The sequence below is a fragment of the Strongylocentrotus purpuratus genome, unplaced genomic scaffold, assembly GCF_000002235.5.
Source record: "Strongylocentrotus purpuratus isolate Spur 01 unplaced genomic scaffold, Spur_5.0 spur5_scaffold_16, whole genome shotgun sequence".
Lineage (NCBI taxonomy): Eukaryota > Metazoa > Echinodermata > Echinoidea > Camarodonta > Strongylocentrotidae > Strongylocentrotus > Strongylocentrotus purpuratus.
In genome coordinates this window covers 7,473,152-7,534,099 of record NW_022145601.1, presented here as the reverse complement: position 1 = coordinate 7,534,099, position 60,948 = coordinate 7,473,152, and the positions used below count along the sequence as shown (strand labels likewise).

The 60,948-nt window shown below is 37.0% G+C and overlaps 1 long non-coding RNA gene across 1 annotated transcript; it reads left to right on the top strand.

The window, feature by feature from the left end:
• Positions 1-313: 313 nt before the first annotated feature.
• Positions 314-50,051, top strand: LOC105445874. The gene is made up of 3 exons (XR_004064326.1): positions 314-453; positions 24,753-24,828; positions 49,911-50,051. It is a non-coding gene; the product is annotated as an uncharacterized LOC105445874 (long non-coding RNA).
• Positions 50,052-60,948: the final 10,897 nt, after the last annotated feature.

Genomic DNA, 60,948 nt, shown 5'->3' with positions numbered 1-60,948 from the left:
AATCATATTTTCATCATCTCGAGACTTTCTTAAACTAGTCTCGCATCTCGGAAATTATATAATTTATCAGACTTTCCATATTTGTAATTTTCTTGGAATAATCACGATGATTCCAGATATCGCGCAAAAGAATTATAAAAAAAAATGTTGTTTACTATAAAGAAAATTATTTGATTTGATTTTATGTAAAACTAAAAGCTAAAAAAACCTCTGAAAATTAAACAGCTTGTAACTGTATTATCTTTCTGCATACATCAATCGATTGAATGGGCTGGCGCTGGCCATTGATTTTACACACACGCAATGTATGTGTTCAAGTGGACAATTCAACACTGCTTGGAGAAACACCTTGACGCTAAATTGATGTTCAATGCGGTTTCCTAGATTAAATCACTACCAGACGTGTGAAGCTGTTCCGAGAAGAGTAATTTTGAGGAATTCATCGTTAATCAGGTAAATTATATGCGATATTTTGTGGGAAATCAGTATTACGTTTGTTGTTTTTTCTGACGGGTTTGGTACGGGTAGTGGGTGGGTCATCCGCGGGCTCACGCTGGGTGTGTGCGTTGTCAGTATCCCCTATCTCGCTAGATTCGTCTTTCCAACAATTCTTCATAATACTACATGGCATGGCCATGGCGAAAGCTCATTTCTTCATGATAATTTATGACCAGTTTCATGTTGGCCAGTTCTGTGCATGGTTAGGAGTGAGAGTGAGCCAAGTTTGGTTTAGAGTGGACAAGAGAGATGAATGGAATGTATTCATTCAACATGTTCATTGTAATTTTGTTATTTTGTTAAAGCCTTTAAAGGGATAATAATTAAGCATAGTCCCTCCCTAGTCCCTGCGACTGCAAAGTGTACTAAATCAATGCAATAAACACTCTCTTGAATGATAACGTTCTTGTTGGTCAACATCCCTTTTGAGTACGTCAGGACTAGGATCAGAACAGATTCAGATTCAGTTATCTTGCATTCATTGTTATTATTGTGATTTGCAGTCTTGTCATATTTTATACAATGTTACTCTTTCATATTCATTTGTATCACTATATGACTGTTTGAAAATATGACTTCTTCTTCTTCTTCAGTATATGACGAAGTTAATGTGTTGATTTCTGAAAAGATGATTGGTACTACAAAATCAGAGAATCCCGTTAAAAAGAGCCATAACTAAAGCTTTTCGACTAGCACTCATCAGAGTAAAACGCAAGAATGAAACAGAAAGCCGAAATGGATCAATATAAACAGAAACTAAAAGGAACAAGACGCGAATATACGAGCGCTGATTGGCTGTCTAAAGTAACAGTAAATTAGGCTTATGAATGCCAGTCGGTCATACCAGGATAATCGCTAGAATCGCTGTTGATTTCTTGTTAAATAGTGTCATCCGACTCAATATAAATCCCTTTTTGAAGGGTGAGGGGGTTCCAATCAACTTGATTTTATATTTATGAAATGAAAGGCTAAATTTTGAAATTTCAGGAAATTTAATTTAAAAAAGATAATAAGCATTATTAGTTTCTGACTCTGAGATTAAACAGCAGCTTTAACCATCTATCAAATCTCTTGTCAGAAACTATACATAAACATGTAGTATGAGCATACATGTAAGCCATCAATATCAATGTGTTGATTATGAATTACTTTGTAAAATTGTTTGCTAATAATGATACATTGGTCATTAGCATGAAATTTGGAAGTATGAATGATTATTCTTGCTACTTCCTTTTTCACAAGCTGTACATTAACGCTATCAAATTTACACAGTCATAATCATGCACATGTAATCAGGAACTTTTGAGATAAAAAAATTTGGACTTGGACATGAACACTGCAGGGACCTTTCAATAGTATTTATTTTCCCTTTAGTTAGAGGTCCATTGATTTTAATTACAAATGCGAATAATTAAAAAAATTGGTCAGGTAATGTGAGAATAACATTTGCAAATAGGATATGTTTGGAGCCAGAAGGATGTTAACTCATACACTGTTACACAGACTTAATGCCCCTCTTGTTCTGAATAGATGATATGCAGATATTGTTTCTCACAAGTATCAATAAAAGTTTATTTTCCTGCAAATCATTAAAGTTATAACAATTAGAAAGCCTCGCATTAAATGATAAACCAATTTTTCATAAAAGTAAAACCACCCCAGAATTCCATTATTAATAAACTATGGAAATAATGTTACCAATTAATCATAATAAACAGGACATGCACAGAAATTACCGGTAATCATTTTTTAGAATGAATTTTGCAATGTACAGATGATTTGCATGATTCTCAGATTTCAAAAGAATTATGGTACCGGTATCAACATGACAAGCAATACATCATTCTATTGTGACTCAAATAACCACATAATCAGGATATTGTCGGTTTTTGTGCATTTCCTCATTAATTTACCACATAATATCTAAAAATAAAGTCTACAATTATACCTGTCTACAGTGTGAGTCAAAAAAAAGTTTACTCCTAGAAAATTGCTAATTATTAAAAAAATCATGTACATGTATGAACAGTAAACTATTATACATCTTATCAAAGAGTTTTTTTTATCCCAAATCATTTAATATCATTTTGTGTGTTAAGTGTTCACGCTTGGATGAACAGGAGGCATTGTTTGCGAGAGTGTAAAAATCAACTTGCGCCAAAGCTGCTTACACCTGTATGTGATATTTGAATAAAACAATCAACACAACAATGATACCAATTGATTTGGGATAAAACACTCTTTCATAAGATGTATAATAATTTACTGTTCATAGATGATTTTTAAAATAATTAGCATTATTCTAGGTGTAAACTTTTTTTTGACTCACACAGTATTAAGGCCACCTAAGGAAAAACAGACAATTGGCACTGTAGGCAAGTGGTCTTTAAAAATAAATTTGCTCATCACTGCATTTAGATTTTAACACATGTCAAAAATTACATATCTGGAAATAAAATACACCTATTCTGGTATTCTGTACAGACATTAAACCTGTCTACTGAAGCCATAGGGGATAAGAAAAAGTGGCTGCTGTAGATAGGTGGTGGGCTTTCTAGACAGGTTCTACAACATATTTTTTTTCTTCTATTATATGCATTGACGTACATGTCTACATGTAGGTGACCACTGCATGAATTTCTTCTTTGTGTGATACCAGATATGCAACTACCTGTCCTCTATTCATTACAAAACACAAAACCGAGTATTTTAAAAGATCTTTCTGTTATCAAGGCTCCATTATATGGAATGCATTACCCCCTTCTTTACGTTTATTAAACTCACTCGATTCATTTAAAAAATACTGCAAACTCCTTTCTCTCACATAGTTTAAAATAGTACTTACATGAATATTTTACCCCCCCTCCTCCCCATTTATTTCAGTATTTTATCTTGTTTAATTTTTGTGTTCATTATAACTTATGTATGTTTATATGTTTTGTAAAAATGTTTTTGATTATGTTAATACAGGGCCCCTTGGTCGAGCAGTTTTTATAACTGAAAGGGCTACCCTGTCAAAATAAAACGACAAATAAAAATAAAATAATAAGATAGATAGCCAGTATAGACAGGTGGCCTGTATAGAAAGGTTGTCACTTGTAAAGTCTTGACTTAAAATGTACATGTATAGCCTACATGACTGAATATCATCAATCCATCATCTTCATAATGTCTGTGTATTATTTGACTTTATATGGATAATCAGATATCTGAATCTAAGCTTTTCTCTTCGTCTGTTGTAATTTTTCTTCTTTGTTTACTGAGTTAGTCATGTCATCATGTGCTTCAACGATCATACAGTTATGTAAACAAAACCTCTTTGCCAAGTAGAGGACTTTAGTCACTCTTGTACAAACACATCGTCTCATTATAACACCCCATGTATTGCAATGGGAATGGTCTGATGCTTTTCTTAGTAGCTTATCACTAAAAAGCATCATGAATGTTCAGTTATGAGACTGATCTGTGATCTCTGATATGATGATCGAAGGCAGTGAAAGAAATCCAGATGTTTGTTTTTGCGATATTTCCGCATGAATAATGCAAAGCTGTGTCTGGCGGCTCTGGCCCGAGGCTCATGCACATTGTGTGTATGCAACGGAGTGAATAGACATGCAATGTTATGTATATACAAATATTTAACATTTAATTCAATTTTGACTTGAGAATGCACTTAATAGTCACTTAGTTTGTGTACATGTACATGTATACCACTCTCAAGAAAGTGACAAATACATAGTATTCAAGAGAGTGGAGCAGTTACTCTGTGTAATACTGTGTATTATTTGCTATGTGTTTGAAAGATAAAGTTGAGCTCTTATCAAGAAAAACATTGAGACATTTGAGAGAGAACTTCATCTGTCCCGAAGCATTTGGGAAAGGTTGATTGTGTAATAAACCTGGTGTATACTGTATGTTCTTGGATTTGACAAATTGATTGGAAATACAGGTAGACTCAATCTTGCTAAAAGCCATGCACTCTTCACAGAAATGGATATAAGGAACAACACACTTGTGGCACGATTGTTTGGTCCAAACACTTCAGCAATTTCTTGCCATACCTCAAAATATGAGGCCACTTGTAGAGCAATCCTTCTCAGGGGACATTTTACCATGACGTTCCTCGAAGCTGTCATTACAGAATTAGAAAACTCGCAATAGACCATTTTCATAATTTAATAAAATGTAATGCTTAAATATTTGTTGTGTTAGAAATTATTTCATTCACCTGTTACGAATACTTGTATTTCAGTAGTCAGAATGCTATCGCTTACATTCTGTGTTGTTAGGCAGGACAAGCCATAGCGTTTGTCCTACCAGCAACAATTAGTTTATGCAATTCAACTATTGAAATACAATTATTTGTAACAGGTGAATCAAAATTTGTGACATGGCACTGAACAAAGATTTATGCATTTATTATCAGTCCTGTTGGCTGCCAAATGGCTGGCTATTTCACTTTACCAAGAAGATGCAGGATAATCCATTGAGCTAGTATTTCAACTGCAGCAATAACGCAGCCTGCTAATTGCGTCTTCAATTTTAGAGGACTTTTTGTTTGTTTTTTACCTGTGTCAGATAACACCATCTTCTCTTTAAAGATATAAGCAGGCACTTGATAGACATTGGTGTGTACTGTAAGGTTCTGGAATCATCAAAATGATAAAAAATTTGGCCCAGTCTCGGTAAAGTTACTGTACACAGAAAGATGTACATGTATATGGGACTACACGGACATATGGCATAAAAATCTGTCCCAATTTTTATAATGTTACATGCCATATTTAGAATATTAAGGCATTTGAAGAGCGGTGCTTTTCAGGGAACATTTTTTTCTCTGATGTTCTTCCAGACTTGCACAATAACAATGATAACGCTCACAAATTGTTTTCCACCTCTTCCCAGAACTCAACTTTCTCTTTAATTCTCTTTAATTCATAATGAAGTGGTCAGGGTTTGGTTTGCGCCTGGGTTTGGTTTAGGGTTAGGTAAAGTGCTAGGTCTACATGTAGGGTTGAAGTTAGTTCTTCACCGACTCCTTAACAATTGACCGCAGAGCATTCGTCGCTGGAGTACATGTAGAATCATATTGTAGGATTGGATTTTGAAGCGTACAACAAACGTTCTCCTCCTATGTTTTCGATCAATCGCAATTAAAGAAATCACATCATGGATAATTAAGTTCATGGTTCTGGTAATTGATTTATAACTTTTTACGACTGGGCTTGATTTTCCTACCCTACGTGTATACATACATGAACTTAATTTGATGTTGACTGCTGAGTATGAGAGTCAGAAAGACTTTAAAGAGAAGATTGAGTTCTGGGAAGAGGTGGAAATTAATTTGTGAGCATTATCATTGTTGTTATTTAAGTGTGGAAGAACATCAGATAACAAATGTTCCCTGAAAAGTATGGCTTTTAAAATGCCTTATTATTCTAAATATGGCATGTAATAGCATAAACATCGGGACAGATTTTTATGCCACATGTTCGTATAGTCCCATATACATCTTTATGTGTACAGTGCTTGTAACTTTACCAAGCCAAATTTCTTAAAAGTAAGTGAATAATCAATCATGTAGTGTACAGCATACAGCGTACACTGTTGCTCACACCATATTTCCCATTTTAAGGGACTGGAAGCAGTCATTTTTCTTATTCTTGCAGAAGGAATAAATACTCACAATTGGAATGAATTCAAAGATGTCTAAATTCAGATCACCAGAATACTGTACAACATACAAGTACATGTAGCTAAATGTCATAGGCTACACACCGGCAGGCTGCATTAAACTTGGCAGTGCCTTTTGCTCTTTATGAGTAAATCTTGTTCATTTGAAGTGCTCTGTAATAGGGTTAGGTTGCCATGGCAATTTGTTCAGCTGCCTCTCATTATTCTTTGCCATCCAGATTCTATGCAAGGAGTGCTTGCATAGAATGGTAATGGCCTTGTTTTTGTAAAATATATGGTACTTTACTATATCATTATCGTGGTGGTGTCGATTCACACACTGTGTGTACATATTGTCTTCCTGAAGCCAGAAGGGCATCACAGTTGTGGAACGCCTTAATTGACCAGGGGGGTGTTTCACAAAGATCCTAAGTTGAACTTATCTCTAAGTTGGACTTAAAAATTATGGAAAGCTGTTAGCATCCTTGAAAATATTTGGTAAAAGTTATTTTAAAAGACATAAAATGTTGATTCAAATCAGTCATATTTTCTATTATCAAGCAGATTTCATGTTTTTGATGTGGAATTTTTAAAAAGTCTAAAATACTTGAATTTTTGCTTTTGAACATATTTCAGTATAAGACTACAAATGGCTCTCCATGATATTTAAGTCCAACTTAGAGTTAAGTTTGACTTGGAATCTTTGTGAAACACCTCCCTCGAGTGTCAAGTCTGACAGACATCACATTCTTTCACACAAAGTTAACTCCCTTCTTGCTCCAACAGATGATATAATAGTTGGAAATTTGGCACAAAAACTGTGACCCCATCACCAACCTGATGCTTTTGGGGAAGCTTGCCTCCTCTCTCTATTTTTGAGATGTGACATAATCATAAGTGTATTGAATCTGCATCAAGGCCCCATTTCACAAAACTTGTCGTCAGTGACAAATGACAGTATTTGTTATAAGCTAGTGAAATTCTTGCTTCTGATTGGTTATCAGCAGATTTGTCACTGATTTTTGGCATTTGTCATTGAAAAAAGGCTTCGTGAAATAGGTTCCTGATCTCTCTCCTTGTTGAAGAGAAATGGGCTTTTTATCTGTGTTCATTTTATCCGTCAGAACATAAATGGTGAGAATTCAATGATGGCCTGATATTTGTTACGGCAACATGTCCTCTGGGGATCATTTCAAGGAAGACAATCATGTAGGCTTTTCCTTAGGATGCAAAAAGGTTTATAGGAATGAGGATTAAGGTTCTAGGCTTATATGTCAGGATTGGAAAACTTTAGGAATTCATTTAGTGTAGGCAGTTTAACTGTGGAGAAATTGTCGCCAAATCATGGTATGTAGAACTATTTCTATTGGCTATCCCATTGTTGTTACTTTCATGATTACCAGCAATTAATTCCTGCAGTTCTTGAGTGGAATTATATCAACAGAGATGAGAAGAATGTTATTTACTGCCGATTCCTTGGCTGGGCTTAGAGTTGACTGGTGACCATTGTTCGCCAATAGAAATGCACCCGATTCTTATGTCGGGAATGTGAAGCCGGGATGGCAGTCTCTCAAATTGTTTACATCATCTCGTCGTCGCGCACATCACAGAGCTGATCAAAAAGAAGCGCAGGGATCGCGTGATGGTAAGACAACGCTCTGCCGAAAGCCGATCCTCTCCCACCCCGGGCGTGTTGATCTGCGTGACGTGTATCCGGCCAAGAACCCATCTTCTCTGGCCAGCCTGTCTCCCTCGATGCACCCTCGCTCGCTCCACGCATTCAATAATTGATCGCACGTGCTGAGTTCGAAGGGCAGTTTGCACGGTAACTTCCTGATTATCTGTTGAGGGGTTATTTGGGGGGTAAAAGTGTTCACTGCCCTCGTCTCCCCCCCTCGAAATGAGACAGATTCACCCCTCCTTAGAAAGGGTTTCATTATTTAAATCCCCACTGTACTATTTGTAGCTACTTGCTCCCTCTATATAGAACCAATTGGTCCCCCATGATCCTCTTGTTCTTATGTTAATTGAGAGCTGACTTGATTAGATAGCCACATGTCAGTGACCACCCTGGGTGGTCTAATTCCTCCTAGCCAAACTAGTACAGATGGCCTTTAAAGAGAGAATGAAGTAGGCCTCCATGCCAGCTGTTGAAAGTGAGAGCCAAAAAGGACATTAATGTCTCTATTAAATTCAGAATTAAAGCCCTTATTGCTCTCATCAGATGATGTAAGAGTGATAATGTGATCCAGAGAAAACCTTTGAGGGCATGCCTACATGTATGTAGGGGAAACAGAAATGTTCAGAATGTCATGTTTATTTAAAAATGGTTGTAGCATCAATGTACATGCATTAGCCCCTGGCATGTACATGTAGATCTCTTTTCTGCTCTGTCATGGTTTGAAATAAATGTTCACCTATTTGCTAACAGAAAACTGAATAAAAACATACCGGTACTTAGAAGAAATAGTTTTTTCAGAGGGTTGTGGGAAGTGACAGTTAAGAGAGGACAGTTAAGAAAGGAAAATGTGAGGGTTGAAAAAATAAAGTGGCAATCAGGTAGAGGGAACGAGTGAGCAAGTAAGACAGAAATAGAGAGAGAAAGAGAGAGAGAGAGAGAGAGAGAGAGGAAGAGAGAGAGACAGGAAAAGAGAGAGAGAGAGGGAGAGAGAAAGTCCGTATAGTGATGCTTTTGAAACAGACAAAACTCTGTAATTTGGTGCTAAAAGCAACAGACAATGTTTGGAAAACTCTTTCATGTGTGGAACGATAGCCAAGTGAGTGTTTACATTGCTTGCAATAATACGAGAAGCTTGTTGTCTGTCTAAACATACCTCTTTTCACATCTGTCTTCTATAGTCCCATTAACACATCCCAAACACTATTCTGAAAAATTGACTGCCATTTACACAACTAAAAAAACAAATTTAAAAACGTTGTTTCCTAATTCCAATTTTTTGTTGAGTAGTGTGCATGCACGACTTGTAACTGCTCTGCATGTGATCAGAGTCACGTGACCAAAAAACAGAATCTTTTACGAGAGCGAGGCTTTTACACTGAAAATATTGGTGGAATATCTGCCAGCGTTTTCCAAAAACCACACTACAGAGGTGGATTTTTCGATTTAGTTTTTTTGCCGTGTTTGCCAGTGGTTGCCTTGTTGCTAAGCAACTAGCGACGACTTTTGCTTGCAGCTTATTTGGTACCGTAGTTTACATGGCATTATACATCCAATGGTGCCCAAGGTGAAATTCACTGCATATTTTAAATCGAAGGAATTGTTAATAGAGATTGAAGATATGAAATGTAGTAGCAACCCCTCAAGAAACATTTTTCTTCAGGTGTACTTTTCATCTTTTTGAAATTTGGCCATTAGTAGGAGAACATTATTCACCCACATGCCCTGAAAGAGCAAAATATACGGCTACTTTGAGGCAAAATGGGAGGCTCTTCGGAGCTATATATATTACCATACCTCTAGTAGCAAAACCACCCATAGCACTGTGTATCTTGAATGTTAAAATATTATGCTCGAATCGAAGGGAATAGGAGTTCAATTGCCTCCACACGGTCTGCTGAAATTCAGGATTTTGAGGAAAAATGGGGACATTTTCTGTTGCAAGTTTGACAATGTACTGAACAGTATTTTTTAATGAGCAAATTGGCGTAAAATATAGGAAATTCACCTTCGTCTTATTTTTACACAGACAAAGAAGTATTTATCATCTGACATTTGTGAAAAGATAGTGAAAAAAAACATATAAACTGTAAAGCCTGAAACTGCTTTGTTATAGCTTGTATTGAAATGTTCCGAAATGAACAGTGTATCTTAATTAAGAAACACATTTTATTTTGCATTTTTTGTTATTTAAAAAAAAATCTTCAAGAAAGGCAGTAATCATTTTTTTTTTCATTTAAAAATATTTATACAGCATGTCAATATGAGCCAAAGCTGTTTTTCACATTGGTCTGTCTATAAAGGTCCTGTAAAGATTTCAGTAATAAAATATTTTTTTTGGTGATTATTTGATTGATATAGTACATGTATATAGTTATACATGTGTGCGTACACAAATGTTCCCCAGGGAGTGGAAAATGTGCAAACAATTGTGTGCGGGTAAGCCTGAATCCGATAACCGGGGTGATAATATATCTGTAAACGCTTAGGCACATCATTGTATGGATGTATTGGGCACAATATAAAAGCAGAATATTAGTAGTATTAATAATAATAATAATAATAATAATAATAATAATAATAATAATAATAATAATAATAATAATAATAATAATAATAATTAATAATAATAATTAATAATAATAATAATAATAATAATAATAATAATAATAATAATAATAATAATAATAATAATAATAATAATAATAATAATAATAATTAATAATAATAATAATAATAATAATAATAATAATAATAATAATAATAATAATAATAATAATAATAATAATAATAATAATAATAATAATAATAATAATAATAATAATAATAATAATAATAATAATAATAATAATAATAATAATAATAATAATAATAATAATAATAATAATAATAATAATAATAATAATAATAATAATAATAATAATAATAATAATAATAATAATAATAATAATAATAATAATAATAATAATAATAATAATAATAATAATAATAATAATAATAATAATAATAATAATAATAATAATAATAATAATAATAATAATAATAATAATAATAATAATAATAATAATAATAATAATAATAATAATAATAATAATAATAATAATAATAATAATAATAATAATAATAATAATAATAATAATAATAATAATAATAATAATAATAATAATAATAATAATAATAATAATAATAATAATAATAATAATAATAATAATAATAATAATAATAATAATAATAATAATAATAATAATAATAATAATAATAATAATAATAATAATAATAATAATAGCCTAATAGTAAACTCCAAATTTTATTAAACCGAAACGGAAATTCTTTTTGCCCAATTGATCGTGAGCCCGGCAGCCACTGAGCAGCGCCAGATCGACGTTGCTCTATCCCTTATTGTTGAACGCCAAACAAGGTAGCAACAACTCCCATCTTTTAACGCATTAAATCTAGATTTTATTAGTTGACTGTACTCTTTAAAAATCTTATCCTGCATGATTTGGCTTTTTAAAATTTCTCATTCATAGTCCTACTTTTCCTGCTACAGTAAAAAGTAAACTCATATTTTACTCTTGTTTTATTGGGATCAATGCAGGTGGATGGAAACGATATTTGTTTAATATTTGATATCAAACAAAGTCCACCATGAAGTATACATACTAAGGGGAGTTTCTGACCTCTGTACTGTGCATTGATCGCTGTAGCAACTGCATGTTTGTAGTCTACCCTGGGCTAGAGACTTACATTTAAAGCCCCTATCCACTACTTATAGCTACTTGCGCCCTCTATATAGCAAACAATGCTTAATCGGTGACCATTGGTCCCCCATGATCCCCTTTTTCTTATGTTAATTGAGAGCTGATTTGATGAGATAACCACCTGTCAGTGACCATGCAGGGAGGTCTAATCCCTCTTGGCCAAACTAGTGCAGAGGGGCTTTAAATAATGTCATTTTCATGGCAAGAATTTTTTTTAATCGCAAAAACCTAGTGACTTGTGAAAGTTTTACTATTTTTAAAGGATATTGTTTTGTGAACCCTTCATAGGGGGAATAAATTAAGGGGGAGGAGAGCGATTAGCCGCGCAAAGATTCAGGAGAAGGATGGAAATCTCAAAATAATTTAAAAAAAAAGGTTGACATGTATTGAATTTCTATGGAAATCTCAATTATTTATTGAAAATAATAAATACTGAAAGAGCTCCAATGAGTGGCAACAACTGATGAAAATAAAACTTGACAAATCGAAATTGAAAGTGTCATGTGACTGAACAATTGAAACCTTCCAAGATAGCCCTTTAACTTCATCAAAGATATAGTTTGAGGATTATAGTTGATTTGGGTCTTAAGTATTAAAGATGTAGGGGTAGTGTTAAGAACAGGTGTTTTTCACAGGGTTGAAGTTGGAAGCTTTGTTGGTGTTAGAAATTAATCTCAGAGCAATTGTTGCTGGAGGATGTGCTGGAGGATGTGTCGGAGAATGACAACAACAGTAGACGTTTGTTTCATTCAAAGTTGCATTAGTGTGTAAGATATACATACCTGTATATATGAAGCACACGTACACTGCGACTGCATTGCCTTCAAAAGGATCCAATTCATAGGATCCAATGCACAATCCAAGTTATGTACCTAATAATTATTATAACCATGTTGTAGACATTACCTTCACATAATTCCAATGCACAATGCACAATCCAAGTTATGTAACTAATGATGGTTATAAATAGCCATGTGGTAGACTCAAGATTGTTTGGTTTGGACATTTTTTGTCAGAACTTCCATGGCCAGAATCATTCAAACAACTATCTTTTTCATTATACGTTTGATTCCTATTGTAAAACGTCAAGCAAATAGAGATTATTCTATTGGATTGCTGCAGACTTTCATCAATTGAGTAATCTCCTTTGTTATTATGTGATCTTTTCTAAATTTTTCAGATTTGCACTATGTGTACAGTGTAAGTGGATGTGACAAGTGATATTGAAATACATTAAGAAAAAAAAAAGTTATATAAATTCCTTAGAACTTTGCGCAAACTCGATAGAAACAACTTGTTATTAAATTACATGAGGTAGTATGATGTTCAATGACATTTTAGGCTTACTGTAGGAAAGGGTTAGCTAATAACTTTTAATCCCTGCCCTTCACAACCCAAGTTCAAGATGCCCCCTGAAGCCTCGAGACCAGCTCCAGATATTGCGCTTAATTTGGAGGCCTGTGAAACGTTGGCATGTTTTTAATGAAGCAAGAACCCAATTCATGACAGGCCATGCTATTGATTACCAATCTACCCCTGAGATAGAATCAGGATAATCTGTTTAGAATGTCCTTGATAATGAGTATCTGCATGTAAAGGATGTCTCCCTTCGTCATACCCCAAGGAGGTGTACTTGGACCTAGTTTGTTTTCTTGGAATGAAGCCATTTTCATTAGGGTGGCTTTTTCTTCCCTATACCTGTAGTTGTCTAAAGTTAAGGGTATTATAATCACTTTTTAAAGTTTTCATGGAAGTCATGATGCAGATCAAATACGATTGCATAAAGATTTGTTGTTATCTTGATTGTCTTGACTACATGCGTATATCTCTCCATCTTTTTCTCATCAATGTCTTCAAATAATGGCCAGTGTTATACATCAGTTAGAGTGAGTTTAGAGTTGGTTTGGTGATGTGACTGGCCATTTATAAGCACCATGATCAGTATTTAAATCAGCATTTGATCTCAGTCATCATTGAGATTTCCTTGTTTAATTACAAGTTCATGGGCTATCATATTCATTGACTTTGATTGCGATAATGATGATTATGATTATGATTACATGCAGTCAATTTTCACAAAATGCAACTTCATTCATCCCTGTTACAGTTACCAATGCCATGATCATTAATACCATCTGTAATATTTTTCATCAGCATTTGATCTCATTCCTCAGCGAGAACTTTGTCGTTTAATCACAAGTTCATGAGAGGCCATGGTATTGATTTACAATCATTCATGATGGATCAGGGTAGCTTGATTAGAGTGTCATTGATACCCATGTTCCTGCAGGATACATTTATGTGTACTTGGTCTTGATGGTTATTTATCGTCTTGAGATATAATGTTTAAAGCCCCACTGCACTACTTATAGCTACTTGCGCCCTCTATATATATATATAGCAAACGATGCCTAATCGGTGCCTGTTGGTCCCCCATGATCCTCTTTTTTAATGTTAATTGAGAGCTGATTTGATGAGATAACCACCTGTCAGTGACCTTGCAGGGAGGTCTAATCCCCCTGGCCAAACTAGTACAGATGAGCTTTAAAGAGAAAGCTCAGTTCGGGTAAATGTGAAAAACTATACGTTAACTTATTCTTTCTACTCTCATGTGGAAAAATATAGTACCGGTAGCCATATCACATGAAATGAAACACTCTCACATTACAAATATGACAAGAAATTTCTATAGTTTGTAACTTTGGTTGATTGGCCATCGATGATTGATTGGATGATTATCATCGGGCAATGTGAAGGGGCGTTGTGTTCCTTTTCTTTTTCTGTGTTAATTTGCAGAGGTTACAGACTTCCGCTGTGGAGGATTCAATATTTTGGTACTTACCTGATTATCTGTTTAAAGTTTGAATATAAACGGATAACACACAATTTAAAATCATGAAAAATAAAGCAGTCCATATGTTTGGGGTTAATAATTCTTCTGGGAAGGTTGAATCGAGATATTTAGAAAATTGCATCCTTTTGTAGTCTTCATCTGTACAAGAGCATCGATAAAAAGCCAACTTTCACCATATACTATGAGATAAAATCATATGTCATCTGCTTTTTAGAAAATTGCATCCTTCTGGCTTTCAACAGATTAAATATTTATTGAATGTTGTTGTTGTTATTGCTGGTACATGTATACGCCATATCTTCAGTAATATAAGAAAATTCAGTTACCAATAAAGACAGCTGAACAAAATTTGTAATAATATGATTAATTCACCAGTATCATAATTCATTAGCAGTCTCTTAAGTGTTTACATTTACAACCTCTTAGTTCTGTTTTATCACTTTGAATCTGGTCAGCCCGGTTGCAATTGCATTGAAAGGGTTGCATTGAATAGATTTACAGAATTTGGAGATGGGATACAAAACCTTGGAAACCCAGAAAATATTGTAAAAAAATTGTAATAATATAAGTAATCCACCATGCATTTTATTAGGAGTCTGTTGATGGTGTACAACTTCGTAGTTCTGTTTTATCACGTTGAATCTGGTCAGCCCAGTTTCGAATGCATTGAATAGATTTACAGAGAACCAGCAGACAGGATACAAAACCTTGGAAACCTAGAAAATATGCAAAAAGCCCTCTCAGGGTCTTCGGTGTCCTTGGACAAGCCAAAGACCTGTCATGACCCCTGGAGCTTTATCTAATCTAAAGATATCGTGTTTAATTTGAAGCGCTGAAAATGGAGAGGAAAGAGGCGAGTACATCCATCGTGGCCGGCGTGGAAAGAGGCAAAGTTCGTTAAAACGTCGTCGTTGATGTGTCCAGATAACGAAGCTCCCTTGGTGTGGATGCGCTCTGAGGTAGTGAGACGGGTTATTAATTTGAGGCACCGGGATGTGGAAGAGGTTTCTTGATGGTTAGCTGAGTGATGCAGAACTGTTCCGTAAAAGCATCTCGTTGTTTATTAGTCAAGTGCCCATCAGGGGATCTTTGATAAAAAGATCCCTGGTTTGTCCATCCATAACTCATCCACCTGATTCATCAGTAACTTAGACTCTGTCAAATGTCATATTAAAATGATTACTACATTCAGACAGCTTTCAAGAATGCATTATTAACAATTAGGTTTAGGTCAGATAAATAAGAGAAATTATAAAACATTGTCATAACAGCCTCTTAATTTTGTTTGAGTTATGTGCTGCATTCAATTATTGTTGATCAAAACTTAATTCATAAAATTATTTCAAGATAATATAGTAATAAACAGCATACATGTCAGATACAATCTGCTGAGATCCATTCTCTATTATAAAAATGAATAATTTATTTCATAATGACATGATTTCTAGTTTGTTCATTGATATGTGTGTGCAACATTATGGTAATTTGTACAAAATGACTAGGTTGGCATACGGTAAGCCATAAATCAATGTCCCGAGTCTGCTCACTTGAAACCTGTATGTCAAGTTAGTAGGCTTTTACAAATTTTTACATACAGGACAATAAGAAGACAAACCTAATGAGGACATGGCTGTGTATCTCAGGAGCAAATTTAATGATGATCACCAGTCATAGCTGAACAACAATATCATCTTGATGGACCGCTGTGAGATGGGCTTTCGGCCAACGACAAACTGGCGTCTTAATGACATCCAATGTCATTTTCTTGGCTATGTTTCCGGACAGCATCGTCTGGTAATGACCAGTAGGTTCTAATCAGTGCTGGGTTCTAGGTCGATTTGATCATCAAAATGGCAATCGAAAATGACGTCATCAGGATAATGATATGTAGTTCAAACAACTATACATATGGTACATGTATTTATCTGTTCATTTGAATTTGAACATAAGATTCATGCATTCATTTATTTATTTATTTAGTTATTAAAACATCTTTTAACAGGATAACATTGATCAGCTAGTTTTACATAATGGTCCTGCATAAGGATGGAAAATACAATGCATAAAAGTATCAAATAGGCCAATACCAGGGATTTACAATAAATGCTTCAGTGACTATTGCACCTGAGGTAGTATCCTACACTACATGACTTCTGAACTTTAACCAGGACATTTTTTACAAGAATAATTTTGTTGGGGTGGGGGTCTTGGGAGGGGGTTTGTAAGTTCTTGCATTCATTTTATCCATGTGTCTCACAGAAATTGGAGGGTGGCTTGAGCCCCTAAGGCAGCCCCCTCTAGAGCCACTACTGACTTCAATCCTGACAGGGAAAAAAATACACGGGGCTCGGGCGGATTAGCCCTCGAAATGCCAAAAAAAGCCCCCGAAAGTCATAAAAAGGCCTCCCAAAATTTGCATAGAGTTCAATGCAAACAAATTAAAGGGTGTTATATTCATGCAAGCAAGCTTGAAAAGTAGCCCCCCCCCCCCAAATTTTAAAGTATTTTTTTCCTGCCCTTGAACAAACACTATTCCTAACCTGAAGACTTACCCTTAGCCTAACTTAAAACCAAATTGCAACCTCACCCTAAATCTTTTGATGAAATTAACACCAGATAAAGTGTCACCATAGAATATATCGAGCATCAGCCAAAACATATTCTGCATTAGGGTTTGAAAGTTCTTATCTCACATCCAAAAGTAAAACTTACCTGTAACAGTTTCGCTGTCTACAGTTCAGACATCTTCCTCAAACCTTCCATAATATATTTTGCATAAATTATCCATACCCCAGCTTTCCTGCAGGTTAGAGCAAGGATTAAGCATGCATTCAGACTTCCTCATTTCATTGCATAGCTGTACGATAATCGTATAGTTACGACTTTCGTATAAATTTCCTATACCGGTAGTCTGAACGACCGTTAGAATTCTCTGGTACGAAGGGGGCTTTGGATTGTAATCAGTCAGCTGACATTTAGAGGGATTAATAATTGCACAACCAATGCAACTTCCTTCGATCTCATGCCATCTGAAGGTAATGCCATGGCATTCTCAATACTTAATTATTAACCTGCAAATGCACATTGCTCGCGTTTTCCCCCAGTTAGGTGCATTCATTTGTTTTCTGTATTCAGGTGTTTTTAGGTGGATTCCCACAGCCACTTGAGTACTGGTCTGTTCTTACAGTTTTGGGTCTTTACGTTTTCAAATCGTCCTAAATGAGCTTCACGAGTCAAATTTGGGGTTTTTCAACCTTTGATGGATTATTGAAGCTCCATCCACATATGTTATATAGGAACAACCCTCACAACGACTGTTAATGTTTCTACCTTGGGATAATTTATAGCTATATTTAATTACAGTTACATTTATATTCTCTGGCAGGTTTTAAATTTTGAATGCTTTTTAAAAAAAACATGTGTTATTATGTATTCAATTATTTATCTATTTATTTATTTATTAATCCATGCATTTTGCTTAGAGGAAAGTTTTTCAGCTCCTTTTCATTAGAAAATTTGGTCTGACACTGACAGTGATGAACCAAGTATTGTCAATTTGCCATTGCCAATCTGAAATGTGCGATTACAGAGATCTATGCTCTTCTCGGTTTTAAGATAAATGGTAATGATTTAGGTCAGTGTATATATCCATTTCATTTGAATAGTCCCCAAAGCCAGGGATGTACTGCCACCGTCCACTCATTAAGTGAACTAACAAAGAAATTATGGAGAAGAGAGTGAGGGAGAGAGAGGGGGGGGGGGGGAGAGAGAGAGAGAGAGAGAGAGAGAGAGAGAGAGAGAGAGAGAGAGAGAGAGTAAAGGAATGAGAGAGATAGAGGCAGATTGATAGATAGATATTGATGTGTTTATATTACTCATTTCTTTCGTGCTCTCACCAAGACCTCTCTCCTCTATAAACAAAAATATCTATTTATCTCTATCTCGATCTAAGTTATAGTTCATAAGGCAAGGTCTATTTGACATTTTTCTCACTATCTTTCTCTCATATCTTTCTTCCTCTGTCCTGTAGCTTCCCTTTTCTGCCCGTTTTGTATATTTCTCTTTCCTTCTTTCTTTCGCATATCTCTATCTCTCATCTTCTTTCTCTCTCCACTCCCCCTCTCTCTCTCTCCCCTCTCTCTTACCCCCCCCCTCTCTCTCTCCCCTTCCCTCTCTCCCCCTCCCCTCTCTCCCCCTCTCCCTCTCCCTCTCTCTCTCTCTCTCCCCCTCCCCCCCCCCCTCCCCCTTCCGTCTCTCCCCTCCCCTCTCTCTCTCTCTCTCTCTCTATCTCTCATCTTCTCTCTCTCTCTCCTTCCCCCTTTCTCTCTCCCTCTCTCCCTCCCCCTCTCTCATTCATTCCTTCGTCTTCATCACCATCATTCCCCAACTACTCAACAATTCACCCATGTCCATCCTCCAAACAGCCAGCCTTCGCAAACCTTCCATCACCAGACAGTCAACAATTTACTTTTAACATGCTCTACTTCATCCCCAAGAACCATTTGTTGATGCTTGTGATATTGGAGGCATCCTTTTGGCGCCTGATTGCGTCTCGAATTCTGGATGCACCCCGTCCCCTCCCTCGTTAGCCATCGAGGCCTGACCGCAATTAATTAGGTCGTGACACACATCTGAAATATGAATTAGCCGTCATTAGAGATTAACTTGCGCCAAATCCTTGTAGCTATGCCCATTAGGCCTGGCTTCATCAGCTTGAGTTTGCCAAATAACCCGCTATTTCAGACTCCGGATATTATCCTGAAGCTCGAAATTGCATCATCACCAGACCGATACGTTCATCACAAACTAGCTCGGATGGGCGCAATTAGCCTGCTATTCCCTAAATAGCGGGATATTTTGGAAACAAGACCAAGATTTCTTGAGATATTTTCTCTACCAAATATCCCGCTAATTGTGACTGAGGGCTGAAGAAGACGCAAATTAACTGGTTAATTTGCGATCGGGATAATAAAATAGCGGGTTATTTGGCAAACTCGAGCTGATGAAGACAGGCCTCTAGATAGGAATTATCCTGATATTGCTTCGCTAAAAGGTCATCAACAATATTGTAAATTATTAGACTATAATTAGCTTTTATTCATACTTATCTCTTGTAAAGTTTTTTTTATTCATATTAACCTGTATCTTCAGGCATGTTTTAGATAGCAAAGGTACCGGTAGTCCGTCCCTTTTGCAGGCTGAATATATAAAATTATGTAAATCCAATGGTAAACAAGAGATAATACCAACTAAAAACTCCTCTCAAAAGATTAGAACTGGTAATTGGCTCTATGTGGAATTATATCGGCCGTTAGGAATTTTCAAAACGTGTTGCAAAAAATACTCGTAGAAGGTAGTCTAATTTTCAGACCCTTGTACCGCATAGTCGTACATGTATGTTTTGTGCCGAGTAAAGACTCGATAAGTTGAATTTCGATCATTATAAGATGCGGGTCGTTGATGTGTACAAATGATAATGTACTCTTTACAGCTAATTTTATCTATGTTATTAACAAATTTTAAAAAGTCATTCAGTCACTCAACAGTGTCTGACATTGAAGTCTGAGTGAGACGGTTTTCCTTGCATAACTAGGTCATTGCAAACCGTTAAACATTTAAATTTCACAGACAGGCATACGTGACATCATTTCTCCTGCAAAGTTCTATAGCATTTGATGTTGGCTTCAAAACGAATACACTAACTTTAACACAAAGTTGACACCAAAATTTGTGCGCACATACAATACACAAATACATGTACTGTATGTCGTAGTCTTTAGATCTTTATCAATTTATCTTGACATTTTATCTTGATACCATCCATAATAATCTGTTTGGAGACAAAAGGGCATTAACTCATGAATTTTAACACCAGTTAATTCTCCTCCGGCTCTCTACAGATGAATTAATTCTTTTGGTAATGACATTTATCTTGAGACTTACCTAGATACCACAATGTTTTGCATGTATGTACAAATCATTATGTCCAGGTATGGTGCATTCTTTAGATCTTTATCTATTATGTTCTTGCCTGATCCATAGTTATCAAGTAGATCATCTTAAATTTCTGCAGTGAGTGTTGTTTTTTTTACATTCTCCTGACCAAGAAGTACTGTTCATAACGTCTTTGTTTTTTAGTTAAGATCAAGAGGTTTTGAAATATACTTGTGATAATTATCTTACCGGGCACATTCACACTGAGTGACGGGGACTCATCTCATCCGTTCTTTGGCGTGGAAAATATGCCGAGTCACGAGGCCTTGTCAAAAGGCTAGGATTACATATAAATGATGATATTTGTAGTAGTTCAAATATGTTCATGAATTATTGTAACGTTTTTGTTTCAACCTGGGGAGGGAATAAGGGTGAGTTTAAGCGACACTTTTTTACCCTAGAAACACGGTTGTCAAAGACGTTTAGTTTAAAAATAAATTGGTCGGTCGTAAAAATAAACGTGTTTCAAAATGCAAACATGAAACGCTGAAAAAGATGCGTTTCGTATCATGATTCTGCAGAATCTAAAATCGCTTGAAAGAACAGAGATCTCAAATATAATTCTATAACGTCATTATCATGGCTTGCTTCTGGTTTGGCCGACATAAAGCACGCGGCGAAGTTGACTTTTACTTCCTGGGTCAAACCGCCCAATGTGATGAGCAGTGGCTGAACTTGAAATGAGCTAGAATCAGCATCGATGAAAAATCGCTTGAACGCTCTCCCGCAGTAACCATGTTTATTAACAGCGTTTTGATTTGTGATTCATGTTTGTGATTCTAGCTTGCCAAAAATCGCTTGAACGCACCCTAAAAGCAACCATAAGGCTGGTGTCTGGATGGAGCCAGGGTCGATGCTAATGGAAGCATAACAGATCAGGGCCGTAGGAATATCTTCTTTACCCCAAGGATATTATCTCGTTGTACTCAGAGCATGAATTTTGTATGTATGTGTAATACATGAATTGAAATGAACTGTGCCTTTGAGCATGCATTTTGCATGTTCTAGGCATCGACCATTGTGGCGAAGATCTCCTTAAAGAGAAAGTTCAGTTTTGGTTATGGTGAAAAGTTATGAGCTGTCTTATTCTTTTTATTCCTTTGTGGAAAGATATTGTAGTATGACTCTTGCAATTAGCATGCTTCCAGAAATGTAGAAAGTGTTTTAAAAGCTTTGAATAATGATCATGAGGTCAGGGCATGCGATGGCTCAGTAGTAGATGCACTAGTGCCCTTTGGTATGGCATTAATCTTCATTACCAATTCCCTCGGAGAGGACTTAAAAGCGGTCGGTCCCTTGGTTCCTTACTAGTACTTACAAGCATACACATAGATTCTTAGCAGTCAGGTAAAAATAAACAAACATATTCCTAAAGAACCAATGTGCATCCATAAATATATCTCTTATCCTATTTCAAAGCCTTGTCTTTCCTACTGCATGTACATGTAGCTTACATGTGGGATGATACCCTTTGACCTTTCAAGAGAGATCACATCACCCAACTAGTACATTACATGTCGATGTAGATGTCCGCTGACGTTGACACACATCTTAACTTGCCTGAGACATGCCTGTGTCATCCTATAGCATAAGATCTATGGAACCCAAGATCTATTCCAGAGTGTATAGTCTCTTTACCAGACACTTGTCCCTGACGTAGCAATCACTGAGTTATAGTTCTAGTAGTGGTAATATAAATTTGTTAACACACTGGTGAGTTAAAATGGAAATAGAAATAATCAGAGATATCCATTTTGATGGTTTTTCATGAAGGATTTGTTTTCTACTTAAAAAGGGGTGTAATAGATGAATGGATGTGGGGCCAACATATGAACATTTGTTAGAGGAAAACTATTTCAAAGTTTTGAACTTTAGTTTCTTTAGCCATATTTATATGAAATCTTTCAGCCTGTTGATCAACAAAACTACTTAAAGTGATATGTTTATTACTCTTATATATTATTTTTCTATCCTTACACTTAAAAACTGAAAGTTTGAAGAATAAAAGTTACCATAGACAAGAATCTAGACTCATGATTTTACTATGAGAAATAGAAATTAAATTGGATGTAATTATTCTTTCCAACATGTTGCAGTCCATCTTTTCTTTGCATCGCATATGTTTCACAATGTGTATTTCGTAATGGAGGCATGAAGAAATAAATTCATGAGATGTACTTGAACGAAGGAGATATCTTGGAGACCAAATGACACGTCTCTCCTCTCTTAGCCGGCCATCACGGATCATGTTATCAATTGCATCAGACAGGAATGGTCCTAAGATACCCCCAAGAACATCTCCGTCGTCAACCTAAAACAAATATCTCGCCAGTTTACGGCCTCCTGCGAGGTAATGGCGATGGGGATAAATTAGCGATATATTATATACGTGGGGCCTCTGCTCACGTTTGCGCTGGGGCTCGCACACAAATGGTCGTCGTCGTTCGAGGGCAGAGTTGTCAAGGTTGGGAACGAGAGTCGTGTTTGCGAATTATTTTACCTTTAGTGTGTGTTGTGGGGGTGTTTTGTTGGTAGGTGCGAGGTATTAATAGGTGTAATGGATACCGGGAAGCAAAGGTGTGCGAGGAGAAGTGGAAGAAGGTAGAGAGAAAGAGAGAGAAGGGGTGGAGGAGAGAGAGAGAGAGAGAGAGAGAGAACAAATGGAGTGGAGTAGGGTGGGAATGTAAATAGATATAATGGATAATTGGAAGTAAAGGTGTGTGGGAAAAAGGTTTTCAGAGAGAAGACGAGAAAGAAAGAGAGGTGAATAAAAAAAAGTAAGAGAGAAAGAGAGAAAGAGAAAGAGAAAGAAAAGTGTGTGAGAGACAGACACAGAGAATGAAAGAATGGAAGATGAAGAAAAAATGTAAGGGGGGGGGGGAGAATTAGAGATGAAGAGGAAAAAAGGGGGTGGGGGAGGGATAGAAGAAAATTACAATGATTTTTTGATACATGAGAAGTCGGATCCAGAATCTCGACAAAGAAAAATCCCAGTTTGAAAACCTATATCAGTTATGAAATCTCTCCTTTCTCATCTTGTTTATCCTAACATATACCCAACAGGATACCCCCTTCCCGGATAAATAGATGAAAAAAAAGGAAGATAGTATGTACACTTTAATTAACTCGACACACGCTAAGAATGTCCCCGGCAGTCACCGCCATGCAAAGTCTTGACATTTGTCGTGTAAACCTAGTCAAACCTTGGGCTGGCCGGCGCGCCTGCTCGTCTTTGCGTCCCCGAGATTTAAAAGAGAAAATGTTTCATAGCGCGGTCCCTCGACGACGGCACTTCTTTTCTCCCGTTCACGTTCCAAGCGGGCTACGCAAACATTCTGAAAATGTCAGATCTCCTCAGAGCCGGTTTTTAATGTTCCCAGACATGATTTTATTTTTGGTCATACCCCGAAGCATGCCGTCATGTAACCTTTTGTGTTTACATGTTCAAACTAGAGACGTACAAAGTGGATCCTAAGAGTGAACATAGAATTTGTGTTCACACAATTACCTTTAAGATACTAGCTTATAGTACTTTGTGTTCACATGTAACAGTTTTGAAGTCACAGCTTATAACCGCCATCCATCTTTGTTCACACATGACGTTTGATTTGTACATGAAACGTCAAGACATGTCTTCTGTTGTGTTCATACTAAATATCGTGAAGGTAAAATTATATATTAGGATAAAGCCTGCATTCTTTTTGTTCACTCATGAAAAAGTATATGTGTTAATGTTTTATACTGGCTGCATCTTTTGTGCGCACACATAAAATGTAGAAGGCTTAAATTTAAATATAGGGCACTGTTTAAGTGCAAACTTAAAGGCATTTTAAAAACCGTAATACAACAGGTGAAGTTGTCATCTTCCTGTTCACACTTTTGTTTTTAAATTTACTTGATTTTGCTTGAGCGCTAGTTACTTTGGCAGCTCAGCTATGACCAGGGTAATATGTGTAAAGCGCCATGAGCGTCAGAACCTGACGGATATTGGCGCTTTATAAATAACCATATTATTATTATTATTTATTTCATTCAGTACTAATGCCAAACTAAAAGGATTACAAACATTTAAATTGCTAATATAAAAATCACTGCAAAATGTTCTACCCCAATGCTTTATGTTGTATAAAGCATACCTAAATATATGTTTTTGTCATGAGAGAGTGCTAAAACTGAATACAGCAAAGACCTAACATTCTATTATTTAATAGCCCCCTCATATTCATTACTTTGCTTGATTCACACGGATTTGTTTATAAGATGGATTTTTAATTTTATTTCCTTGTCTTTATAGTTGCTGAAGTGGCCTGGTGAACAGTGTGCAAGCTTTGTGTGCATTTGGAATAGGAGACACATGGACACTGAAAGTGGTAAGTTAAATTCTTGTCTTTAAAAGATATATATTTCCTTTGCCCCATTTTCAAGTTTTGTATTGTCCTCTGATCATATGTAGTCCCTGTAACCAGAAGCCAAATACTTTATGGCACAAAAATAGTAAACGTAGGCCATTTTTGCATCTAGATTTTTTGCAAATTTAAAGCTTATCTGCCGTAGTTTACAGGAGGGATTAGACCGCTCTGCAAGGTCACTGGACAGGTGGTTATCTCATCAACTCAGCTCTCAGTTAACATAAGAAAAAGAGGATCATGGGGGACCAATGGTCACCGATTAGGCATTGTTTGTTATATAGAGGGCGCAAGTAGCTACCAGTAGTGCAGTGGGCCTTTAAGGGAAAAAAATATGTTAGACAAATGTGATTTTTTTTTTCTTCTTCTCAGCGTTAAATTTCCACTAAGATTGACAACTCGCCTGTATTAGCTCCTAATGTATGCCTAAGTAAGATTATTTAAACCGTAGTGTGGTACAACCTGTAGGAAAGATTCCACACACACAACTGGCAAATCTTATGCTTGGAAAAAGAAGAGTTTCTTCATCATAAATAGGCAATTTTCGTATTGTAATCAAATTTAATGCACAAATCTTTGTTAAGTGTCTCGTTATTATTTCATTCACCTGTTACGAATAATTGTACTTCAAAAGTCAGAATGGGAATTGCATGCATAACATTTTGCTAGGTAGGGCAAGCCATATTGTTTGATCTACTTATCAACAATTAATGTATGCAATTCGCATTCTGACCATTGACATGCAATTATTTGTAACAGGTAAATGAAATAATTTGTAACGAGGCACTTAACAAATATTTATGCATTTAATTTCATTGCATTCCGAACCTGGTCCGTCAGTCCTGTTTGGTAGCCAAATGGCTGGCTAGCTATTTCATTTGACCAAGAAGATGCAGTATAATCCATTGAACTAGTTTCTCAACTACAGCAATAACGCAGCCTGCTAATTGCATCTTCAATTAGTGGACGGTTTTGTGGTCGGGCTAATTTTCCTGAATCTGATTTAGCAGGGTATTGTGAAATTTTGAGGAAATGAGGACGTACAAAATAATATAAGGGGGACCGTCTTGCCAAGACTGCCTTGGTCTTTTGTTTTAATCTTTATTCCATGTGTAATTAGTTGCATCTGGTCTGTGTTTTTGAGGAAATGAGGACGTACAAAATAATATAAGGGGGACCGTCTTGCCAAGACTGCCTTGGTCTTTTGTTTTAATCTTTATTCCATGTGTAATTAGTTGCATCTGGTCTGTGTTTTTGACTTATATGTATATGCTCCTATCGGAATTAAATAAATTAATTTGAAAAAGAATTTGGAACACAAAACAAATTATCCCTAATGACTTGGGCTAAGTTACATTAGTGCAGGGGGAAAGTTTCAAAATAAATGCATCTTCTTTATCTTGAACAAACTTGAGTTTGATATATTAGACAGATCATTGTTTTTTTTGGAGAAAAAAGTCTGATTTGAAGTTGCCAGGCTTCGTTAGCCCACCAGAAGCAATCTTTGCACAAGGAGATTGAGCTTGAGAAACAGGATAGTCTGATAGTTCCTTCATTCTTTACTGATGAAATAATCGGCTATTTCAAGAACAAGCCTGGGTGTGCTTGGAATAATAGCTGGAGCAAATTTCCCAAGAGCAGCGTTCCTTCACTGGGAATTAGTTTGAGCTAATTGTGGTTGGGCAAATATTTCCGGATCAGTTTTAGCAGGCTATTTTGATATCTTGCGGGAACGAGGAAGCGCCTATGGACCCTACTGAGTTAGGCAGGGTATGGCAGGGGGAAGTTTCAAATTGTGATTGTGTCGGCTAGTTATTAACAGCCGGGAGCAGAACTGACCCCATATAATCAGAATTACCCGGAGCAACTCGTACCTGTCACATCCATGCCACAGCCAAGTTTTTGTAATCTATCATTTGTAACTTACATAATAAAGCCACTGTACATGGACATGGACATGAAGGCTTCTCTTAAAGTGGAACTGCACTGTTTGTGGCTACTTGCGCCCTCTATACAGCCAACAATGCCTAAGCGGTACCCGTTGATCCCCCATGGTCCTCTTTTTCTTATGTTAATTGAGAGCTGATTTGATGAGAGAACCACCTGCCAGTGACCAAGCAGGGAGGTCTAATCCCTCCTGGCCAAACTAGTGCAGATAGGCTTTAAATTGTCCTATTTAATTTTATATACATTTTATACATTAACATTCTTTATACACTGTCAATGAAATGATTTATTTTAAAAGTTATTTCATAGAATTCCTTTGTGGATATATATATATATATATCGTCTGTTGAGATCATTAGAGCCAACAGGCCATACATAATAACAATAATAATATTCAGTTCTTGTATAGGGCATATCACATTATATAACGTCCCTATGCGCTTTCACGGAGCTTTGGAAATTATTACCCTAGCTTTAGCTCCGGCAGCCGTTATCAGTGCACAATACATTTCAAGGAATAATCCTACCAGGTACCCATTTACCTCACTCGTATACTTTAACACAGAGTAAATACAACAGGTGACGTTTTTTATATATATTTTTTTATAGCTTTACCATATTTTGTGAAAGTAATCGCTGAACATTTGAATAAATGCCTGAAATAGGAGCACAATACTGAAGTATGAGTACCTGTCGTGCATAAGATGTGCCTTACTGCTTAGTCACGATGGCCTGACGTAGCAGACGCGGGAGGTAGGAAATCAGAATATTTTGGGCAGCCCTCGGAGGTGGGGCGGCAGGCGAAGAAAGAGTCGTCAGTCGATTGTTAATCATTGGAAAATAGGTCGTTAGCAGGGTGTGAGTAATTGGAAAGATAAGCAGAGGAAACTATACAGGATGCTTGTTGACCTGGGAAGGAAGTAATATAAAAGAGAGAGGGAGAGAGAGAGAGAGAGAGTGAGAGAGATGAGAGAGATGAAAGAGAGAGAGAGATAGATACAGATAGAGAGATAGAGATAGAGATAGAGATAGAGATATAGATAGAGATAAATATAGAGATAGAGATAGAGATAGAGAGAGAGATATAGATAGAGATAAATATAGAGATAGAGATAGAGATAGAGAGAGAGAGAGAGATAGAGATAGAGAGAGAGAGAAAGAGAGAGTGAGAGAGATGAGAGAGATGAAAGAGAGAGAGAGATAGATACAGATAGAGAGATAGAGATAGAGATAGAGATAGAGATATAGATAGAGATAAATATAGAGATAGAGATAGAGATAGAGAGAGAGATATAGATAGAGATAAATATAGAGATAGAGATAGAGATAGAGAGAGAGAGAGAGATAGAGAGAGTGAGAGAGATGAGAGAGATGAAAGAGAGAGAGAGATAGATACAGATAGAGAGATAGAGATAGAGATAGAGATAGAGATATAGATAGAGATAAATATAGAGATAGAGATAGAGATAGAGAGAGAGATATAGATAGAGATAAATATAGAGATAGAGATAGAGATAGAGAGAGAGAGAGATAGAGATAGAGAGAGAGAAAGAGAGAGCAGGAGAGAGAGAGAAAAAGAGAGATAGAGAGGGGGAGAAAGAAAGAAAGACGGGAGATAGAGAAAGAGAGGGTGAGAAAGTGAGTGTGAGAGAGAGAGAGAGAGGAAGGGGAGAGAGGGGAGAGACAGGAGGGGGCGGGGGGCAGATAAGGGGAGGTGGGGAAGCCATAGAGAGGGGGAGAGAGAAACAAATGGAGAGAAAGAGAAAGAGAGGGGGATAAAGATATAAGGGAAAGACAGATATACAGAAAATTGCAAAAACAGATGGGAAAGAGACAAAGATTTGGAATGCAATAAAAAATAGAAAGAGATAGAGAGAGGCTTTTACTAAGATACTCTACTTTATTTTAGTAATAAGTTACATGAATATTCAGGTATTATGTAGTCATTTTATGTATTTAAAAAAAGCCTTCATTACATGTAGGTGTATTTGTGCAGTCGTCATGGTTACATTTCTTCCAAGCAGACTAATGGAACATTGCTTATGACTGGACTATTCTTATATATTCATTTCATTGACATTGCTTTACTGTTGATGAGGGGCATGTAGGAATTTTGATAGAATCAGACAAATAATTAAATAATGAAAATAATAATAATTATAGTATATAATAACATATAATATTTATCTTCTTCTTGCTACAATCACAACATGCCTTTAAATTGATACTTAGTATTCTTTGCTATGATCCAGACAGTCTGAAAGCATCTCTCTATCTCCCACATTCATGATCTTGCATGGATGCTTGCAAATCGTTTGTCGACACATCGAGGAGGCCCGGTCGGGGTAAAGTTGTTTCTAGATAAGCATCGCAATAATCTCTTCGGTGACCTTCTTATAACGGGACTTGGTATTAAAGCGTCATGCATTTTTACGCATGTATACGCACGCAATGTAATCAGACATAGTTCACACCTCATATTTGTCTAGGATTCGTGTATGTATTACTATATGCGTATGATATGTGCTGTCTGTATTGGGGCTGTTCTATCAGGTTTGAAGGAAGTAGACAAACATGGCACAGCTCTTGAACTTGAACATGACCTGAATTTCCACTTTCTAGATCCAACTTGACGAGAAACAAAATCAATTGAACAAGCAGAATGTATTTGATATTTCTATATCTCTCTTTCCTGCCATCTTTCTACCACTCTCTTTCTCCTCTCCCTCCTACTCTCCTTGTCTTTTTTCTGTCTTCCTTTCTGCCTCTCTCTCTTTCATCTAATGTTCTCCCCCTTTCTCTTCCCTCTACCCTCCAATCTCCCTGTCTCCCCCCTCTTACTTTCACTCTTAGAATATCTTTTCCACATTCTTTATAATACAATTACTCTCTTGCAGTCTTTTGTTTCTCTCCACACTCTCTGTCTGTCTGTCTCTCTCACTTGTTCTCTCTCTCTCTCTCTCTCTTTTGCTTTATCTCTCTACCCCTCTCATCAGCTCTCCATCTCTTGTGTGCATTAACACATGAATGCTCTGTGCAGCTGGACGTGCAAATGTCACATTGTTTTGTCACATACATACCCCGTGCACTGTAATTGTGTAGCTTGGAAACAGGTGTCTTTTTAACCATTTTCTTGTCTGAAGCCGTCTGAAGCCGTCTGAAGCCGAGTAGGATTGAAAACTTGTTTGCTTGCATGCATGCTCGCCAATTCGCAGACATATAAAACATTTTATACATCAGTAAAAGAGAGAGAAAAAAAGGGAGAAAATATGTACAGAAGGAGAGTTGGGTGATTTACATGTATCTCAGGAAAGCTCCAGAATACCTCTGGCAAGCTGAAAAAGAGCACTAATTAATATACACAAATTAAGTACTTGAAATATTACTGCCATGAAAATCTTGTCAGTTCTATAGCCAAAGAGAGCTGTAAACAAATAAATGTACAATATGAAAAATGTTCATACACGGATGGTAGAAAGAATGCAAAAGCTACAGACAAAAAAAGGAAGAAGGAGATTAAAACTGCACAAAAAATGGTCTCGTTCCTACAAGGTCACAGGTTCAAAACCAGGTTAATGTGCTTGCGACCTTTGGAAAGGCATTAATCCTCAATTATCTTAGCGAGCTTGAATGCCTAGTCCTTCAAGTTTACTACTTTCCGAATCAGTTGGGTAACACAAAGCACCAATCAGATGAATTATGAAAAGTAATATACCATTAAATTGAAGTATTTATTTTGAATTGTGTTTTAGCTTTTTTTCTCCCTGTGCACCTGGTATTGAGGGCGACATTAGTTTCGGTCTCATGCTTTCATCATTGTCACTTCCAATGGGACATTAGGTATGTATGCTCTGTCAGCTTATGGGTGCAGCAGATTTATTACATGAAAGCTGTTACATCGTTAACAAGCATGTTTTATGATGAGTCTATAGATGCAGAACCCCAGTAAATGGCCTTTCAGAATCTTGAAGATTTCAACTGCTTATAATCCTGAAATTTGAGGTTCCACACAGGGCCATTGTTGTTGTTGTTGTTTTGGTTTATAGGCGTTTGTCATTCAGAAGTGAATATTTACGCCTCTTTTCCTAGGGTTTTTTTCCCTGATAAAATTAGATTTGAAGAAAAAAAATATATATAAATTTGGATAAATTGGATTTTTAAAAGTTAAACTGTTTATGTTGAAGAATTCAGTGGCTAAATTCAGGTGGAATTCAGTGGAATTCAGTACCTAAATGTACAGTAGTTTTGACTCAAGGAACTGCACTTTTCATTGTAAAGGATTTACATGTAAGTAGGGTCTGTGGTTTGAGACTAGCGATGGACAGGACATTAAAATGTAACTGCTAAATGTCATGTAAAGAGTGATGGCATGGCATACGCACCAAGGTTAATAGTGTAGAGCATTAACTCTCCTCACATGTCTTGTAATTTCCCTTGTGGTACATGGAGTGGGTAGGCTTTATTATTGAATGGGGGTGTGGTGGGGGGGGGGGGGGGGGAGACTGGTCCAGGGGTGGGGGAGGGTCAAGTGGTGGTGATACATGGAGAACAATTAAAGTGATGGCATGAGATACATAACCAAGGTTGATAGTGTAGAGCATTAACTCTCCTCTTCTGTGTCTTGTAATGTCTGGTGTGGTACATGGAGTGGGTAGGCTTTATTATTGAGTGGGGGGGGGGGGGGGGGGGGATGTGTTTGGGGGAACGTACAATAAAGGAAAGTGTTACACTGTATGTTTTTAATGGTAATACATGTTTATACATCATGATTTATGGCAAATTTTGTTCTCTCTTTGTTTCACTTTCACATAATGTGTCTAAAGTTAGATTAATTAACTAGGATGGGGATCAGGATTAAGGGAGGGGGAGGGAGGGGGTAGCTGCGGTAGCGGGTTGGTATAGAGGGGCTAGGTAGCTAGGTAACGTTCTATCTATTTTACATTAGGATGATATTTATTAAATGATAACAATTATTCCAATAGGTTCATATCTTACCCTGAAGAGTTCTAATCACAGAGATGTTAAAAAAGACCCTTTTCCTCTAAATTCTACAAACATTTGTTTTTCTAATATTAAATCATTATTCCAACTGCATTGACAATATTCGAACTGTACAATGTACCTAAAATTGGAGATTAAAACATTTATTTGTCTTATCACCTATGCTGTATATCAACTCTCTATAAGGATAACAGTATAAATGTAACACAATGAATCACACAAATTATACCTTAAAAGATACCATAGCTCAGTGAATTCCCATCTGCATTTATCAATTTATGAACCGAAATAAAGAACATTTTGGTCTATCTTACTTCTTAGCACATCTGTACATGTATATCACCTATGCGTAAGGATAACAGTGTAATCATATCATATTAAACACAATGAATCATATATACTTTAAAGATATCATAGCTCGGTAGATTCCCACCTCGCCACAGTTAATTTATTTATGAAATATAAATAAACAACATATTGTTTGTCTTGTCACCCCTTTGTAATACCTCTGTGTAACGATAACAGTGCAATCACAATGCACTGAATCATTCATTATACCTTTAAAGATACCATAACTCGCCAGATTCCCATCGCGCTGCAATTTATGCAGTTTACCAGCTGCTCGATACCAGACAGTGGCAAATAGATTCTAACACGGTTTGGTGCAAGATGGTCGACCGAGAGAGAAACTGAGAGAGAAACCAAGTAAGAGAGTGAGAACATAAAAGAGAAGAAGAAAGATGCGGGGAAAAAATGTGACCGAAAAACCCTGGCTCAGTATTGTGCAATGAATGGCATTAGCCAGTTGAGTGTACTTTTCCAAAGGTCACTGTAATATCTTTGGGGCATTCGCTATAACGCGAGAATGAAGAAGAAAAAATGCTTCACTTGGAGATGCTTTCAAGTGAAATTTTAGGGGGGGGGGGCGTAAATGCGAGGATGTTTGATGTAGCTGCAGTCAAGATACATGTTAAATGTATTGTAAAGGGTGGAATCCCTTGAAAGAAGAGCATTAAGATTGATGAGGCAGTGTTTTGGAAAGCCTGGAGCAGGAGCAAGGCAAACAGAGTGTTTCACCTGTAAATATATAGATCTCTACCTTCATCCATCTTTTGTGTGGAACTCGGATGCGAAGGCTGGTAGAATATAGCCGAAGGTATGAGGCTTGAAGGAATTGTTTCACTCTATTTTCATTATATCTCCAAATCGTGTTTATGTCAATACACACACACACATGCATTTTTGTAAAATTGTATTTGGATGGGAACTTTGGAGGTAGCATCCGGCATTTTGCAAGCCGTCGTCAATCTAGATGATGTTTCGAAAATGTCTTTCACACGAAGAAGCTGATAATGATGTGAAATAGTTACTTTAGTAGAGTATTAAACTTGTTCTAAGGCCTCAATCACTGATTAAATGGTATACCACTTAAGAAAATCCACTAGTCACACTGAGATAACATAATGGGCTATGCTTTAAATTTCTCTGTCTTGTACGTATAGTCAAACCTGTCTATAAAGACCACCTAAGGAAAACAGAAAAAATGGCCACTATAGACAGGTGATCTTTCTAAACAGGTGTTAAAACCCACAATATCCGTAAATCTATAGGTAATACTGGTGTGAGATCATAAGAATGATTACGAATGACGGACCATTCCTAGTTGTAGGCTGAGCCGTAATTTTCCGCAAATGATACGAATTGGCCTGGATTTGGCCGTAACGAGGTAATGAGTACGACTGACGTTTTGAATTACAGTCGATGTAACGGGACGATATAGAAGATCAATCGCAGATCGTAACCATAAGGGACATATAACATTCTCGTCGCATGAACAACATGAAATCCTTGTTTAACAAGGAATAATGTATCATTTGTCCAATAATTTGTAGCTTCCATTATCTAGCACAAATTACATCAGCAAATCTGAAAGAAAGGCAACTACATAGCATCGACTGTATAGCAAATAATACCAAACTGTGTCATAAGCTTGCCCAAATCATTAACCGAATAATGCTTATATTCGTTGAGTAATCATACACTAATCGTATACCTATTATGCTTAAATTACATACTAATCGTTTTCAAATTATTCTGCTAATTGCAATGCAATCCCGAATTTGTTTATCCTCAGTTGCACCTGAATTCAGGAAGGTAAGAAGAGGTTGCTTGTGCAAACATTGTGATGTACTGAATATAGCTGTATCTAAAGGTTAATGAGCTGTATCTGGCCATATGATGCTGAATTTACAGGCTTTAGTTAACCATTTTGAATAGATTTGGAACAGAAATATTTCTTTTGTATTCTAATATTTGTTTTATCTGAAGATCAATTGTCAAAATCTTATCAGGTGTTGCTGAACTAACAGGTTTCTGGTAACCAGTTTGATGTGGAGCAGAATATTTGCCTTTATATTCCAAAATACTTGAAATGGGATATTAATTTTAATATAAATTTCAAAGCTCATAAATTCTCACTTTAACCTTGTCTTTAAAAGTACATCAGCAATACTTGTGACAAATACTGCTTCAGCTTGCAAAAATAGTAATGTCTGTGCTGATGACAAAAAAATACACTGTATGTATAGGGAATTGTGCTGAAATTTCATAAGTAATGACATCCATTTGTTAAACTAATTGCTCAGAGATTAATGAAAAATTGCCAATTTTAATGGAAAAGTTAATTGGCTTTTGAAATTTATCATGCACATGATTAAAACTTCTGCATTTGGAATTCATTCAGAGTTCTTTGCTATATTCTAGGGATAAGGGGGAGGGGTGGGGTGGGGGTGTCCAAAATAAAGGGATCCTGCTACATGTGTACTTTAAAAGAGTGATTATCAAAGTTTAGGGCTCACTCTGGTTTCGAGCAGGCTCTTTTTCCTCAGACCACTTTCAAGTCCTTCTTTTCATGAAGGGGTTACTTGTTTTTTTTTCTGAAGGTTCATTTTTCAGACAGATCATAGAATGGAAACACAAATTTCCTATACCATGGGGTTTATAATTCCAAAAATTAAAAAAGGGTTCATAGTTCTGAAAATGACATAAGGTTCATAATTCTGATAATTAAATATGTTACATTATTCTGATAGCTCCAAATTCCAATAAAAAGATACAGTGGGAATTTAGAATCCTATTCCATTTGGGCATTACCAAGGCTTTTTAAGTTTCTGAATTATGAACCCTTTTATAATTTTCGCAATCATGAACTTCCAGAGTAATAAACCTTCTGAAACGAACCTATTGAAAAAAAACACATTTTTGGAATCATGGACCTTTTCAAAAATGACAATTAACAATGCCTGAGAGCTCCGTGATTATTTATATCCCAGCATCGCCAGTACCCATTTAGTGCACCTGGGTGGAGAGGGGCACACGTGGGTGAAACACCTTGCTCAAGGATATAATCACCAGCAAGGATTGAACACAGGGCCTCTCATATGAGAGTCAAGAGCCTTTACCATTACAGGTCTCGCTCAAATTACAGTTTCCCTCAAAATGAAATTTGCTCCTGGAGGTTTAGAGTAATTTTGTATTGAGTCACACAACACCAGGTGTGTGATCTCATGCTCGAGACTCCATCTTTGCCTCAGAAAGAGAGTGAGAGGGAGAGGGAGAGGGAGAGGGAGAGGGAGAGGGAGAGGGAGAGGGAGAGGGAGAGGGAGAGGGAGAGGGAGAGGGAGAGGGAGAGGGAGAGGGAGAGGGAGAGGGAGAGGGAGAGGGAGAGGGAGAGGGAGAGGGAGAGGGAGAGGAATAGATAGAGGGAGAGAGAGGGGGAGAGAAAGAGAGAGAGAGAGATAGATAGACGGAGAGACAGAGAAAGAGAGAGGGAGAGAGAGAGAGAAAGAGAGAAAGAGAGAGAGAAAGAGAGGGAGAGCGCACTTGAGGAAAATTGAAACAGGCTTGATTCATGCTGGAAGACGTAGTTTAATATAACTATGCCATGCGGGAGTAATAAGATGATGGATGCAATCTTCGCTCATCCTCATGAAAGACCACACCTTAAACAATCCCAATGTTCGGAGCGAAAGGATCGAAAAGACTGCCCTAGATACCCGATCCATGCCCAGTATAGATTATCAAGCCTCATGTCACGGAGGGAGAGAAAATATGGCTGACATATTAGATTGAGACAAAAGCCGATCTAGCGTAACATGAATGAGCAGTGTGAGGATTCGCCGGAAGCCATCGCAGAGCCCTGGTAATGTGTCGTTGTTTTGGTAACGACACTAAGGTGAGAGTAAGAGAATGATCGCGGCCTGGAGCGGGCCGTTTGATGTTAGCCGACGATGCAAGCGAGACCATCCCTAGGGAGACGAGGCAAGGTGGTGGAAGGGGGGGGGGTACCCATCACATTCATAATATAGATACAAGCAAGGTCTTTGATCACTACCACCTCGGCTTAGTGCAGTTGATGAGGTTCTGTAATTAAGAGTGAAAATTTAATTAATCAAGCATCCTATATTGTTCGATCCTGTCACCTTTCGTTACGGTGGTTATCCCGCCACTCATGTCTCGGGGACTCTCAGGTTTTCTCTGTCTCCCCGACTTCATCTTCTCCCCATTATTGAAGTAATTATGTTACAAGATTAACCCTTTGCCTGCATTCTTGCTCTAGAGATCAGGGGGGTGTTTCACAAAGATCCTAAGTTGAACTTGTCTCTTAGTTGGACTTAAAAATTATGGAGAGCCATTTGTAGCCTTAAAATAAAATATGTTCAAGAGCAAAAATTCAAGTATTTTAGACTCTTCATAAATTCCACATAAAGAACATGAAATTTCCCATGATAATAGATAATACGAATGATTTGAATCAACATTTTATACCTTTTAAAATAACTTTTACAAAATATTTTCAAAGATGCTAAAGGCTTTCCATAATTGTTAAGTCCAACTTAGAGATAACTTCAAGTTAGGATCTTTGTGCAACACCCCCTGAACATTGGACAGATTTAGATGTTATCAGTGTAGAAGGATGTGCTTAAATGTTGGCCTGTGGTGTATATTTTATCAATTCAAAATGCTTCATAAAAAGCAACTTCAATAGATATTGTTTTAATAGGTTCCTCACAAAACTTGATTAATTTCAAATGCCTCATAAAAAAAACTTTAAAACTATTTAAATATTAGTACATTATATTATTGTCTTTGTGATTTTCCTTTTAATAATAATGATAATCTTTTAGTCCACTCCAAATTTTATTAAACCAAAATGAAAATTCTTTTTGCCCAATTGATCGTGAGCCCGGCAGCCACTGAGCAGCACCAGATCGACGTTGCTCTATCCCTTATTGTTGAACGCCAAACAAGGTAGCAGCAACTCCCATCTTTTAACGTCTTTTGGTATCAGCATGAAATATGACATAAAAAGCTACAGTGATTAACCAATCATAAATCATCAATAAGTATAATGATTTATTACTGTCTTTATACTAATCAGTATTAGTAGAAGTATGAAAGTAGTAGCAGCAACAACAGTAGAATTATATTTGTAACATTATTAGGAGGAGGAGAAGCAGTAACACAGTTATGTTATTGGCAGGATAACTGACCCTAACATTTTTTATTTGCTTTTAATTGCCTATGTGATGTTTAATCACTGTTTATGCCAATTTCTTCACTATGTTAATTAACATATTTATGAATTAGTATTACTACTATAAAGTGTTCTCATCATTACTCATACAGTTATACAATTCAATTCAGTTTATTTGGCATCATGAAAAACATGACAAGTCATAAATACATGAATATATATCATATGACATCCCATGTCTACACATCATGTTTAAATATAACTCTCTGAATATTGAACACAATTACATACTCACAAAGAGAGGTCACCTAGTTCCTGCTCAAGATTTAATTTGATTAAGCGATGATGTAACGGCCGTATACTCCTGCGACTATTTGCGTGGCTCTTTGATTTAATTCAGCCCTGCCTGCCTGCCTAGAGTCACTTTGCCCACCTGGGCTTATTCAATTAAGGCTCACCTCGTTGTTTTATATTGTGCGATGGCGGTATAGGCGCGCGGGAACGGGAACCAAGGCCTTGTGTTATGAGTTATTAATGTGTCTGGCGGCTTGCGCATTCCAGACCTGAACTCATTGTGGAGTTATACAGACAGCACAGGAGTCTTTGCATGGGACTGAGTCACTTGTTCTGTCTGCAGGGGCCAGAAGAGAATAGTATTCTAGTGTTTTGGGTCTAATATTCCAAAAGATGAACGATTTCAAAGGATTTGATCATCTTTTTACTGCAGGTAAATATTATATATGATATGATTCTAATGTAATAGTTTTCTTGTGTGAAGCAGAGTTCTTGAGTGTGCTTCTGCTAATGCAATGCAAATGTACGGTTCTGTGCAAATGAAGCTGAATTATTCTCCTTTGTTTGATATCAGTTTTTAAAAGGTTAATATCTTCTTAAAAATATATTTTTGGGGCAAGTACTAGTACAATCATCTGCTAATGAAAAATTAATTAATTTTGTGTGGGATAGAAGTTAATAGATTTACCTAATTTGTCCTCTAATTTTTCGGCATTGTCTACTTTATTGCAAAATTGCATTGTCTTGCTTAGGATAAAAGATTGCTATTTTTACATTTCTATTTCCACCAGATATAATATTGTGTGCCTCAGCATAAGAAATATCCTTACAATGGTGATTTAATCTGTGAGGCCCTTTTATTTCATTATACATGAATTCTATTCTATTACTAAAATTGCAAATAATGCTCTTTTTGGTAGGAGCGAGATTATGATTTTCTTTTTTTAGACAAAAGATTAATGTAGTTATATCATTTGTCCTTGATATGTGACAGATTACAGTCTTTTGTCCAGGATGGAGGAGTGAAAAGTTTACATCATTTCATCTCTCGCCTTAGCGGAAATAACTGTCGTCTGCGAAAGCAAAATGATCACTCATTTGTATGGGCTTGCAGATGCGAAGGTTTGCGCCATTTATCAAACATGTCATTAATATGATACGTCTCAAACAAATGTGTTAACGTTTGTAAAAGTTTCCATGTATAAATATTTCATGATATTTTAAGGAAATGTTTATACCTGTTGATGCATTAGGGTCTCTTCTATCAAACATTAAAAATTGATGACATTTTCTGTCTGAGATATTTTTGAATATATAGACTTTTTCCAACTGTTTTTTTGGAGACTCACTGCACAGGTACAGTTGGAAATATAGTTTCCCAGCCTTTTGTATTTGATGTTAGTATTTTATGACTTGTTTATTAAAGGAGCCATCTACATACATATGAAGAAGCCAATTGCTTTAAAACAATGCTTCCTTAAGTATTTGAAATTCTATGGCGTAGTAATAATAATAATAATAATAGGCATTTCTATAGCGCCATCTATCTAGAAATTCTATTCCATTTATTATTACCCCAGCTGGGTAATTTATTCATCATCAGAACTTTAAGTTACTTTGAATCATCAATTCCATTGATATCGTAAACTTTGTGGAAGGTTGTTGTGGAATATAAATGCTATCTTTTATTCTTCAGAATTTGTTGACTTTATTTGATACGCCTTCTCTCTCATAAAGAGGAGAGGAACAGATTAAAGCAAGGAAATGATTCGTTGCTGAGCTCAGAAAATTCAATTTTCAGCCGTAATTTTATCCGCTAGACTCGTGCAGCTCCTGCCCACCTGTTCTTTGTCTTGAATAAAATTCCATGATGGGGAAATCTTTTGAGAAGGCTTTGGTTCTCGACCATCTCATAGCCTGTTCAGACTCTAGGAAATTTATACCAAACTCGTTTAAAGAAACATATATGGAGGAAGGGGCGTTCAGATCTAGTTAACAATGTTGTATAAAGTAATATCATTTTAAGAATAATCATATGGAGAAAGGGAGTTCAGTCTTAGTTAACATCATTGTATAAAGAAACGTTGTGTAAAGAAACAAGTTTTGAAGAGGTCAGTTGACACAGCAGTTGGCCAATCATTGGTGCTCGTTCACTATAAGCTCCGCCCAGTTATATGATTTGTACGATGCAACGTTCAGACTTATCAAGTTTTCTTCAAAACGTCAAGCGTTCCGTTGTAAGACATTCACACTGACAAAAAGTCATTATTTATCGTATAAATAGATCCAATTCCCAAGTAGCGATACAATGAATTGTGGTTGTCTGAATGTAGGATCTATCCTACGTCCATCTCATTCCAATATCTTTACAGCATCATCTAGTAAGTGATGCGATCCCTGCATCCACTTTGTCCAGCAGATGTCTTGAGCAATCGGTTCAGAAAATGGGTGCTCAGATTTGAGTTGTGTAAGCTTGTTATTAAGTAGTACATATTGTTGTCATGACGATGCAGTGTGATGGTTATTGCTTAGTCTGAAGGCACAGACCCTGTTCAGTAAAACAATCACAGCAAGGCTCCTTTGATGTTGGGACTTGTTATCACATGAAATTATGTATTACTTGTCAAGATGTAGAAATATGATTAATAATAATAATAATATTGGCATTTATATAGCGCTCTTACAGACATACATGTGTATCACAGCGCTTTACAACATATTATTATTACCCCGGTCATCGGATTCAGGCTTACCCGCACACAAGGTATGCACATTCTCCACTCCCTGGGGAGCATTCTAGCCAGTCGCCATTTTACAAGCGCCACTTGCTAATCAAACCACATTAGCTTTCGCATCCTACCGGGTACCCATTTTAACACCTGGGTGGAGAGTGGCAAATGTAGATCAATGTCTTGCCAAAGGACATTAGTGCCGCGGCGGGACTTGAACCGCGGACCTTGTGATCCACAGTCCGGTGACTTATCCACTCGACCACGACACCTCTACAGTAATGTTTAGTCTGCAGATACAAACTGTTATCAGTTTAAGTTGCTGCATAGTTATTTCAAAGTGAGCTGGTAGCCAGAAAGGCATTATGTCTATGTAAAATAAAATGGTTCAGTGCCCTTCTAGATACCAATAGGCAATGAATTTAGAAGGAAAAATATGTATTGATCCATATTATTAGAGGGATTGGGTAACTTTGTCTAATATTCTGAAACAAAATCCTGGATTTCGGTCATGCTGCAATGATAATTATAAACCTTCAGGTCAGTAAGAACCCCATGACTTTTACAAGCCGATCACCTGTCTGATTATCAAGATATTTGTGATTGTTAATCGAAATCAAATTTTGCGTTTTCCTAACACTACAGTCTATTGGGGAAAATGAGTATGGTAAAACCGGTCACTCAAAGATTTTTACTTTTGGAGGCACTTCATGATCATTTTGAAGTGCAATTTTTTCAGGGCTCCATTATTACACCATATCACAGACAATAATAACATGTAGGGCCATGCATCTCAGATTTAACATTGTTAAATGATGCCTTTAAGTCCTGATCATCGACTAAAACTAGATTTGGCACCCATGGCCCTACTAAAAAATATCCCCTGCCTTAGTAGGCTTACTTGTTGCTGGAAAGATCACAATTGAGTCTGCAAGATCAGACTACAGAGAAGTAGGACTGGTATACAGGATTTGCATTCAGAACCTATTTGTAAAATGAATATCTTCATTTGCATCAAAATCTGATTTGGAATGAAGGGTTTGGATATCAGCTATTCATCCATTTGCGGTTGGTTATAAATGACCTGCATTAGATGTGCACGCATTCCTACCCTATAAACTATATTTCGTATGAATTTTTGATATATTACTTCAGAGGAAGGAGGATTATTGTAACCCCTTGAAATACAATTTTCACGGTGCATCCACAGTGTATGTTTGTAAGGTCTAAATGAGGGACATTTGAATGAAGGAAATAGAAATAGTCCTCTTTGAACAAAATTCTTTTTTTTTTGTAGACATGACAGCTGTTCTTTCTATAAAAAAAATTCTAAGATGACTTCCCTCACTGCTGAATGGCTCTAGACTTGATATTTTTGAAGTCTTTATATGGCACACAAATAAATTGTTTTGTGCCAAATTGCACTTGTGGCAAACAAGCTATCATGCAGATACCTGAAGAAAGTGTCAATTCTCTTTTGTTGCTGCAGAAAAACACTTCAGTAATAATTGATATGCTGAAAAAAGATGAAGAGGTATTTTAGTTAAGAGCCTCATCAAAGTACAGGAAATTAGTAGGTTGAAGTTTCCATATATCGACTATTTACGCCGGAAGGGCATTTACTCTTTGTTAAATTATATGATTTAATGCCATTCTACATGTAGCCCTCAACAGATTATATTTCCTCTTTATTAGTTCTAGATGGGAGTTATAATAACAAAATTAAATTAAAATGGTTCATTACTGGCAAATACAGTATGGATGGACATTTTTGTTGATGATTTGTGCAAATTAACTGTTTTATTGTGCCTCTACCAACAAATCCAAATGCTTAGTTATTATGAAATCCATCTGTCATATTTCCTATTAATAGGAGGACGACCTGGCCTTAAGCCATTAACTGAATGCATGACCAGCAATATAGGAAGTTATTAATTTAATTGCTTTCTTTAGCTGTCCATAAAATTAGACAAAACGTCCATCCATAGTCAGGTAGTCATCTCAAGGTTACTCCAGAATTGTCACAGAATTAACCTGAATTAATTGTGTAAAGTGTTCCTATTTATTGTCATAGGCGGGCTATTTGAGTGCAGATAGATAGTAGAGTAGATGTTTTATTAGCGTAGTTAGAAAAGCGTTTCAAAGCCATATCTGACAGATCTATCGATTGCTGTAATGGAATTTAACGGGGAGTGATACTTGTGTCGCTGCTCAACTGCATACCGGTAAGTGGATGGAAGGGTTGCTATCTGATTTCAGAAGGGGTTTTCCCTTCTTTGACCCTTTTCCTTACAAATAACTTTTGTTTTAAAAGTTAGTACACTTGAAAAGATGTAGGTTGGAAGGGAAGGATGTAAAATAGCAGACTTCATGACTTTCCAGCCTTCTGCTTCCTCCAAATCCCTTGCCCTCGATCTGGTTAGAAAATAAAATAATTATAGCTATGGGGTCTATACTAGAGACCAAACGCGAGTTTGCTACATTATCATGTTACTGATATTACACATTGCCCCCCAATGACAGAAATATATTTCCCATTCAAATGTGCTATTTACAGATTTTCTTGGAGGGGGGGGGGGGGGGGTAGAGGAAAAGGGCCCATTTTTTTTCTTTTTCTAATTCATCTATTTATTGAAAATGACATTGAGTGTTTTTCCTTTCAAGTAAGATACTATAACAGCAAAAATGATTATGACTCAACATAAAGGTAAACTGCAATAAACTACAAGGGGCCCTACGGCTTGACGTCCTATCCTAGGGACTAGAATTCGAAGATTCATGCCTTTCTAAAAGACAATTGTTTCTTGACGTGGTTCTGGACTCGGAATCTGCTTGTTCCAAGACCTTTGCTATAACAACAGGGTCCAGTCTGTCCATTGACAATCTTTCTGGGCTTCATGGGCTTCATTTCATTCATCAATGATATGGAGTTAGGCTTAGGGTTGCAAGGGTTAGGGTTAGGAAAAATGTTGGTCCTTAGTCCAAAAAATTACCATGGAGCAACTGTGGCAGGGGTAAGTGATGTAGGACGAGTACATTAGCATAATCTGTGTGTGAAATAGAATTCGGCTCTATGCTTCCATACACACATTGTGACGTAGAAACTGTAATGTGCTTTTTAATCAATGAAATTAATTGACTTGCTTTTAATGCCTGACACGCACTGTATGAGTTGCATGACCAAAGTTTGCACATCATTGCATGCATTACAAAATAAAACAATAGTTTACATATATTTCACTAGCTTCCTTGATGATAAGGGTAACGCTTCCATGCCCAAGTGTTTTTCCTGATTGGGCTTCTGATCTTGTACATGTATAGCTCTTTGGAATAGCTCTTGCCCAAACAGCGATATTAGTTACTAAATTTAGAAATAAAAATTCATACAGGAGCAAGTGCGTTAATTGTAGTTAAAATTCTTTGTAGACAGAGATATTCCTTTCAAAGATGTAGTCCCACTTTGGTTCCCTTTTTGGGGTAAAATTTCTCTTTATTTTGTAAAATGTCTTTATCTCATTTTTATCTAGTGAGGGTAAATCTTTGTTTGTATATTATATTTTTAATCCAGCCAAAGGAGGTCATGATCAGTTTGTGTTTATAGAGAGTTTGTTTAAAGCCAGAAAGGCATTAAAGGAGATTTACAAAGTTTTGGTTTATAGGGTCATGAATTTGGTTCAAATGAACATATTGGAATCATATGCAAATTTATGATATTCAATGATTGTTGTCGCGGTTGAAATCGAGTCTAAAGCCTAAAAAACAATGTTTCTTGACTACAATCAAAAACTTGCTACTCCTGTTTGGAAATTATATGTCAAAACTGCATATTCTGAGATTTTCTTGGTCGCAGCTATCATTGAATGGCCTTAGGCGCTATTTGAAATATTTGAAATTTACCAGGAGTACCGGTAAATTTGTTATTATTCAATTTCTCGAAAGCAGAAGTGTTCTACGGGCTAAATTTTCTAGTGCTTATAAAACGTCCACAGAGGCATCCAAATATATAAAAATTGTAAAGAATTACGATCCATCCAATGTTCAAAATTTCCCAAAACTATGCATTACCTGTCTGTGTTAAGTATTTGAGTTAACGTCCTTCTGGCTCCAAACATAATGACTCTTCATGTTACTCTACCAAGCCTGTAAAGGCAGTCAGAAAGTATTGCAAATGTATGACTATACAGTGAAAAATAAAGCTAATCTTGAGCTCTAGTATTGAAATTGTATGTCCAGAGAACATATAGCTATAATTCATTCTGGATTGTTTATCCTGTAGTAGATTGATTGTTTGAACCAATGAAATAGAAACAAACTCACAAAAACTTGCTGGAAATAATCTTCAATAAATAACCACAACTCTCATTTGCACATAGTGACCTGTGTTAAGCACATGGTGTCGGGCCTACTTACCTTGATTTCCTTAACTTTCTATGCTCATTACTCAGCCCCTACACATTTTCTACCAAAAATCGTTTGGCACTTGTCATTTATTTGTAATCTTGAACATTCAGTGTAAGTTGTGTTGGATTTTGTTAGAATCTATTTTCTATCAGTACCAGAACTCAAGCTTATCCTTAATAACTCTGCCCCCATATCACAACAGAAAACAGAACATAACAAACAAAAACACAAACAAAGTTAATAGCAAGTCAGGATGATCTCTAAAATAGCGATGTCAACTCTGCCTCCATATCACAACAGAATACAGAACATAACAAACAAACAAAAACACAAACAAACTTAATAGCAAGTCAGGATGATCTCTAAAATAGCGATGTCAAGCTGGGGATGATCAATTACTGTCGGCAACACTTCCTATGTATTTATAATGATGTTATCTCCCATAGCCGGCTAATTACGGAGCTAAGGGATGGCCTTGTCTTTAATAATGAAACATGCGTAGGCATGGCTCAATGGGCAAAGGCAAAGTGCGTTCACCTTTTCGTCTTACTCAAAACGGCCTTGAACCTCAATCATGTGATATTGATGCCTAAGGTCACCTGATCATCCACCACCGAATAGATGGGTGAAATTGGAAATCAAAACATTGCTGGACATGGTATTCAATATTGGATTAGTTTGTACATTTAGAAGAGTATGTTTGCTTATATGTATGCATTGGATTGTATTTACCGGTAGACTTTTGTCAATAATTCATTTTGTTGACACGTTTTGATGTATGATTTGCATTGGATTATACGTAATCAGAATTTTGTGTCATAAGATTATTTTTGTTGCTTTGTTGCATTTTTGATGCTTTGTTGCATTTTTGATGGTAGAAAACTCTATCAATAAGTAATATCTTGATAAATGTTTACCAGTATTTGAGTCTTCATTTCTACTTTTTTAGGAATATGTCATAAATGGTCGATTCATAAGAAACAAATATGCTAGAAAGAAATATGCCTTAGTATAGGAAATGTTAACATAAATATCAGAAAAAGAGAGTTATCAAAAAGTAATATTTACGATGCTACTCAAGTACTTTGTCTCAATTTCATATCAGTATTATGAAACACTTGTTGCAAAGGTTGTAGAATTTAGCCTGTTGTTTTGGATGGACAAATGTTTGTCCAATTGTAGTAATAATGGAAAATACAGTCTTCTTGCTTTTTCCATCTCACATTCCTCTTTTTCCCCCTCTCGTGACCCAAATTCTCGATATCCCAATGCCATTCAAAATCAACCTGTAAAGAATAATAATCTGGCGTTTTGCAAGGGCCGAGCCGAGCAGAGGCGAAGTCTGAAAATTCAATTTCGGGCCAAATTTGGATGTCCCAAAAGTGCAGTGACTTCCAATTATGGCGCTGTCCTGTTGTCTTTTTGAAGTAGCCGAGGAGCACGGAGAAAACGAGGGAAAAAAGGGAGTTTGAGGTATGTTATTGGAGGGGAAATGGATGTATCAAGTCGCTGAGAGAACTCCAGGGGTAGTAGCGAGAGGACAAGTCGTGCGATGTTATTGCTGAAAACAAAAATGCTTTTAGATAGGAAGGAAATTTGATCTTGTGGGGAAGATAATGAGTTCTGTAGAGTGAATTCTATCTTTTTCTCGTCGATTTCAAGTGGTGTAAAGACGTACTAATGGCAATTTTTACAAGCAAAAGGCTGTAAATCTTTGGTTGTTTTACAGCGCCGAGGGGCCTTTTGCCGCTAACATGCCATTAATGTGATATTTGAAAAGATATATATATATCGAAAGTAATGTATGGTTCAGTAACCTGCTTTCAATTTATTTCTTGTAACACATACGGTTTAATATTTGTGTCTTTCATGTAAAATGACGTCTCTTTAGTGGTCCCCTTCATTTCATAATCATTTGAGAAATTGATATTGTGTGTGACATTGAGAAAAGTATTACAAAAATATTGATGCTTGTTTTTTTTTCACGGTTAAAAGCTTCCGTCCCATTTCTTTTCTGTTTTTGTGCAATATGATATCAAGAACCAGTATCATACCAAAAAAGGGATTCTGGGGGATTTTGTTTTAATAAGACAATGTCAACAAAGGGTACCTTTCTTCAATATGTGGGCTTTTTAACATCCTGTCCGCTATTGACAATCATGACATGACATGCCATAGACCTAGTTCATACCTGAATTTACATCATTCATTTTTATCGCACTCGGTTATGTCTTTTTAACATGTACCCAAAGTATTGACTCCCAATTAATTACATGGGTGCACGGTTGTTGTTTTTTCCAGATGACCTAGAAATACAAATTGCATGCAAGATATGAGAACACAGTACACGCAAATATTAACTGCAAATAAAATTTGACATTATCCAAAATTGAGAAAAATTGAGAAAAAGGTAGCATTTGAAGTGCAATGAATCCAAATTTCTGGAAAAGGAATACAGGTGTATTTAAAGGGGAAGTCCACCCTGATGATATGAAGTTGGTTTCAATTGAAGCAGAAAATGTGAGGAACAGGTCATTGAATAGTTTGAGCAAAACTCAATTGAAAATAATAAAGTTGTGTAGTTTTTGAAGATGTGATTGATCAAACACAAATTGGCAACTCTGTGACGCATCTTGCGACGTTCCCTTCCATTTGCTCTGTAATAAGAAAATGCAGGTGGTTATATTTTTCCTTGAGAAAATTTTCAACCATACATGCACCCTAAATACAATTATTGCAAATATTTATGAAACAAATCTATTCCATCATCATCAACAAAGAGATTTAAATCTTATGAAATTTCTGTACAGAGCAAAGTGTTGAGGACCTTTCTTAAAATTCTTTGAAAATTCCCAATTTTCTTATTTTTAATTGGGTTTTGCTCAAACTTCACTGATCTACATTCCTCTCATTTTTCTGCTTTTATTAGAACCAGATTAATATTAAGGTGGACTTCTCTCTGTGCGTGACTCGGTAATAAACTGCAAGTCCATGCAGTGTCATGCAACCTTTCATCCTTCCCCCTCTCTCTCTCGCTCCTTTCATCTCTCCTCCCCTCAAGCAATCCCCCCTCATATTTAATCATGACAAATGGACTTCCAACATTTGCGTCTTCACCAAAAGACACGAGGACGTCACGATCGGGGTATCGCTCAGCGAAAATCCACGACCAAATCCACTTTAAATCTCCCCAGTCCATTTTTCCAGCTGCAACGCGACAGGATCAGTTTCATCGCTGTCTGCAGAAATTGTTTTGTTTCTTTCGTTGAATAAATCTTGATTCTCCGCTGTAATACCTTTTTCCGTGTCTCACGGCGGTAAAAGCATGTAGGCATTTGCTGATTGTCTTTAAAATGGAGGACGAAAAAGAAAGAAAATCAATTTAGTGAACAGCCGGACTTGAAAGGTAATGCATAAACCGACAGTAACTACTTTTGAAAAAATCAACCTAACGTAATCCGAATATGGACTTACAAAAGGCTATTGAAAATCGCCCTTAAAGATAAAGTTGAGTTCTGGTCATGCGATTGCATTGTGAAAGAAACGGTGTGGAATTGATCAGAAAAGGTTGATCATGTAGCATATAAGTATCGGTGTGTACTGCAAGGTTCTGGAGTCATCAAAATGATAAGAAAATTGCCCCAGTCTAACTGTACACAAAAGATGTATATGGGACTACACAACATGTGGCATAAAAATCTGGCTGTTACTTGTCATATTCAGAATATGAAGGCATTTGAAGAGCCATGCTTTTCAGGGGACTTTTGTACTCTGATGTTCTTCCACACTTGCATAAGAACAATGATAACGCTCCCAAATTATTTTTCACCTCTTCCCAGAACTCGACCTTCTCTTTAAGGTGATATTGAGAAAAAAGTTGCGATGGTTTTGCATGTATCTTTACATGTTATATCATCACTTATTAGCTTCTATCGCAGCCTTTACATTGGGTAGCCTATTACAGTCAGTTTCTGGGAACATTTAGTTGCAATAAATTGTCTGTAATTAGGTTCATGTCACGTACTGTCTGTAAGGAGCGTGTAAAGGAAAAGACTGTCTGAATTAATTGCCTTTGGGTAATTACGATCATGTTATATAATATCATTAAAAACATAGATATACACATTTTTGGAAAGGTCTTGAAATGACATTGTAATTTATGTGTGTGTATATTTAAATTCCATGCACCATTTCATGTGTCTTCCATGCAATCTTCACGAAATGACTTCCCGTCGTAAAAAGTAGATGACTCCCTACGTCTTCATCTTCGAGCATCAATAATTTAGCGTCTCGTACACCTTGCATTAACTCGGCCAATTTCATAGATGCAATTCCAAAATGGCCGCCTCGTTAAACTCGTGTTTTAGTTATGGAATCGTCTGGGCTGCTCATTTGTAAAACGAATTCTGGTAAGAGATCTAGGGTTCTTTTAATGAATATTTAAATGCAGACGGTGGGAAAATCGCTTGAGCACGGTGGATAATATGGCAAAAGTACTTGTGAAATCCCAAAGGGGTCCAGTTACATCACCAGATCTTTTTCAAACATTCCAGTGGACTTGTAGATGCTGTATTTGTTCTCTCTCCGTGTTTGTAGCTAGTTAATTTGATATCGCTTTTGAAAAGTTTTCTACATAAATATGCAAAGTAGACTGATTTTTTTAAATGTTGTTTGATAGAGCTTCAATTACTGGATACAGTTCTTTTAACAACACTTTTGAAATGTTTTCTACATAAAAATGCAAAGTGGACTGATTTTTTAAATGTTGTTTGATAGGGCTTCAATTACTGGATACAGTTCTTTTAACGATATTTGCGAAGACTTTAAATAGTTTCTGTGGTACTTTTGATTCGTCTTGCACTGGGGACTCCCTATGTGAGAAAGAACAACGCAGGTGAAGAGAACCAAGATTTTGTAAAGCCTTGAAGCTCCTGTTTTCTTACAGCATGTTTTTTTGAAGACATATCTTTAAATGAAGAGTACCAAGGTATACTTTTTTTTTTCTTTTTTTCTTCAATTCTTTTATTGAAAGTAATGATATGGATACATTTTTATGATTGATTCATAATGAATATTTCATGACCTTGTGTGTTTCAACATCTAAATTTAACCGTGCCTTTCTTATTTTGACTTGACAGATTTGGTCTGACTGTTTCCATCTGGTTGCAGCGTAGTGCATGCTGCAGTGAAGAAAAGGATCCGGCATTAGGCAAATGTGACAACTTGTGTATTTTTCAACAGGAATCCCCTTCAGGTATGTCGTTTGCTCATCAGTGCCATTCTCTATCCTTTGAAGCTGGAATTTCTGTAAGGCACTATTTAGGTCATATATATGATAAAGCATGTACCTGGGCCGGATGTGCAGCTAATGACAAGGTACGGGCTTAACGACCATTTCTATTTCTGTCTTATGCCCCAGAATGTTTGTCATATTTTTCATGCCTGGGAAATTTTGCATTTTTGTAAGTAGGGATATAGAAGTGGTAGAATTTGTTTGAATTTGTGGTGGGGTATGACGTCATGACAACATACTCAAGGTTGCTCAGGAAATATAAAACCAACACTCTCCGTCTCACTAGGGTGGTTTACTTGGATCGAGTGCTTTTTCATATATCCTCAGGTTATGTGGGTTGGTGGTTATGTGGGTTGGTGGTGGGGGAAGGGGGCAGGGTGGGAGGCCTTGGGGGAGGGGAATCAGGGGATGACATCATAAGAACTTACAGGTGGTTCCACAGGAAATTAAAAAAATATCCAACACTGTGCCTTTCTAGGGTGGTTTATTTAAATCTAATTTTGTTATAGTTATCCTAGGTTAATATTAGGGGAGGGGTGAGGGGCGGTAGGGGAGGGGAAGGGGATGACATCATAAGAACTTACCCATGGTTGCACAAGAAATTAAATAAAAACCAACACTGCGCCTTACTAGGGTGGCATCATAGAGTGATGCAGGGTAGGTGGGGGGGGGGGGGGTGGTAGAGGGGGATGACGTCATGATCCAGGGTATTCCCCGGGGTGTTAGGAAGAGCCATCATCGCTCTTCCTCTCCTTCTCAGCTCAGCACCTCCTAATTAGCATCCCTGCACCTCTCGCTAATCGCATCATGGCCTTCCCACCCTCTGGCAAGGTGTAGTCTGCAAGCATAGGCTCTAGTTTGGTACAGGAGGCCTCTCTTCATCAGCTCGAGATTGCCAAATAGCCCGCTATTTCTGATTTGGGAAATAATCCCGAAGTTAAAAATCACGTCTTCATCAGCTCGAGACTTGACCTCAAAACTTGAAACTCTAGCTCGAGAAATTAGCTCAAGATTATCTCTACCAAATATCCCGCTAATTGCAACTTCGGGCTGATGAAGATGCAAATTAACTGGATAATTTGCGATTGGGATAGTTCAAATAGCGGGATATTTGACAATAGACCTGGAGCTGATGAAGACGGGCCTAATGAAACATGTAAAGACCGCCAAAGGGAGACAAGAAAAGTGGCCTTCATAGGCAGGTGGTCTTTCTAGACAGGTTGCTTCATTATAGGTTTTAATAGGAATTTTTATTTCAAAGGGGAAAAAATATAAGGTCTTTATCGCCGGGTGGTCTTTCTCCACAATTTATCTTTAAAACGGGTTTCTCTATACAAATTGTCTTCAAAGCAGGTTTCTCTATACAAGTTATCTTTAATGCAGGTTTCTCTATACAAGTTATCGTTAAAGCAGATTTCTCTGTATTTACATAGGGCTCCACACTCACGTTTTACAAAGGGAGTCTCGGTTGAGATTTCAAGGATCTAGATGCCTGAGCCATGTAATAGAATTGTGAAATTTTATCACAACAATGTATTTTTCCAGAACAGTAATGATTCCCTATGCACCTGTTAGTGTCAAGCCTTGCTTAAATGAAATTGCATTGTGTCTTGAGTTGAGCCTAAAGCAGTTTCAAAGTGGCTTTGTGTGGATGGATGGAGAAGCATATACTTGTACAGGGACTATGCAAGAACTAGTCTATGCCGTTGATAATTCCAGGGGAAAAATGCAAGTGCGTGGTGAGCGAATAAGCTCTGGAATGCTCCAAAAGAGCTCTCAAAGACAGATAAAGAGTTCTGGTCGAAGACAAGAAAATAACATTAAAATCACTGCAATGAAATTACCTTTTACAATAAATCTAATAAAATTTCCTGTTAATAAAAAAGTAGGTAAAGTTTTAAAGCTGGTTAATTCAGTCTCTATGTTATATATCGTACAGACAAGCTTTTATGCCTGCACAGTTAGGCTAAGCTAGCGAGTAGGAGAGAATATTTTTGTCTGTCCGCCCTAAACTTGAACCCCCTCGACCCCGCTTCCCCCTCTTAACCTGACCTACCCCACTTGACACCTTTTTCGCCGGGAGTTCCAGGGTTAAACTTGTCTCGGATCCATGTCGCATGATAGTCTGCATACATAGACTCTATTCGATACATGAACAAGATGACAAGTCTGCTTGTACTGCCTCTAACTGACATCAATTTAATTCCACACAACAAATGGGAGAGTGATCCACGTCCTACGCCACAACCCACTGACCAAACTACCAATTTGAGATTTGCATAGACTTAGTGATCTCATATTTCAAACACTCATAACTTCCTTACTATTGGTCCAATTCATTTCAAACTTTTACCATTCTGTTTCTGTTATTTGTCTGCTTTCATACAAATCAACTTATTACAAGGGTTGGATCGCCCTTTAATGTACAGCTGTGCCTGGAGCTTGGTTGAGCCCAGACGGGGGTGTGAATTAACTTGTTTCTGAGGGTTAATAATGCTTTCCTGTTTTTTCAGCTGGTCGATAGCACATTAGTTTGAAAAGCAGAACCTTTTCTTATGTAATTTAAACCAGACAAATTGGACAATAGCCCCATGATGTGTTTTGTCTTTGTTGAGAATTGAAACCCGATTTAAACTTGAATTGACAAGGTTTATAGACAAGTATCTTGCTTGGCTGCGAAACTAAGATCTTATTCCAAAAAGTGTATGTAAGTGCTCACTGTACTTTTTACTTCAAATTGAAAAAACATGAGTGAGTCAGTTACATTGACATTATTGATACTAATATTGATATTAGAATTGAAATAGGCAATGAGAATCTACATAACCCACCTGTCCTTCCACTACATTTGATGTTATTAGACAGAAATAATACCACTACCTTCACTTTATACTGTGTTTATTCATACTGTGTTTATTTATTCTCTGTTTATTTATACTCGTTCTAATGTTATTAACTTGCTGATATTCAGGATGGTATGGAAATCTTGATATCTCTCAAAAGTGAAGTTGTAGCCTTCCGGTGCTCAGCTCAGATATTACTATTGACCCAGATGGATAGGAGGATTGATTAGAACTAAACCCATCTTCGATTGTCATTTGGGGGCCATTTTTTTTTTATTCGACGACCATCAGGAGGCAAACGTCCCCCGTCAATTTGTCTAGTTGGAGCCAAAGGGTGTTAACTCTGTGTTAAGGTATATGGTAGATGAGTTACTGCCCTTCTGGCTCCAAGCAGATGGATTGACCCTCTAAAGCGGATCGAGAATAATTATCGGAATTGACTCGGGCCGAACACCGTCCCTGGCGTGTGGTTCACAAATAGCCCCTAGCCACGGACTGACCCAGAACTTCGGACTAACGCATTTCTTTTTCGGTTTGTTTCTTTAAATCTCCCCCAGCTTAGATGTATGTCTGTATGGGGGGGGGGGGGGGGGGAGGTGGGGGAGGGGGAGGGGAGAGGGGGGGGGGGGGGTAGTAGGGGGTGCATTTGCATCAAGGAGGATTTAAGCTAATTTACCAATGCAGATTTGGAAGAGGGCTCGGGACCAACATTTTTCTGTTTCTATTGATTTCTTCTTGTCCAGTTTTGAATTGGGAGATCGGGGATGCAATGACCTTTTGCTGTTGTTTTAAAATAATTTCCCAGAAGATTTAGATGGGGGAATTTGGACAAGAATATTTTTGTTTCCTCTTCTATATCAGTCTATATTAATGTAGATGATGAGAAGTAAGTGATCCAAGAGACAAGTATTTGAAGACCAATACTTTGATACCAAAGTGAATCATGCCTCATCCAAGTTTGGTACATAACTTCATGAGGGGGGGGGGGGGGGGAATCAAAGGTGGGTGCGTTCCCATCAGGCAGAGTTTGGGATGATTTCCCAGGAAATTTAAGATTGGGGAGTTGGTTTCCTGTGTTATCTCTGTCTGTCATCAGTCATTCTGGATGGTGATTGTCAGACAATCTTTGGAGATATTAGACAGGAAATTCGGTCAAGTTGGAAAGCAGGTGCAGTTTTTTTTTGGTATAAAAAGTCAGAATTTGTTTTTCGTTTCCTGGTAATGTTTCTAAGAAGGGAGTGATATCTAGATAAGGGTAACATGTTATATTCAAGTAATGGGAACAAGCAGAATTTAGATTGGAAGGTGATAGAGGGGGAACAAATGAAATAGAACATGAGAAGAGGAAGGCATGGAGGAAAAGGGGAGGAAAGATAATACAGTGGAGGAGGGGGAAATTAGGAAGAAGAAAAAGAAGAAGAAGATGGAGACATAGATGATGACAACGACTAGAACAACAACAACTAAGAGAAAGGAGGAGGAGGAGGAGGAGGAGGAGGAGGAGGAGGAGGAGGAGGAGGAGGAGGAGGAGGAGGAGGAGGAGGAGGAGGAGGAGGAGGAGGAGGAGGAGGAGGAGGAGGAGGAGGAGGAGGAGGAGGAGGAGGAGGAGGAGGAGGAAGAAGAAGAAGAAGAGGAGGAGGAGGAGGAGGAGGAGGAGGAGGAGGAGGAGGAGGAGGAAGAAGAAGAAGAAGAGGAAGGAGAAGGAGAAGGAGAAGGAGAAGGAGAAGGAGAAGAAGAAGAAGAAGAGAGAAAAGAGAAAAGTTTGGGGAGATCGGAGGAGGTGGAGAATGAAAAGAATGAGCCAATAAGGTAAAAGAGGAAACATAATAAGAATGAGAGTTAGATAAAGGAAGAGGAGAATGAGGAGGATAATGCTACTTGTGTAGTTCGTGGTGGTGGTGGTGATAGTTATAAGTAGGAGTAGAAGAGAGAGAGAGAGAGAGAGAGAATGAGATGATAGCCTAACTGATTTACTTATTTTCTTATCTCTTTTATTGGTCCGTGGTTTCATCTAATTTTCGTCCCATTTTCTGGTAAAATCTACAAGTTTGTGGTCAAATGTGTATGTGATCACCTGTTTCTACCACAAAGCCCAGAAGCTCCTATTGCATTCAACTAAATCCGCAAGTATGACGTAAGATTATCCCCTCAATTCTAATTCTATTGAATTGATTGTAACCTGATTCTCTTCATAGTGGTTGACCAAAAGACCAAACAAACGTGTCTAAAACATTTGGTCAAATCATGTGCAATGGGTACACAAGTTTAAGATTTATTTGTGATATTGGAGAACACTTCGTGAAAATCCTGCGCATGTGATATTTCTTCTTTGGTGTTCTAAGATAAGAAATGAGACAAACATCGAATATTTTTGTCCTTCTCATCTCTTAGCATTCCTTTCCCTGCGAAATGTTTCTATTTAGTTCTGGAAGTTGTTTTTTAACCCATTGCCTACAGGAAGCCTATCGAGTAGTCAATGAGAATAAAGAATATTGGGTAACTTTGTCTCTGATTCTAAACAAAAGCCTGGATTTAGCTCTTGCTGCAATCATGATTATAAACCTTTACGTCAGAAATGAATCCCATGACTTTTATAAGCAGATCGCATGTTCGATTATCAAGATATTTATGATTGGAATTCGAAATTTCAAAAACCCTTTTCCCCAACGGTTTTTATAACACTACAGTCTAGTGCTGAAAATGAGTATTGTAAAACCGGTCACTCAAACATTTTACTTTTTTGAGGTACTTCATAATAATTTTGTAGCGCAATTTTTTTAGGGCTTCAATATTACACCATATCACAGACACTGATAACACATACATGTAGGGCCATGCATCTCAGATTTATAAAACTGGAAACATTGTTAAACAATGCCTAAGTAGTTTAATACATCGTGTTTGAATGAGCCTTTAATCTCAAACAGACAGTATTTCTCTTCAGCGCCAGAAGGGCATTACCTCTGTGTTAAAGTACAAGAGTTAACGCCTTTCTGGCTCCAAACAGACAGCTGAAGAATGTGTATACGGAGCCATGTTACAACATAAACACATCCATCTGTCATTTACAATAATACAAATCTGCTTTCCACGATGTGTAGCCTAGCAGTCTTTCCAGCACAGGGCTGGGCCAGGGTACTCTTCCCTTTTCTCACATCCCACCTCTCGACCCCCCCCCCCCTCACAATTGAATTCCCAAGAAAAAAGGGCAATACATCTTATAATGGATATAATGGGTCTACATGTGTAGTGAGACGAAGTGACAATATATTGTCTGTTTGGCTCGATGTAAATGCAACCACATTATTCTGATATATTTTTCATGCTATTACTTTCTAGAAGATGGCAACCTCATATGATGAGAGACGTTGTTTAAACATTGACACATCAATTACAATGTTACTTGTATGACCTGGGGGTGTTTCACAAAGCTCCTAAGTTGAACTTAACTCTAAGTAAGACTTAAAAATTATGGAGAGCCATTTTTATCCTTAAAATAAAATGTGTTCAAAAGCGAAAAATCAATTATTTTAGACTTCTTATAACTTCCACATCAAGAGCATGAAATCCCCTTGCTAATAGAATATATGAATGATTCGAATCAACATTTTATGCCTTTAAAAATAGCTTTGACAAAATATTTTCATAGATGCTAATGGCTTTCCATAAATGTTAAGTCCAACTTCGAGATGAGTTCAACTTAGGATCTTTGTGAAACACCCCCCTGATGTTGACTCATATACTCGTTTTAATCTGGTGATGTTTTGCTATCTACATTAGATATGAAGGTAGTAGGAATAATAATCAGAGACACTATGTGGATATTGAAACATTATTATGATGCCCTTCATTTGGCTTGATATAAACACACTCCTTCTCTATTATGGTGGTCATGTTTTTTGTATCTGTGGTAGATCCATGGTAGATGTGAATCTAACTGGACTTGTTGGCTTCATGTAAACACACCTCTTCCTTGTGTGAACACAGACTCCTTGGATACTGGTTGTTCTTACGCTCTCTGAGTAGATAAAAAGTCATGGACATTGGTCAAAATCACTATTTGAATATTGGAACATTAATTAAATCTCTACTTGTGTGGCTTGATGTTTTACTTAATGATTTTGAAACGTTATTATCACTATTTGAATATTGGAACATTAATTAAATCTCTACTTGTGTGGCTTGATGTTTTACTTAATGATTTTGAAACGTTATTATGATGCTCTTCATTTGGCTTGATATAAACACACCCCTTCTCTATTATGGTGGTCATGTTTTCAGGCATCTGAGGTAGATCTATGGTAGATGTGAATCTAACTGAACTTGTTTGGCTTCATGTAAACACACCTCTTCCTTGTGTGAACACAGACTCCTTGAATACTAGTTGCTCTTATGCTCTCTGTAGTAGATGGGAATGTCATGGAAATTGATCAGAATCATTATTTGAATATTGGAACGTTTATCAAAATGCTAATTGTTTGGCTTGAGCTGAACACATCCTTTTTCGGTTGCTTGTTTATTTGCTGTCTGTGGAAGATGGCAACGTAATGGGAATGATCAGAGACACTGTGTGAATATTGAAGCATTAATCAACAGCACTGGTTTGATATGAACACAGTCACATCTTATGATTATTGTGTTCCTCTTGATATCATTTGGAGATGGAAATATAATAGGAAGGAATTGGTCATAGACATTGAATATTAGAACATCAATTAAAATGCTACTTTTGTGGCTTGATTTGAACACAACCTCTTCTTTCCATGCTGCTGATGCACTTGCTACCTGCAGTATATTTGAGTGTAATGCAAATTGATCAAAGTCCAGGGGGGTATTTCACAAAGATCCTAAGTAGAACTTAACTCTAAGTTGAACTTAACAATTATGGACAGCCATTGGAGTCTTAAAATGAAATATATTCAAAAGCAGAAATTCAAGTATTTTAGACTTTTTATAAATTCCACATCCAGAACATGAAATCTCCTTGATGATAGAAAATATGAATGATTTGAATAAACAATTAATGCCTTTCAAAATAATGAAGCGAACCACGGCGAGACGGCCCGGTGGCCAAAGCCGCCCCGCCTAGTACCGACTCAGAAAATGTTAAAGTATAACTTAGGTTCTTGAAGTGTAGAAAACGAAGATAAATCAAAGTCACTAAAACAAATTCTTGATTGGAGTTGAAGATTTATTAAAATAAACGTAGAATTAATAAAATCACGAAGTTCATGTTTTGGGGCTGGGCAACCCAATTGAAGCAAATTAGTAACTCATGTCGGTATCGTAACGGAAAAGAGGTCCCGCTCCAGAGACGCAACTCGGTTTTTATCCCCCCGAACTGACACGCCTCGTCCTCCCAAAAATTGAGGCGTGTCACACAGACGCTTTGCGTAATATCAATCCACCCATAATTAGTTTCCGTATTAAAAGGTCCTATATTTCTTGGCGAATTTACCCCCTCGGATATAAGGCGCTCCGGATGATCCGCATCTCTATTCCTCACATACGTCTTTCACGCACCCACCTGTGTCTCTTACATTCCAATCTTTCAAACAAGAGATGCAAATCACCCGGAGACCCAACAACCCTGGAAATTAATTCAATGAATATAAAAAGGGATAAATGTTGCTATGTCCGTCCACACTAGCGAGCCCACATGCTTCTGGCTATTACACACCTGTAATCCTCACTTCCTCTCTCATACTATTTCGATAGTGTGAACAGACCCGGCAACAAGGAAAAACCCTTCCAATTGTAATACAAATCTATTTCCCAAATTTGCCTAATTAAATTTAAGTCAACTGTGGCGACACGCCCAGCGACACCTAATCCAATCGGCCAAGCCGAAAAAGTAGAGCCAAAATTAAGAGCGTAACGTCTCGGAACAGGTGTTAAAAATAGCATACAAGGAATTCACCATGTATGTTTGTAAACATAGTTCTAGCGAAATCTACCAGGAATTTGCCTTGTACATGTACGTCAATGAACCTTTGAGGAAAACGTAAACACGAGAATATCCATATCATTACAATAACTTTTACAAAATATTTTCAAAGATGCTAATGGCTTTCCATAAATTTTAAGTCCAACTTAGAGATAAGTTCAACTTAGGATCTTTGTGAAACACCCCCCAGGCCCCGTTGCACAAAACTTACCATTGATGGTAACTACCATGGAACCTTGATTTTGATTGGCTGTTGAGCCCTGTTACCATGGAAGTTGCATTTGATGGCGAAGTTACCATCAATGGTAAGTTTTTATGCAACGGGCCCAGGTACAGATATTAGAACATTTATGACAACACAATTTTTTTACTTGATGTGAACACAATCTCTTCTTTTGCATGCTGGTGGTGCTCTTGCTATCTGTGTTAGATAGGAATGTAACAGAGACTGATCGGAGACCGGAAATTTGGGGGAATAGTGAGAGGAATTGGAGAGAAACGGCAGGAGGAAGAGAATGCTTAAATGTCAAGTTAGTCAAACACTGGGATGGGTCTGTGTGGTTGCTCCTGAGGAGGGAGGGGGTGGGAGGGAGGAAAGAGAGAGAGGGAGGGAGAGAGGGAGAGAGAGAGAGACACACACACACACACACACAAAGAGAGAGAGAGGGGGGAGGGAGATATATATATATATATATATATATATAGAGAGAGAGAGAGAGAGAGAGAGAGAGAGAGAGAGCGAGCAACAGATTACCAAGCCACCTGTCAGGCATACATGTTATTGTTCCAAGTATAATATTAATCTTGTGTTATTAATGTACTTAATCCTAAAATACAAGAAATTAAAGTAGTCATAGCTGTATTATACTGTTCCATGATAGAACCTTATTTAAAAGTTGAGAGTTGAAAATACCAAAATAACAAATTGTTGAAACAAGTAATTGCTTTTCGAAGTTGACAGGAAATAACACGTACAGACATACAGACAATAACAAATATTGCTGAGAAAAAGACACAACTAGATGGATCCCTTCTCCAAAATGCCAAAAATCAAATATTTTAGCTATCGGCTTTCAGAAGTAGGAGGAGGAAGAGGAGGAGAAGGAAAAATTAGCTGGCATCATCTGAGATTGACGGAGTTGGCACGTATGTCTCTTAAGAAGCACTCGAGAGCCCACTCGTCCCCTTATGACAAACATTCTCCTCGCTTCGGTCGAAAGCCAGGAATTAGTTCCACCGGATGACAAGCGACTTGTGTTTGAATTGGGAAAAATGTGACAGTTGGGGAAATCATGTGCCCGTGTAAATACGCGGATTAGCCGTGATTTGTGGAGTGATAGATGGATAGGGGTAGAGGGAGAGAGTTTTATGCTGATGATGTGGGAGATATGTTCTTTATAACACTGTGATGTGAGTGCAAGAAGGGCATTGGGGCACTAGAGTAGATTGTGAAGATAATGACATGAATTTAATGCAATGAAACCTATTAAAGGCCCACTGTACTACTTGTAGCTACTTGCGCCCTCTATATGGCAAACAATGCCTAATCGGTGACCATTGGTCCCCCATGATCCTCTTTTTCTTTTGTTAATTGAGAGCTGAGTTGATGAGATAACCACCTGTCAGTGACCTTGCAGGGAGGTCTAATCCCCCTGGCCAATCTAGGGCAAACAGGCTTTAAGACTGCTCTAGTAAGACATGGACAGAGGTCTTTACAGGCAAGTGGTCTTTCTATACAGGTGGTCACTAAAGCAGGTTTCACTACAGTATCAAATGGAAATAAAATGTGAAAGAAGCAAAGGTAGATTGAATGCATTTTGAGTCAGATATGCTTCGTTATAACACTGTGGGAGTTGAGAGCCAGTAAGGCATTAATGCATTAGAGTATGATAGAAGGTAATTGCAGGAGTTTAATACTATCAATGGAGGTGAGCAGTAGGGGTAGATGGAGAGAATTTTGCACTGATGATGCCAGATGTACTTCTTTTTCAGTCCCTAGTGACACTGAGTTAAGAGCAAGAAGGGCATTGGTGCATTATGTTGAAGATGGTATATGAATGTAATCAGGTGAAATGGAAGTAAGCAGAAAAAGC